Raw genomic sequence first — 72089 nt, forward strand, 5'->3', positions numbered from 1 at the left:
ACCTTGCAGACGATACCTTCATTCAGGCGGAAGGAATTGGCGAAGTCCTACTCAATTGCATAGGCCCAGACGGACAGGTACGCAACATAGTTGCTAAAGATGTTTTCTATGTGCCCCAGTTAGGAGGACGCCTGTTATCCGTCTATCGACTAACCCAGACTGGACACAAAATCATCTTCGAAGACGACACTTGCACAATTATGGAGGGAGATCGGAAAGTAGCTTTGGCTACGATGGATGGTTCCCTATACCGGTTGCAGCTCAGACAGAGTGCTCGAATTGCCACTAATGATCATTCCGAAAATTGTCTGCATTTATGGCATAGACGGTTTGGACATCGGGACGAAGCCGCAGTAAAGAAGCTTTCGTCCGAGGAACTGGCAGATGGTATTCAGTTATCAGATTGCAAGAGTAAGACGTTATACGAATGCTGTTTGAAGGGAAAGACGGCAGCCAAACCTTTCCCAACGTCAACAACGAAGACAAAACAGCCATTGGATTTAATCCACACCGATGTATGCGGCCCTATGGAAAGAGCTACACCGAGTGGGAATCGGTACATGGTCACCATTATCGATGATTACTCAAGATACACGCATACTTGCCTGATCAAGACGAAGGACGCCGTTACTGGAGTTTTAAAGGACTTCATTGCTGCCACAAGTAATAAATTCCAAAGAAGCCCGAAAACAATACGATCAGACAACGGAGGAGAGTATATCGGCCATGATCTGGAGGAGTACTTGAAGACAAAGGGAATTGAACATCAGACGACAATTCCTTACACTCCTCAACAAAATGGTGTTGCTGAACGTAAAAATAGATCTTTGATAGAGATGGCGAAGTGTATGCTCTTGGACGCACAGTTGGACAAGCGATACTGGGGCGAAGCCATAATGACGGCTACCTACCTTCAAAACCGTCTGCCAAGCAAGGCAATTGCGAAGACACCTTACGAACTATGGTATGGGTCTAAACCTCGCATCGGACACATCCGTGTATTTTGAAGCAAGTCGTTTTCGTACATCCCCAAGGAAAAACGAACCAAATGGCATGATACAACAGTTGAAGGCGTTCTGGTTGGCTATGGTACGGCGACGAAAAGCTATCGCATTCTGAATCCCAAGACAAATAAGGTCCATTATAGTCGAAATGTCACCTTCAACGAAGCGACAGGACACGTCTTCAAAGAAGCCGACGGATCCAAAACAGAAGGGGCAGACAAGATTATCCTTCCCATTGTCGATCCTGTTTCGGATGATGACGATTATGGAACGGCTTCAGAATCAAGCGACACAGACGTCCAACAACTAATTCAGAGACAATCTCAAAGGGCGACGAAAGGACTTCCACCCAAAAGATTAACCTATATAGCCACAACGGACCATCCTAGAGAACCAAGCTCATGGGAGCAGCTGTCAGAATTGTGTTCCAGAGAGAAGCATAAGTGGATTACTGCAGCAAACGAAGAGATAGCTTCTTTGCTTGAACGAGATACTTGGACACTAACCGATCTTCCACCAAACCGAACTGCCATAGGCTATAGATGGATTTTCAAAATCAATCAAGATAAAAATGGGCTAGTTAGTAAATATAAGGCTCGCCTCGTCGCAAAAGGCTACTCGCAGAAGTATGGCGAAGATTACGACGAAACATTTGCACCAGTTGTCTCTTATGAGACAGTAGGCCTTCTTCTCACTGTCGCCGCTTCCAAAAATCTAAACGTAAAACACTTCGATGTAAAGACGGCCTTTCTACATGGGAATATTACCGAAGACATTTACATGGAACAGCCTCCCAGTTTTATCCAGCCCGGAACAGAAGAAATGGTGTGCAAACTGAAGCGTAGCCTGTATGGTCTCAAACAGTCCGCAAGGGCGTGGAACATAAAAGCCAATGATGTTCTGCTTTCCGAAGGATTCACTCGCAGTAAGGCTGATCCGGGGCTATATAGTAAAATGGAGCAGGACGGCACTTGGACTTATCTAATCCTATACGTAGATGATGTTTTAGTCATAAACAAAAATATGGACACCATCGATAATCTTTTCACCGAGCTTAACAAGCACTTCGAACTTAAGGATCTTGGCAACGTGTCATATTTTCTTGGCATTCAAATTAACCGCAACTTGAAGGGCTTCAGCATTCACCAAAACCTGAAGATCAAGTTCATGCTTCAAGATTTGGGGATGCAAGAAGCCAAATCAGCGAACACTCCGATGGACCTAGCATATTCGAAGTTAACAGACGACGGTGATATGTTACAAGACAACAACCAATACCGCAAAGCTATCGGCGTCTTACTCCACATTGCGACCGTTTCAAGACCTGATATTTCTGCAAGCGTTGGTATCCTGTGTAGAAGGGTTGCGGCACCTAGAGCTTGTGACTGGAAAGCAGTGAAGAGAGTCATGCGCTACCTTAAAGGTACTATTAACGTTCGGCTCCATTTATCCGCAACAGACTCAGCGGAACTCGTTGGTTACGTGAATGCAGATTGGGCTGGTGATAACCAGGATCGAAAATCAACCAGCGGATACTTGTTTCAATTTGGAAATGCATCTGTAGCGTGGTCCAGCCGGAAACAGTCAACAGTAGCACTGTCATCAACAGAAGCAAAGTATATAGCGGCAGCCCATGCTACGCAAGAAGCTATATGGCTCAGGCAACTCCTCGAGGATATTGGGCTCTCGCCCAATAAACCAACTCAATTGTATGAAGACAACCAGGGATGCATAAAGATGAGCCTTTCGGAGAAAAGCAGTGCACGAACAGAACATATCGATGTTCGACACCACCTACTACGAGACAGAGATGACTGCGGATATACTTACCAAACCATTAGCACGAGATGAGCACAAGTACCTCATGGGAAAGGCGGGCATTTCCGATATCCGTTGAGAAGGGGTGTTGGCATAATACAACGTACATCGTAAAAAGTTTTGTAGACCTAACTCTAAAGTCTATTATTTTATCATGTTTTTTGATCTACTTTGGTTTCATATATATTGAATTGTTTTTGCCTTAAACTTGTTAGTGTATCTAATAAACTTTGTTGAGTTACTACTATGGTCTTTCTTTAAAACCCAACACCAGGCAGCAAAATAAGAAAAAATTGGTTAATCCGGAAAAGGAATTCAACGAATATTTAAAGTGCTTGTCAAAATCAAATTCTAAACCAGTGATTTTGTCACTTAGTGGCCCTTACAATAAAGGATGCATTCCAAAGTCCCCAGTAGCAAAATCGACGTTGGGCCAACGTAGTCGGCTCGAGATTCAACCGACACTGCCCTATACTGCCGCAAAATGGTCGGTAGACTTTCCTTTTGACAGTCGAAATGTCCTACCCGAAAATGGGTCGGTCCGGCGGTTTTCCAGCTTTTCAAACGTGCACGGAAAAATTTCGGGATTTCCAAAATGAGGTCGGGATTATTTTCTGCAATTAGTCAGTTTTGCGGATAGCTCACCGTTGTATAACATATTATCTACAAATCGGCTTCTTTTACTTTGCCGACTATTTTCCGTGTCTTATCCGACCATCTACATGCGGCTTTTCCGTCGGTAAGAGTATATTTCGCCGTCTTCTTACTACTCTGTTTATGGTTGGCTATCTCGACCTGACTGTTTAATGGTCGGATTGATGATGTGTTTATGGTCGGATGAACGGAAAATTTATAGTTGTCATGCTTACCAGATTATGGTTGGCTTGCTGTTGGTTTACGGTCGTCTTAACAGATTTATAATGGGTGGCTTAGTTACGGATCAAATTTGTTAATGGTCGGCTTAAAGGACTTATAAAGGCTGGGCTGCAGACCAGATTTGTTAATGGTCGGCTTAAAGGACTTATAAGGCTGGGTTGCAAATCAGATGGTCGGCTTAAAGGACTTATAAAGGCTGGGTTGCAGACCAGATTTGTTAATGGTCGGCTTAAAGGACTTATAAAGGCTGGGTTGCAGACCAGATTTGTTAATGGTCGGCTTAAAGGACTTATAAAGGCTGGGTTGCAAATCAGATGGTCGGCTTAAAGGACTTATAAAGGCTGGGTTGCAGACCAGATTTGTTAATGGTCGGCTTTATGGACTGTTATTGGTTGGCTTGCAGACTTGGTTTGCCACGGGTCGGCTATATGGTCTTTAAATGTTGGGCTTGTAAACATGATTTGTAAATGGTCGGGTATATCGACTATTAATAGCTGGCTTGCATACCAGGATTGTTTAGGGTCGGCTATATGGATTATTAATGGTTGGCTTGCAAACCAGGCTTGTTAGTGGTCGGCTAACGGGTCAGCAAACGCTAGCTCGGCTGAAGGACTGATAAAAGCTCCCAGATAAAATTTTTAAAAGGCTGGTTTACTGGTCTTTAAATGGTTTACCAAAAATCGAAGTTTCGGAGAAAATTAAATTAGGTTTTACACCCCATTTATTATTTTCCCTTCGTTTGCATACTTCCAAACGAATACATGTTTTAATGAAATTATTTAGAAAAAAAAAAACACTTTTAGTACTACAATTAGCTTTATATCTATTCAGTGGCCGAAAATATCTGACGCAGATTCTGCGAATCTTAATTCCTAAGATATATGATCCAATTGGGAGTAGTTTCCAGACATTAAGCTAGGGGTGCGGAATAGATATTAGGCTAAATTAAAAAATAAACGTCTTTAGTCATAGACATCACTGTCAAAAAGCTCTCCAGCTTCGGATTCTTCGCAAATTATATTGTTTTCATTGCTTTCGCAGTTCCTACGGTTTCTGATGTCTTTAAGGTTTTCGTCGTCATCATCGTTTTCACCTTCATCGCGAGATAAGTTCCTATTTTTTTTTTCATTCGCTTCATTCTTCCACCATTGCGATCACACTTGTGCTTAAGCCATTTTATAACCACCGATTCGACTCCATATTCGGTTACTTTTTTCAACTTCGGATGTGCCATAACTGCATCTATAATTCAAAATAAGTTTTTTTTGGTTTAGGTATTTGTTATACAGGGTGTTTCTGAAAAGTCCATCACAAATTAAGGGGCGTGTTTATGGGACCAAACTGAGCGGAAAGTACCAAAGAACATGGGGTGTACAACATTTTGTTACGGAGATATGGCCTTCCAAACATTCGCCCCTAAAACAAGGAAATATCCAAAAATGAGGAGTAACACTTAAGACCGACTAACCAGCTTGTTTAAAATTACTAGACAATTTCAATAGCCTTTAATCGAACAATTGATTTCTACCTTTACTAATCAGAAGCGTATAAATGAGTAGAAGTATGCCTACGGTGGTAATGTAAAATTAATCCCAAGTGACATGATGTTTCAAGATCTTCCCAGCACCAAGTAAAATGGTTCTGATTGAAGGGACTTTTATTAGCACAGCGTAAACAACGTTATTTTCAGGAATTAGTCCAAATGTCCACGGGCGGCATTACAAAAACGAGGCAGTCTTTCGAATGATACTTGGACATGTTGGAAGATCCCTGGCTTGTTCCTGTTATCTCAAACCGTAAAAAGCTACGCAAATCTTCATCATCACGGACAACACTCTTGTACGTTAGGTATGACCTTGAGAAAACCTAAAAGGACATCTCGAATGTATTTGAAAAACCCATCGCCAATTAAGGGGCGTGTTGTTTGTTTCCAACAGAGTAAACTCGCCCAGAGAACAATTACAATGCAGAGCCACGTTTCGGCGTTAATGGCCCACAAAGGTGGTCCCAAAAACAAGAACAAACTTTAATTTGTTTCGTTCAGTAAGTGTTTCATGTGTCATAGATAAAACGCCATGATTAATGCACGAAGAAAATGAATTTATTGACAAGTTTTAACATTTAATTGCAACTAGTTACAAAAATTGTTCAAAGTGTTCACCACCCGCGTTAAGGCACACATTAGCACGTCTTACAAATGATTCCCTTACACGTTGAAAAATGCCTGGAGTTTCGCGAATTGTTTGACAGCCGTGAATTATTCGTCGACGTAGCTCTTCAACATCGGGCACTTCAGTCTGATAAACTAAGTCTTTCAGGTGGCCCCAAAGAAAGAAATCACAAGGGTTCAGATCGGGTGATCGAGCAGGCCACTCCACAGGTCCACCTCGACCTAACCACCGCAAAGGGAAGGTCGCGTTAAGATAATTTCGGACCGCGATGCTGAAATGTGGTGGTGCACCATCGTGCATGAACCACATTCTGTTTACCAAACCTAAGGGTACGTCTTCGAGTAGTTCCGGTAAATCGTCCCGTAAGAACTGCAAGTAAGCCACACCGTTTAACCTGGGCTCTAGGAAATATGGCCCAATTAAATTGTCACCCACAATACCACACCACACGTTTAAACTGAATTGTACTTGGTGACTTCTAACGCAAGTTGCGTTGGGGTTTAGCTGGGACCATTGATGTTTATTATGTAAGTTAATAATACCATCCCGTGAAAAGTTAGCTTCGTCAGTAACTAACAAATCCCGTGGGAAATCGATATCGTTTACTTTAGCCAGAAACCACTGACAAAACGCCGTGCGTCGTGGGTAGTCCGCTGGATTCAAACCTTGAACTTTTTGAACATGGAAAGGATGAAACCGGTGGCTTCTGAGGATTTTCCACACGAGCGTGTGGTTTACGCCTAATCGGCGACCAACTTGGCGGGTACTTGATTCAGGCTCGTCCTCGAAAATGGTGAGAACTTCGTCTTCTACGGCCTCTGGGATGGCTCTCGCTCTAGGTTGAGGTCCAGCCGGTTGGATTCGTCCATCTTGCCTCAAACGTCTGTCCACAGCCTCGAACGTCAGTCGATTTGGTAGTCGCCTCTGCGGAAATCTTTCCTGATACAAGCGTACAGCTGCAGCGGCATTCCCCTCGGCTAGTCCATACATTAGGTGCATATCCGCATATTCGGCATTTGTGAAGAAAGGCATTGTAACAGACTACGTTGAATTATGAGTTTAATAAAACAAACACATGTACGTGAAACCTCTTTTATTCCTTTCTTAAAAAACATAGTGCTCTGTTTTAGTGCTCTGTTTTTTAAGAATAGGCGAAGTTCTCACTATTTTCGAGGACGATCCAAAAACAAGCAGCCGCCAATTGGTTTGCTGATTAAGAAAAAACCACACGCAACTTGCGTTAGAATTCACAAAGTACAATTCAGCTTAAACGTGTGGTGTAGTATTGTGGGTGACAATTTAATTGGGCCATATTTCCTAGAGCCCAGGTTAAACGGTGTGGCTTACTTGTAGTTCTTACGGGACGATTTACCAGAACTACTCGAAGACGTACCCTTAGGTTTAATAAACAGAATGTGGTTCATGCACGATGGTGCACCACCACATTTCAGCATCGCGGTCCGAAAACTTGTCAATAACATTTTCTTTGTGCATTAATCATGGCGTTTTATCTATGACACATGAAACACTTACTGAACGAAACAAATTAAAGTTTGTTCTTTTGTTTGGGACCACCTTTGTGGGCCATTAACGCCGAAACGTGGCTCTGCATTGTAATTGTTCTCTGGGCGAGTTTACTCTGTTGGAAACAAACAACACGCCCCTTAATTGGAGATGGGTTTTTCAAATACATTCGAGATGTCCTTTTAGGTTTTCTCAAGGTCATACCTAACGTACAAGAGTGTTGTCCGTGATGATGAAGATTTGCGTAGCTTTTTACGGTTTGAGATAACAGGAACAAGCCAGGGATCTTCCAACATGTCCAAGTATCATTCGAAAGACTGCCTCGTTTTTGTAATGCCGCCCGTGGACATTTGGACTAATTCCTGAAAATAACGTTGTTTACGCTGTGCTAATAAAAGTCCCTTCAATCAGAACCATTTTACTTGGTGCTGGGAAGATCTTGAAACATCATGTCACTTGGGATTAATTTTACATTACCACCGTAGGCATACTTCTACTCATTTATACGCTTCTGATTAGTAAAGGTAGAAATCAATTGTTCGATTAAAGGCTATTGAAATTGTCTAGTAATTTTAAACAAGCTGGTTAGTCGGTCTTAAGTGTTACTCCTCATTTTTGGATATTTCCTTGTTTTAGGGGCGAATGTTTGGAAGGCCATATCTCCGTAACAAAATGTTTTACACCCCATGTTCTTTGGTACTTTCCGCTCAGTTTGGTCCCATAAACACGCCCCTTAATTTGTGATGGACTTTTCAGAAACACCCTGTATACATATCACTTTAAAGAGATAACATACCAAAGATGACATTTTTCAAAGTTAATTTGGCAAAGGCAATCTTTCCGTTAGCACCCTTCCAGTTCATTTTCATAACTAAACTGTGTTCGAATGTTTTCCGCAAAGCTCGTCTAATAATATCATCGGAAGATCGACCACCCCAAGTTTTAACCAAAGTAATCTAGTTATACGTAAAAGATTTTTAGCTGGAATTAATAGATTCCGAATCTGAAAATTCCCGAGTATATCATCCTGCACTTACTGCCTTGCTTCTTTCCTCTTCATTTTGAAGGAGTTCTTCTACTTCATATCAGGGTTGGCAAAAATTAAGTTTTTTTTTAAAAAACAAAAGTTGTGTTTTTTATTGTTTAAAACACGATTTTTTGTTTTAAACTGTTTTTTAAACAAGTAGAAAAAAACAGTAAAAAAACACAAAAAAAACTAGTTTTAAACATGTTTAAATCACTCTTCCAGATCTAATAGTCTATATCGCGGCTCTCCATTTAAGCCACTACTCCCGCCAGCGCAAGGCGCTTATTTTCACAACCTACTTGATTAAAAAAAGGTCTTGGTTTGGACCAAGACCGAAAAAACAAACGATAAGAGTGACGTTTATCAATTGACTGAAGTCCCGATATTGCAATTTTTCTTTATTTATATTAATTTAATCCTTAATCAATATTTAATTCAATCAACTGATTTAACAGTTAGTCGATTTATTCCCTCCAAATTGATTGAAAAAACTACAAATTTACGCATTTTCAAGAACAAATTAGATTTTCCGAAATTATTTTATGATATTAATTATTTTGAGCGTTCAATATTGAATAACTTTAGAATTTCAAGGTGTAAGAAATTGTCCGTGTGGAATTAGAACCAGGGACCACTTGAACCCAAAGCAAGTATTATACACCTAGACCAACGAACCACGAAACGTATTGAGAAGTAAAACACGAAAATAAAAATACTCCTAAATTTATAATATGAAGCTCTAAGACGCGACCTTCCGGGATTTAACCTGGTACCACTCGCAACCAGCGCGAGTATCATACCCCTAGACCAACGTACAACGAACATGTACTGCAAAGTCAAACAGGAAAATCAAGAGCTCCTAAAATTTAGAATTTGCAGGTGTAAGAAAGGGTCCTTGTCAGGGTTGGCAAAAACTTAGTTAAAAAAATTTGTGTTTTTATTGTTTATAACACGATTTAAAGTTAGATTTTCGGAAAACATTTTATCATGAAATTAATTATTTAAAAGGGAGTACGTGTTGAGAGTACAATATTGAATATTTGAAAAGTTCTACTGACTTCAAAAAAGAGCAAACGATCTTTTCAAAAGGAAAATATAATTTTTTTAATAGCAGATACAAAATGAGTGTGATGCGTCAATTTGTACATTTAACCCCTAAAGTCTAAATGCCTGATTTCTTTTGTGGCCACTATTCAGTCATTTCCGCTTCCGTACTTCCGAGTTTCTTGGTCAGAACTCATCATACATTTGAAACTTCACCACCTCTTACTTATTTGTAGGCGCTCATGTTTTCCGTTTTCGGATTAGGCGTATTAATTTTAGCACTGTCAAATGCCTGGCTTTATAGATTACGCGTAATCCTTCTAGAACAGTAAAATGTACCAACAGTGTTGAGAAACCACATAGGAAAAATGTTATTGCTTTGCTTTAAGTAGATGACAAAATAAGTTATCCTTAATCATATTTTTGAATATCAGTCTTCAATACAGATTGGTAACGGATAAATCAACTGAAAGGGTTTCCAAACAATTAAACACACATTTGAAACAGTCGAATAATTGGAAGGTTTTGACTGGAGCTTATTATTTCTATTATTTAATCTTTTCGCTCATTTTCAAATAAAATAAGAGTTAAAAATATTCGAAATTTTTTTCCATAAAAAAAAAACATGTTTTAAACTTTTTGTTTAAAACGTTTTAAACAAATTAAAGTTTTTTTTCATGGCTGTTTAAAACAAGTTTTAAACCAAAGTTTAAAACAATTTGTTTAAAACTTGCCAACCCTGCTTCATATAACGCTTCTTCATCAGGAATTGGTAGCCGCAAATTATTTACTTGCGCGTGTGCTGAATTAAATCCAAAATTTTCCAAAAGACCTTTTGATATTTGCTCCGTTTTCGTATTTAAGTCAGTTAGCATTAAAATAACAGTTTTTTGGAACATTTCTGTGTAAAGATAGTTTATTTTTGATGAAAGACAGCCTAATTGAACCCAGTATTTAAACGATATTCATTCAGATCTCTAGCACGTTGCTGACGAGACAAACAATACGTAATTTAATACCACAATGTTCAATTATTCGCTTGGGGATGAAAGCGACAGTCATACTGTTAAGGCTGGTTTTCAAAAGCGCATGTTTAGGGTAAAAACCGAGTGGGTGCCATTAAAAAATGAATAGTGGGTTTTCGAATTTCACGTTTATCCTCGCACCTGCTCAGTTTTGACCCTCAACACGCGCCTTTGGAAACCAGTTTTACAGTTGAGTGCGGTGCTAAAAACGAAACACTTCGAATAACTGATCGTTATTGTATTGAATGAATAAATCATAGCACCACGTCTTTAAGGAAGAGAGATTTGAAAATTAGGTAAAATGTGGCTCCTTCCAAGGGTGGATACAAAAGAATATGTTTTGTCCCAAAAACCAGATTTTTATGTGAATTTTGTGCATAACTATGGTGCTCGCCAGCTTTAATATAGAAAAATGAAGTCATTGTAATTCCTCACCTTGAGACATTAAATTTCCCGTTGACACGTTTAGGTCATCATCACTGTCTTTATCCTCAAAATTCACTGAGTTGGTTGTTGCGCATCTTGGCGGTGACAACGAAAACGCAGATCGACGTTTGGCATTGTCAGGTGGCTTCATATTATTATTTCCAGTTCCCTTACGTATTGGTGTTCCCTCTTGTTCCTTACGACGGTATACTGTGGTTCCAAATCTAATATCTGAACAGTTACTTGCCACATTTTGTCTTGATGAAACACAATCTGACTCGTCACTAACTGGACGGCTTGAAGAGTTAAGAGCGGGACGGCTCGAAGAGTTACTAGCGGGACGGCTCGAAGGGTTACTAGCGGGACGGCTCGAAGGGTTACTAGCGGGACGGCTCGAAGGGTTACTTGTGGGACGGCTCGAACCGGTGCTGGTTTGTTTTTGGCTTGTGCCGCTACCTATTTTTGAGCTTTTCAAAGTACCACCTTTTTCGGGCTTTTTCTATTATCACCATTTTTTGGGCCTTTCGCGGTGCTAACATCTTCGCGGCACAATACACTTCGGCCTGTGGGTTTGAGCGTTGACTTTCCATTAAAATTTAATCCAAATAATCTCAACTTTCTTGGGGATTTTTTTAACATCTCTTTCATGATTGATCCTGTCTTACGTGAACCGTCCATCATAACTGTTCCTGGATTTTTATTTTGACTTCCCAAACAACCTTTTCTGGTTTTTGTAAATGTCTTCTTTACAGTTGAATTAAGACTTCTTTCAACTGTCTTTTCATGTTCCATTCCTTCTATGTTGCTTAGACTAGAGAATGACACAATGTTTCAACTTCCTTCAACATCGCCTTGTATTTGGTTGACAATTATGATTTGTTGTCGTTCGGTCTCTTTAATCACTTCATTTAAAACTGCATCTTCTTTAGGATTATTATATCCTTCAATATCTTCGGGTTCGTTTAAACCTTCAATATCTTGGTGTATATCTTTGGGTTCGTTTAAACCTTCAATATCTTCGGGTATATCTTCGGGTTCGTTTAAACCTTCAAGATCTTGTCGTTCATTATCACATTCAATATCTCGTGGCTGATTAACACATTCAATTAGTTAAGTTCCTTTAGCACCGTGACATTCTTGAGGTTCACTAGCACCGTGACATTTTTGACGATCATTGACACCGCCAACTTCTTGAGTTACGTCATTGTCATCGTCAATTTCTTTAGTTCATTGAATCCGTCAACTTCTTGCTGTTTAATGAGATTGGGCGCTCCAGGTGGCGCATCTTTACCTATAGTCTTGTTCTGTCCATAAGTGGTATTGCCAATGATAACCTGAGGTGGGGCTAATGGTAATAAGTTTAATTTTTCCATGATTTTTTCATGCGACGTAAAAATGGATGTGTCGTTCATAGCTGTAGAATTTTCTCGATTCAAGTTGGGTATGTTTTGATTTTGTACTATGGGTTTCTTGACGTTCTTGGATAAATTCAGAATATTTTGCGACTTGTTACTCTGTTTTCCATGTGAATCATTTCGGTTTGAACGTGTTTTCATATTTTTTAAAAGTGATTGTTTAAAATCATTTACCGTTGACAAATTTTGCAAATTTAAAAAAATTATCTTCTTACTTTATACGAGGTGTTAAATATTAAGAGATAAGTATTTATGTTACAAAGATTGACAGAGTGGCTAGTTGGATTACTACTACATAGCGTATGCATAGCGTGGAACCTTGGTTATCGAGCAACAGTGACGAACTTATGACAAATGCATTTATAATTATACTATTAGGTTAGAATTAAATCAGATTTTAGCCGTAAGAAGTGCAAACATATTTAAGCCTTGGATGCCACGAGGGTAATTGGGAATTTGTAATACTCGTCTCCATATATGTTAGCCATCATGAATATCGATTGAATATCGAATAGTAATTTTACTATTCGGGGTTCACTATACGTTAAATATTCGACTAACTACTCGAGAAATCGAATACCTAGCCTTAGGAAGTAGTACATCTTAATTAACTTGAAGAGAAATTCTATGGGGAGGGGGCGTTACTAATCTGGTATTAGAAAGTTTAGACCTTTATTCTCACGATTCTGATTGGCCACTTCCGTTTCTCGGGTTATTTACCTTACATTATTACTGGTTAAAAAATTCAAACGGATAGAAATGTTTTAGTTTTGGTTTCGCACTGTACAACTATTCGATATAGCCAATTTTAAGCTAAGCCTAACTATTTGATATTAGATTCCCAAAAAATTATTTGTCTTGGTATTAGATAAGAAAATTTTTGGTTATTCCATTTTTGTCTCGACAGTCAAAAACAGGAATTTGCCCATGCTTAGAAATTGAAAACGGAATCCTAAGCACTCCCGCTAAGGCTTAAAAACAGTTTTGACTTGGGAAATTTCAAATAAATAGACTCACCTTTTCAACAATATTTGATAGAAACGTTCACTATATGAATGATCTAGTTATTCTGGCCGCATTTTTGTAACAAAATTGCAACGAAAAATCAATACCAATGCATTATAGAACGGCGCAAAATTATATCAACGCTTTCACAGCGCCCGAGTCTCAAGCCGGGAGGAGTGAAATGACCAGCCAGAGAGAAACGGCTTGCCGCCTAGAGCGTAGCCGCGTTGCCTTGCGTGTATCGTTGCCAGTTTTTACTATTCAAGCACAATCTCGAAATAGCCCAAAATCCGCCCACTTCGAATTTAATTTTCAATAGATCAAAAATTTTCGTGTCAACCACAAACAAAATTTCTTTCAAAGCATATATCTTTATCCTTTCATCGCATTCTAATGAGGCATTAATTCATAAAGCTTCATTAAAATGATTTTATTATCTAAAACGCCCAGTGGCGATGTTTCCCCACCCAACTTGGCATCTATGCCAATTTTGGGGCAAAGCATGTAGAGAAAACGGACAATCTACGATAGATGCCAATCTTAAACGATAGCGGAGGCAAGGGGATTAGTAAGCCACGCCATGCTAAACTGTATAGAAAATAAAGTAGTTCATAGCTGAAAGATATTACGGCCAAAATTAATCACGTTATTCGTGGTTAATGTCAAATAATAAAATCAATAATTAACTGTAGAAAATTAATTCTGGTGAACATAAATAGATATAAATGATTTTTATTATAAATTTTTAAAAGGATAGGTGGCACGCTAAACGTTCTATTGGGCGCCGTTTTTGAAAGGCGAAGAAATGTGGACGGTTAGTAGTTGGGAGTGCCGGCATTTTTAAACTTCATTAAGGCCCAAAAACTCATTGTAATGAGGCAAACAACCGACTTGGGAGTTGATGTTAGTCAATCTTTACATAACGTCTTTGGAGCCGACTTTAAACCGAAATGTCCTGAAGTTGTTTTAGAGTCGGAACTAAGTCGTACATTTCGACTAAGAACCAACCAAAACTCAACATACTTGTTTTACAGAATTTGGTCGGTGGTTGGTTCTGCATACAGACTTTACGCATATGGATTGGTAATTGGTCGAATTGTCGACGTAAACTTTGAGTTAGAGAGCCGACTTCAAACAATACGTTACACCAGCCACTAATTTTAGGTCCCTAGACCGACCTTGACGCGGAGTAGGCAAGTGGAGTTGTATAATAGTCGTAATTAGGTCCAGGGCCGGATTAACCATTTTTTGGGCCCTAGGCAAGGCCTTAGTTTCGGGCCCCAGCCCCCCAACACACCACAGTTAAAGAGAATCCAGGAGACATACTATTTTTCATATCTTTAAATGACTTAACACTTAACTGCATATTTAAATTTATTTTTGAACTCAATAATTAAATTTCTTTCTTTCTAACTCAAAACATTTATCAGTTATCTCTTCATACTCTATGAAGACATTTAGTAAATCCTTTTCAATATACATCAAAGATACAGAACTTAATTTTTCCTGGGCTAATGTGGTTCTTACGTAGTTTTTCATTATTTTTTTAAAGTTGAAAAGGATTTTTCGCCACTTGCATTGCAAACACAAGTAAATTCTCAAAATAATTTCTTAAGTTTGGTAAAGTTGAAATTATATTATTGGTACGAATGAAGGAATGAAAGAATTCTGGGTTTTTGCTTTCTTCATTCTTCACGAAATGCTTGAAATGTAGCAGTTCGTTTTCAAGCTCTTCAAAATTTAAATCATTGCAATACGTTTCTGCCAATTCTTGGAAAGCTCCAGAGAAAGATTCATCGGGGGCATTAATGTTAAAAATAGGTTTGAACTTTTCATCAGTGTCCTTGTTAACTTCAGTTGTTTTTTTAGTATTTGTCATTAGACGTAAAACACTTTTAATTTGAAAGCGTCCCGTCCCATCAGTGTGTTATCATCGTTTTTAGCCACATCGTATGATGTACATCTACGATGAGACTCTTAGTTTGGCCTGCCCTGTTGTACTCGTACTCGTTCTAGTACTAGTACCAGTAGACGTGACGTGAAAGAGTAGCGCGTTTGGCAGTATAGAATTTTTCGTTCGTCATTTAAGGGAGAGTGAATGGGAGAGAATTGTGGTGTGGTGATTTTTACGTTCGTGTATTTTAAGAGAATGGGGATTATATTAGTAACTTTAAGCACTCCATTTAATTGTGCCAGTAAGACTAAGGATTTTGAATTGTGTTTTACGATTTCTCGACATATTTAAAGCGAGATAGAGGATTATGGTGCTATCTTAATTAAAATGGAAGGTTTAATACTCCCTTTAAATTTCCTGTCACCCGTCGACAATAAGGGTTTCACGCTTTCAATCCCACTCCCCTATTTCAAAATCCAAAGAAATCAAGGGGAATTTTTAAAAAAGCAAAAGGAAGTATATTCCGAAGTTATATTTAGAATGGTCAAAGAAGTTTTTTATTAGAAATTACGTGTATTTCTCCAAAAATCGAGAATAATTTTAAAAGAAAGTACTAGCTTGTGGCCCTAAATATTAAAATTATAACGTAAGTAAATTTATTAAAGTAAGGATTAAGGGTTATTATTTTTGTTTGGGCATCGAGGGGTTATTCACTCTCATTTTCTTTACTTCTTTTAATGGGCTTTTATAGGTATTTCGTTTAACCACTGTTAAAGGATGCTCATCGTGGGGGTACTCACGTTTTCCGTTCGTGTCACACTATTATAATTATAACAGAAGTAAACAATGAAGTAGTCATTTTAAAACAGTTAAGGTAGTGCATCGAGGGCTATTCACTCAAATTTTCTGTCAAGTACGGTATGATGTGGCTACTATTACGAGTCCAACCCATGGGTCGCCTTGTTCTTTCCTTTGCCTTCGGCGAAGAACCGTTTACGTATTTTTTCCCCTTTTTTCGTTACTTTTGTAAATTATCTCTTTTGTCAGCTGAGCAATTATTTAAAATATTTCAAATTATCACGACCACCCTGAATAAAACTTATCAAGGAATCATACAATGCAACACCAGTGTTTAACGACGGTCAGTAACAACACGAATTCAAAATGATATTTCTTTCTCCGAGGATTGCGACTTCTAAAAATACATTTCCATTGAATTTTCAAGTTTCTTTTCGTCTTAAATTTTGAAAATTCTGAAGTTTTTCGTCTCTTCTCAACACGCACAAAGCTAGGTTACATCATGGATTTATAAAAAACTATCGTTTGTGGATATGTCACTGGGAGAAAAACGTGTAAACATAATTCGCGATTTTCTCCTAGCGCCACCTATTGATCAGGTCATACGTTAGAGCGGAAGTGAGGCAAACGTCACATCCCGTTTTGGGTGAGGGGTCCTTTGTGCGCATGACGAGATGTCACGTGTTGTTAGGTCTGGGATTTTGAATGTTAGAAACGGACATGTTAGGGTTTTCGGGTCGTGATTCTCTTGATGTATTTCAACTTATTCAAGTGAAGATTCCTTTAATGCGTAAGTGACAATCTAAAAATCCATATTATAAAATACATTATTTTCAATTCAGAACTACTATATAATGAAAAATAATTTCAGTTTAGTTCTACAACGATTAAGCTGAATGAAATATTGATTTAAATTTAGTAATTATTACATTATCAGAATGAGTGGCTGGGTAGAAAATATTTCTGAGCCCGACTCAGAGGATGAGCATACTAGTAGCTCCAGCGAAACGTCTACATCTTTCAGCGAAAGCTCTGGTAAGATAATTAACAAACCCAATACACAGCCTCCCTGTTCCCAAATTGCTAATTACAGAGGATGAAAATGTCACCACCACTGTAACGACGGAAAATATTTTGGATGGTAATTTATGGCTTTTACAATATTAACTTGTTACTATTAATAGCATGTTATAAAATGGTACATTTGATTAAACAGATGAAAACTGTGATATTCATCAGGGGTTGAGTATGGAAGACGCTCAAAACATGATTGAGGATGTGGAATTTGAACAAATGCTAGACGATGAGGACATTGACAAAGCTCTAATGAACTTAGATACGAAAGTCCAAGTCGTAATGCAGTCTACTTCACGCCCCTTAGAAACAATTACTAAGTATTGTGTTATAAAATACGAGTATGAAACTCATTTAAACAAAAATAAGTTGTCTCTCAATGTTTCAGCAAGTCACCAACTAGTTCACCAATTAAAAAAAAGCAAAGAAAATTAATCAAGTTGCACCTCCACGAACGTCCATGATCCCTAGTGAGTTTCACCCTGAATAAGTAAATTTTCAATTAAATAATCAAAATTAATTTCACCTAGGTAGAGAATTTGATGAATCATTTAAAGGGCTTGTATTTGAAACACAAGCACAATTCAAATCTTGTGAATTGGGATCTTTGAACATCGACGAAAAACATATAGCAATTTACACTTGGATAACAAAAGTGCACTTCAGAGACTTAAATGAATTGAAACGTGTAGTAAGACCAATTTTGGTGAACACTGTGGAAAAAAACGTTTCACAAATGATGATGAAACTAATTACCCACAAAAAGAAGGAAAAATTAAAAATTTTAAATTCTTTAAAACATACAGATGTAAGAAAATGTGAATAATAATTATGAATCAGGTTGATTTATAATGTAACAATTTCAGGGTTTTAAGGATCTTGACGAAAGAGATAGAACTGTTGGCATCAACCTTCTCTTAAAAAGAATAATAGAAAATGGATCTAAAAGAATTCAAATTATGACAATTGACGTTAGTGCAAAAATAGAAGAGCACCCTTCGGTTTTTATGTACGTAATTGGTGCAACTCTTCAATCACTAGCTCGTAAGTCAGAATTTGGAAGGAACCTCGTTTCAAAAATGCACACGACAAAAGAAAATGTTGCTTTTAATCTAAGGAAGTGGATCGACAGTCTAAATAGAGGTGGTTTATTTTACCCAACACAAGAAGTATACGAACTCTTTGTTAAAATCTATAAAATCGTCATTCCATACTACTTCAACAATTATAATGAAAACCGAGTAGTTAAAGCAAAAGCTGAGATAAAAGAAAACGAAACAATTGTGCAATCTTGGAGTAGCCTTTGTGATAATTGTGTTCCTGAATTTGAGAGGCCCAAGCTGTTTGACCACTGCGTTAGTTATTTCATAAATACAATTGGAAATGGTCATCTCAAGAAGCTCAAAGAAGAATTTAAAACGAAAAATAGACTTAAAGCTATCAAATCCCTAGCTGATTCAAAGGCGAGATTAAGAAAACAGATGGAGCAACTTTCTACTGGTAAATTTGCAAAGTGATAAACCTAGTCAATGATGAACAAGTGCAATTGAAATGGAAATGTTCCTATTTTTAATCGTTTAAAGGTTTTGAAATGTTCCTATTTTTTATTTTTCAAAAGTTTTGTAATTAATGTTCCTATTTTTTTATTTTTCAAAAGTTTTGTAATTAATGTTCCTATTTTTTTATTTTTCAAAAGTTTTGAAATGTTTTTTATAAGTTTTTAATTATTGACAATCTCCATAGTAATTGAGATATATAAATGATATTAGTTAAAGCTCATCGTTGGTATTATTTGAAGTGGTGGTGTTTCCTTCAGATGTGTGTGTCGGTATTTTGTATCGTCTTAACATAAGGAGGGATTCTCTATTATTTCCAAAGGTTTCAATAGTTGGGTTATCGTTTCTCCCATTCGCACCACGCTGCTTTGAAAATTCCAGTTCTAGTGGGTCTTGATTAAAATTCCCAGTCAAAACAAACGAAGCTCCTTTGCCAAGGAGAAATTTTATGATAGCCACCATTGCCTTAGCTATTTCAAAACATAGGTAAAACTTTAGTAGCAGGTACTTAATACTTTAATTTAATCTAAAATAGAATATCTTACTACTTTGCCTCAAGCCTGCCAGTGTTTCCTGCGAAAGGATCATTTTCTTCCTTTCCTCTGGCTTGAATTTACCTGGATGGATATTTTGGGTGTATTGTTCCCAATCATCTAGGTACCCCAAGAAGTCATTTTCTAACCACTGCAAAGAATTCACTCAATTTGTTCATAATTAAAACGTTAAAAGGAATACTCACACTAAGCCGCTGATCATTAATTGTCTTGAAAGGTCTTTTATTGGGTTTTCTTTTATGGTAAGCTGCGTTGAAATTTGTGGTATTGAATATGTCAAACCATTTGTCAAATATCTCAATGAACTTCACAGTTTCGGCATATTCTTCGCCAAATTCTTCTTTTATCGCTTCTGCAACAGTTTTACTGAGTACTTGTGATGCATATCGAACTTTCATCTTCGTGTAAGAATTAAGATAAATATGATCCCCAGTCAATTTGTGCGCTTTTCGAAGGTTACCAGGTTGGGATCTTTCTTTTTCAAATAAATCTCTAATCGGTTTCCAAAGAATATATTGGCCATTGTTTAGCATGAGACGAACTTTGCATGTTTCTTCACTTGACCATAAACAATTCCTTTTTGTTTTTAAGAGATGGGGAGGGTCAAACATGAAAAAGAACGGTCTTTCTTCGTCCGCACTAAATGGATTAATACAGTAATGTGGAGAATCTACTGTTGTATTCGTGGTGAAAAACTTTCTGTTGGTGGCTGCACCATCCCCAATGACGCCTAGTACTTTAATGCCAATTGCTTCAAGTTTTTCAACAGCTTCCCAAATTATAGAGTTAAGGTCATCTCCAGTTAATCCGTTGGTAGCAAAGTGTGCGAATGGATATTTCTCATGGGTTGTGGTTCCTCTTAACATCAACATTAGAACATTATTGGCTACTTTTTTTTCTTTGAACGTATCTGATTGAAGGCTTTTAATCTGGTTTCTTGCATTGTTTAATTGACTATAACCAATTATGTTGCCAGTATTTTTTTGTAAACTAATTCTTCTTTCACTTTCATCTCATCCAGAAGAATGGTGAAATATTGTTGATGAGGCTTTAATTGCCAAGGTTTTATATCTTCTTTGAGTTGATTAAACACTTCATTTGAAAATCCAGGTAAACTCCCGTTATGAGTTGAATGTCTAAATAGAGTGCTATATGAAGGCAACTGCAATATTTTAGATTTGGCCAAGCTTTTGTACGCGTTTGGGGCCTTATGATATTGATACATGCACCACTGAATGACATACGGGTGCCACCTTCGGCCACGTGCATCTTTTTGTTTAATTGCTTTCAATTGCTCTCGTAAAAACAAGGAAACAAATGATTGGTCATCTTTTTTTGGTATTGTTTTTGTCAAAATTGTTTCAATGCAATCATTATCTTCAGGTTCTTCTAATGGTTGGCTGTCAACATATATATGTTTCTTTGCTTTTCTCTTCTCTTGTTTAACTTGCCTTCTTGCTTTTCTTTCGCAAGCTTTAGATTTCTTCAGCAATGAAATAAGTTCTTCTTTAGATAGTGACTTGTACTTTCTCCTGTTGCTCGTTTTTTTCCCTCCAGAAAATGTTTTCAATGCGTAACTCCTTAATTTTGAGCAATGAAAACATGTTTTGTTGTTTGAAATACCCATGCAGTTATCGTCTCGTATAGCTGAGAAGTGAACTTTCCCTCGACATCTTTCCTTCAAAATGTTTACCATTTCAGGCTCTTTAATTCCTTGGCAAATCTTAAAGCGGTTGATGGTGGTTAAAAGTTCAATAAGAGAATTCACACTCGATATTGTCTCTGGTAACTGAACCATACTATGATTTAATATATCTTTGCCACAAACCTTAACTTGTAAGCTATTATCCTTAGTTATAGTTATTGATATTAAAGGTGTGTTTGACTCTTTGTTGACCTTTAAAAAGTGAACTTCACTATTTCCTAAATTAGACAGGTTGGACAGCCAATTTTCATCTACTAATTTTAACCAATCTGGCGAGTTCAAAAAGTCTTTCAAGTTTTTTATACTCCATTCTTCATTATCTGTACAAGTGCGATTTTGTGACATGTCTACATCATTTTGACTGCTTTGATTGGTATTATCCTTGTTATCTTCACAGTCAGTGAGGCAGATTTGTCCTACATAATTTTCATTGAGCAATTGAGGTACCATCGCCACATTATCCCCTTTTATTTGACTTTCTTCTTCAAACGGGTTGGTCATTCTTGCCATATTTTCATCACCAAACTGGTTGATCACCTCAGGATTATTTTGATCTTCACTTGCTTTGGTCAAGTGTAGAGACTCTGCATTACCTATTAAAATTGAACTGCTAGTAAATAAAAGCAAAATAGTGACAGAATGGACAGTAGTATTTTGAATTACTCATGTTCCTTATTGCATCATCAACGTCTAAATTAACGGAGCTGAGATCTCCCCAATGCATTGATAATACAGTTTCATCCATATTTAACGAACTATCAGCTACTATATGATCTTGAGTGATGCACATCGGTGTATGGTGGGGCGCTTTAGGGGTACTTGAGCAAGCAGGATTCAAAGCACGTATCATACTCTATGCAATTAAAACAGAATCTCATCTACCGTGAAGTATCAACAATAAACATTTTCTAGTATTACTAACAGCAGATTGAGTTGGTTCTATCGCAGTAGGTTCGCTTGCTTCCACAACTGACGACAAAGGTTGCAAGATAGATACCATGCTCTTTAATTAAAAGACCACATCTAATTATACTAAAAATTAAGCAATAGAACGTTTTTACTTACGTTAGAATGAACAGGGTCAGGAAAAGTTTCACTTGGACCATTTAATCCCACAAAGTGTTTATTGCATAAGTATGTGTTTTTAGTAATTTTATCCTTAGTAAAGTCTTTTCTAACTTCTTTGAGCCATTTTAACCATTTATTACATAACACGGGTTTGGTTTTTGGTTTAGGAAAAGGTATAAATGTTACCCCAAACATATGAGGTTTCTCGGATCTTCTAGAATCGCTATTACACGTTGGATATATGCAGTTCTTATTTCTCCCCATCTTACACTAATGACTTTAAAATTTAAATTTTAAAATTAATTTCCTAACTGTTTTAAACGTAACGGTCGTAATTGTAAAATAAAAACAAGCAGACGATAATTAAAAGTAGATTTCTAGTGGCTCCCCCTCTTGACAAAAAGAAGCATACATTCGATTTCCGTTTAAACGCCTCACTTCCGTCCAGACCCCTAGAGGCAAGGGGGACGAAAGTGCATCTTGCCACCCAGCTTCCACCCGAAATCGTGAACTAGAGGCATTGCCTTACCAAAGGTAGAAGTACCATATCCACAAACGATAGTTTTTTATAAATCCATGGTTACATCGAGACATAGCTTTGCGCGTACTGAAATTCGATGTTGTAACAGAGTATATACAGACTAAGCTGTCGCTCGAGATATTGAGTTGCCTATCCTATAGCGTGAATATAAATTTCCTCGCGCGCATACTTTATCCATGTTATCACCATCAATACGTTACTGAAAGACCTAAAAGCTTCATGTAGCGCCATAGAATGCATTTTAAACGAGTATCGGTTTAGTATCATATTAAATCAACCTATCCGATACCATCGGAAAACCCCGAGTACCGGTAGCAGTTCATCCCTAATTTGATCAGATCAAAAAATCTCGGAACTCACTTAGTTTTATGGTTTTTGTATGAAACGATAACTATTTTTTTTGCATTCTGAACTGCGCTTCAAAATAACACAATTGAACTTTGCCTTACACCTTTCAATTAAATATCTAAGCTCACAGATTGGCTCAACAGACCTATAAAATATATTTATTTAAAAAAGAATTAAGAAAATCTGTCATCTTTGAAAACATATCTTCCTACCTGACACTTTTAAATAGCTTGATTTGCTCATTTTCAGTCACTTTTATAACCCTTTTTTGCTTACAGTTTTATTATTATTAGTCACATTTTCAAGTGAATCTAAATGCAGGGCTCCCACCAAAATCTCAAAAATAAATAGGGGAAAAAGGGACTTTTCACGATAAAAATAGGGTAAAATAGGGACATAAATTCTAAAAGTAGGAACCAAAAAGGCCCGGGACCACTGGTAAAACAAAATGATATCTATTCTGTGAAAATATCACAAACAGACAGTTAGGAACCTATTACTCTCTTCTATTTTTTCGACAAAATAGGATATTATTTCCGACTTTCTTTTGTTTATATTCTTATTCTAAGGGAGCGGTAGGTAAGACTTGATACTGGCTCTAATGTATAAGGAAGGTTTTTTTTATTAAAAGTAACTATTTTCGTATCATGTTTACTGGTTTTTTAAAAAATCCACTGAACTAGAATTTGGACCTTTTCAGGGTTCGTACAAAATTTTTGGAATGAAATTCCCTGACTTTTCCAGGTTTTCCCTGACTAACTTGAACAAATTTCCCTGGCCATCTGCAATAACGTACATGGCGAACATATATGAAAACCAGGCGAAATTCAGTCGAATAATTTTTGCACGAGTTGTTATTGTTATAAAAATTAGCCAATTAATTCGTTTAAATTTAACATTAAGTAAATCATAAATAACTGGAACGAGCGAAGCGAGCTCCGCAAATTTGGGGCTCTGGTCAAATCTCAGACAAGACATTTTCAGGTCACCCTTATACTTTTTGCGAGGTTTATAAAAATAGGGTGATTTAAGGACCGAATACCAATTTTAGGGCAGATTAAGGACCTTGTAGGAAAATAGGGACTTTAGGGACTTTTAGGGACCTGGTGGGAGCCCTGTAAATGTGATCCCTTTAGTATTTGGTTAGATCTAGGTGCGATGTAACGTAATTTAAGGAATCTTACGTTCACAAAAAAATAAAGTTATCCACGCTCCAAATCTAATTATTTATAAGTCCTGTATAATCCTTTAATTTGATGAATCTGGTTCTATATAATTCTAAAATTTTGCGAAGGGAGTTCTATTTTTCGTAATAAAAAAAAATCTGTAAGAGTTTTTGCCCAGCACTGCTGTCAAGGGGAGTAAACCATGTATGTAAGAGAAATCTTAGTAGAGGGCAGACAAAGCGCATTTGCAATAAAACATGAAAAAGTAAAGTAGTAATATTTAACGTTCGTGATGCTCTCATACTTCTTGAACGCTCGACCCTCGAGAAGGGGCCCTAATTGTCGGGCTGCGAGCGGGCCCATCATGTTCCAGCAGCTTATAACGATCCATTTCGATTCAGGACCTCCAAATCACTACGTTTTTCCTTTTGTGTTTGCTTTGATGGGTACCAAAAGATCGGCTGCCCATCACGAGCTCTTAGAATACTTAGCAAGAGAATACCCAAATTTTCAACCAGCTAACATCATGACAGATTTTAAAATGGGATTGCAAAACATCTTTCAGTCTTTCTTCCCTGCAGCTAGACTTTCTGGTTGTTGGTTTCACTATTTTCAGGTATTATTACAAAACAACGGAATAATAACGAAAATTTTATTTTTTTGAAGAAGGGCCGATATATTTTAATGAATTGCGATTATTTTACATCGATTAGGCTATTTACCGGAGAATCAGTGCTAATCCCTTGGGTGAAGTTTACAGACGGGATATACCTGTGGAAAATCCTCTTCTTGACAGTCCCAAGAAGATAATGAAAATGGTAATTGTTCTGTTACTACTTCCAGCTGCGAGCATCAGACAAGATTACGTCGAAAATTTCTGGATTAGTACAGTTTCCCACGCTTTAATGTCAGTTTATGGAAGGGAAAAGCGACTAACAGTGATGTCGAGTCTTTCCATGCACAATTGAACAAAGCGTTCGTTGGTAACCACCCATCGTTTTGGAATTATATAGGTAAATAAACACCATTTTGTTACACACTAATTTACACCTACAAGCTTACCTTTTGTTAAAATCTAATTATTTTTATTTCAGAGTATTTGATATTACTTGAGGATAGTCAATTAAGGGATTACATAGACTTAACTACGCGAGGAAATGTGATAAGGACAGGTAGAAATCAAAACCACTTTATTTATTTATTTATTTATTTTATTTATTTGAATGTGTTTTGTTCACAAAGTCAACAATGTGACGTATGTGTGAACATAGTAAATCGATACATTAGGCATGTTACGGAAAGACACTAAAAGAGTACAATAGTATGAGAACAAAAAACGGATAATGATGTAATATTAAAAAAAATAATAATTTTAACAATAAATAATAATTAAACAAGTAAATACTAATAATTATAACAATTAAAAACAGTGTCAGATAACTTAGAATTCATTGCACAATAATGTAATGTTTAGATAATCATTAGGAGGTGGGTTGAAGAAGTAGAGTGCTTACAATTTAGTACGAAAAATGTCTAATAATTTACGACTAGGATATAATGTCAAAAAACTAAACAAAGGTTATTAATTTTTTGTCGTAGAGTGATTGAGACAAACAACAGGCGAATTATCCGTGCAACGAATGATTTCAATGAACATGGCGACATTTTGTTATTTTTGAGACATGCCGCACATTGCGTTAATCCCGGTCCTCAATATGAAATTGATGAAGATCGCGAGATAGATGATCCCCCGAATGTTCAATGGGCAATTCCTCTGGCGGTGAGGCCAGTAGCAGTAGCTCGTATTCACCCACAAGTAGTTGACCCCTTTCCAGTAGCTCGTATTCACCCACAAGTAGTTGACCCCTTTCCAGTAGCTCGTATTCACCCACAAGCAGTTGACCCCTTTCCAGTAGCTCGTATTCACCCACAAGCAGTTGACCCCTATCCAGTAGCTCGTGTTGACCCACCAGCAGTTGACCCCTTTCCATTAGCTCGTGTTGACCCACCAGCAGTTGCCCCCGTTGAAGCTGCATTAAATGCCGCAGTTCAACAGCCAGTTGTAGATCCCGCCGTTCAAGGAGCTTTTAGAGGCCTGCCTGTCATAAGATTTCGCTTAGAAGGAGTTCCGGGGGCATTACGCCTAGAATTAATTGATCAGTAGAGAAGGGAAAAATTACGCTGAAACGGTCCTAAATTTTGTGGCCGAAGTAAGCGCCGTAACTTAGTAGGGAAGGGTTAATTAAGCTTTAACGGTTCTAATTAAAAAAAAATCCGAAAAAAAAATACAAAAAAAAACCAAAAATACCAAAAAAACCAAAAATACCAAAAAAACCAAAAATACCAAAAAAACCAAAAATACCAAAAAAACCAAAAATCCAAAAAAGAAATTATTGTCAATAACTGTGTTTCATGCATGCTCTTCCAGATTTAATTAAACTTTAGAGGTACAGGACATTACTCATCATAGACCGAAATCCCCCAGCATTGAAAAATTGTATGTTGTCTATTATCAATTTTTACAAAGATAATTTATAGTTAATACAATTCTTATTTCTTTTGCAGACAGATTTATTTTTAGGGAAAGATCACTATACAATGGCTGGGGGCTAATACTATTCAATGGTTGTATTATTTTCAACAAGTGTACAATCATTGAATAATTTTTGTCCATAGTCGTTTATCACGTCGCAAGCCCTAATTAAAACATTTATGAGCAGCCGCGGAAGTAGAAGCTCCAACTCGCTTGTTACAATCTCTCTGTTGACCTTAGAGTGAGGACGCAAGTCTAGATTTCTCCCGGAATTCCTAGCGACTCGGGCGGCGTGTCTATAATTTTCAAGACCTCCACCATGATAGCTCAGAGGAAGTATTTGCTTTCTGACGTAAAAATTAGCCCCACCATCGGGAGGAAACTCTACCACCCTGCGGAGTTTGCTTCAAAAATGTAGATTACCGAAAAAAGTTAAATGGAATAATAGTTTTCAAACAAGTTAATTTATTTAGACTGACAAAATATGCCAAAAAATATTAATAAAACCATAAGTTTATGAGCTATGTTCCATAAGTATAAATGTTAAACTTTTTCGAAGCCATAGTATAAGTTAATAAAAATATATTGTTAAAAAAGAAGAGAGAACTTTATGGCAATTAAAAACAAGTACTTTATTTAGGTGTAAGTTGCCTATTAAAATACATTAAGATGAGAGCTTTCGGCTCGCGAGCCTTCATCAGTCATACTAAAATCTAACGCGCGTGACACTTACGAGGTAACCTCGGTTTTTAAAAAATCTTGAACAAAATGCCTGTCGTCTATGACTCCCCAATATTTTGCTTCAGCACAACCTTGATTTAAATTTAATATCCCTGATTTTTTAATAAATATACCCTCAATAAATTTTCTTTTTCGCCAATTTTTTTCCCGATATAAAACTTTCGGATATTTAAAATCCATTATGTGACCTTTCGACTCCCAAACATGAACCGCTATGCCGTTTTCTTTATCATAATTTTTAATGCATTGCTTATGCCCTGAGAACCTATTTTTTAACGTTTGTTGTGTTTCACCAACATACGTTTCGCCGCATGTTTCACATTTTACTTGGTAAACGACGCAGCGATTATCCAATAGGTTAATATCTCTTTTAGGCCTATTTTTAACTAAGTGATAGTTTAAATTTTGTCCACCTATATTTAATAATTTAACGTTGAATTTATTTTTTAATAATCTACCTAATTTTTCACTAATTCCCCTAATGTACGGAAGCGCTAAACATGGTTGAGAGTCTCTAGGTCTATTGTAATCGTTATTAACAATGTTATTTTTAAAAATCGAATCAATTAAACCATTTGGGTAATTACTATTAATTAACTGATTTTTTACGATGGCTTTATCAGTCTCAGGTTCGTCGGAAATATTTTCTATACGGTGTTTTAAGCTTTTTACTATACCTAACTTTACAATTTGGCTGTGGCAGGAATTGTAATCTAGAAATTTTTTACAATGGGTAGGTTTTTGAAAGAGAGTACATTTTAAACTATTGTCATTATCTAATCTTTTGGTCATTATATCTAAAAAGGGTAAACTGCCATTATCTTCTAATTCAATTGTAAATTTAATAGAATTATCTAAACTATTCACTAAATCCAATAACAGATTTGTATTGTTTCTTACATTTTTTAAAATGACAAAAATGTCATCGACGAACCTTACCCAAAATTTAATATTTCTTGCCATTCTTTTGTGACTAAATAGTTTTTCTTCAATGAACTCCATATATAAATTAGCTAAGACACTCGAAAGTGGATTACCCATCGCTAAACCCTTTGTTTGTACAAAAAATTGATCTTTAAAGCTAAAATATGTGTTTTCTATACAAATTCGGCTAAGTTCTACGACACACGAAGCGTAAACTAGCCTCGGTCAAAAATCAGATCACGTTCCTGAAAAGATGCAAGTCGGCTGGATTGACTCCCCAAGGCCTAAAATTGAATCTCAACCATGGATTTTTGATAAATCGTACTATCAAAAAACAAAAACTTAATTTGGAATTAACGCTAATCAAGAAAACCTTGATCGACCTACATAAAAAGCTAAGACATCTGCGCTCTGAATGCCAAGAATTGGAGGTCCTCCTCTTCAAATTTGTGGATTACCCTACGACAATCTTTTTGCTTGACGTGATTGAACAAGACTTCAGTTGTGAGTTTCGTAATTGTAAGAAAAAACTAACTGATAAGTTCCAACGTTTAAATGCCACCCTTATCGAAGAAAACCCCACTAAGGAATTACCTCAGAATACCGACAACGTAATTAACCTTTCCGCGAATTCATTAAGTGATATTGAAACTAGGTTACTAGCAAAAGGCCTAAAATTCACTCCATACAATCAAAACACCGGTTTCCTAGATATTCTAGCAAAAACCGAAGATTTTCTGTTACAACAAACTGACCTCGAGGACTGTACTAAACAAGACATTCGTAGTTTAGTGAAGAACAGTTTCGACAAACCCAGGTTTAATAAAACTTTTGACAATTTGTCTCCTAACGAAAAAATCGCGCTTAAAAATCTGAAAAACAACCCCAGCATCAAAATTGTTAACGCTGATAAAGGTGGCAAAGTTGTTATTCTATATAGTTTAGTTTATGACGAGAAGATCTTAAATGTTCTTGAAAATAGTGGTGATTACGATACTATAATTGGTGATTGTTCTCAAAAAATTGATAAACTGGTACGGGCGAAAATTACCGAATGCATTAAAAACAAAGAGCTTGATAATAGAACGTACTTTAGATTTATAGCAAGCAACCTTAAACCGCCTCATGTTTATGGTTTGCCTAAAGTCCATAAAGAAGGGTGTCCATTAAGGTTAATTGTCTCCAGTATTGATGGCCCCACCTACTATTTAGCTAAGAATCTCGTACCAATAATCTCCCCACTAACAAATAATACTGAACGAAGTTTAAAAAACTCGTATGATTTCGTAGAGAAAGTTAAAAAGATCCAAGTAAATATTTCTGATGCTATCCTTAGCCTAGATGTAATAAACTTATACACTAGGGTACCGATTGAAGGTGTTCTAGATGTTTTAAGATGTAAATTAGTGAAGGACCCCGCCTTAAAAAACAGAACGGACTTAACCATTGATTCAATCGTAGAACTTAGCCGAATTTGTATAGAAAACACATATTTTAGCTTTAAAGATCAATTTTTTGTACAAACAAAGGGTTTAGCGATGGGTAATCCACTTTCGAGTGTCTTAGCTAATTTATATATGGAGTTCATTGAAGAAAAACTATTTAGTCACAAAAGAATGGCAAGAAATATTAAATTTTGGGTAAGGTTCGTCGATGACATTTTTGTCATTTTAAAAAATGTAAGAAACAATACAAATCTGTTATTGGATTTAGTGAATAGTTTAGATAATTCTATTAAATTTACAATTGAATTAGAAGATAATGGCAGTTTACCCTTTTTAGATATAATGACCAAAAGATTAGATAATGACAATAGTTTAAAATGTACTCTCTTTCAAAAACCTACCCATTGTAAAAAATTTCTAGATTACAATTCCTGCCACAGCCAAATTGTAAAGTTAGGTATAGTAAAAAGCTTAAAACACCGTATAGAAAATATTTCCGACGAACCTGAGACTGATAAAGCCATCGTAAAAAATCAGTTAATTAATAGTAATTACCCAAATGGTTTAATTGATTCGATTTTTAAAAATAACATTGTTAATAACGATTACAATAGACCTAGAGACTCTCAACCATGTTTAGCGCTTCCGTACATTAGGGGAATTAGTGAAAAATTAGGTAGATTATTAAAAAATAAATTCAACGTTAAATTATTAAATATAGGTGGACAAAATTTAAACTATCACTTAGTTAAAAATAGGCCTAAAAGAGATATTAACCTATTGGATAATCGCTGCGTCGTTTACCAAGTAAAATGTGAAACATGCGGCGAAACGTATGTTGGTGAAACACAACAAACGTTAAAAAATAGGTTCTCAGGGCATAAGCAATGCATTAAAAATTATGATAAAGAAAACGGCATAGCGGTTCATGTTTGGGAGTCGAAAGGTCACATAATGGATTTTAAATATCCGAAAGTTTTATATCGGGAAAAAAATTGGCGAAAAAGAAAATTTATTGAGGGTATATTTATTAAAAAATCAGGGATATTAAATTTAAATCAAGGTTGTGCTGAAGCAAAATATTGGGGAGTCATAGACGACAGGCATTTTGTTCAAGATTTTTTAAAAACCGAGGTTACCTCGTAAGTGTCACGCGCGTTAGATTTTAGTATGACTGATGAAGGCTCGCGAGCCGAAAGCTCTCATCTTAATGTATTTTAATAGGCAACTTACACCTAAATAAAGTACTTGTTTTTAATTGCCATAAAGTTCTCTCTTCTTTTTTAACAATATATTTCCATAAGTATGATACTACCTATACTTATTTATGCTATATTTTTTTTTTAGTTTTTCTATTTCATCCAACTCAACTAATTCAAATATTTAACACTTATATTTCAACAACACATGTAAAGAAAAGAAAAAATAAAACCACTAGAAAACAGTTCTTTAAAACCTACCTAATTTTATTCTTTTCAGTAATCTTTAGAAACAACTTTGTAAAGCGCGAGAGTTGGGGTCCAGGGATAAACCAGTGACGCACGTATAGGAAAAACATCTTTGACGTCACGGAAAAAAAATGTGGCCACTTGGTAAACCCTGGGCCTCGCTCTCTAGCTATGAAAAATACGAAAGAAGTACAACCATAAGTTTATGACCTATGTTCCATAAGTATGATACTACCTATACTTATTTATGCTATAGAGACTTACTGAGAGCTAGTTCGGGGGACGACGCTTGGGATTAGCCAGAGGGGATGCGGAATACCGGCAACGTAGCTCGAATGAGAGATTCAGTTTCAGGCGGAAAGGGCGCTATGCGTAAAGGCTGCTTTGCTGTTATTTATTATAGCTGTCGTTGAAAACTTCACCTGACCCTATGTATCGAATACCTGTTCAAGAAGGCCTTTCGTGGAGGGCGACGGAAATTTTAATACCCTCAAGTGGGGAAAAGTACATTTCCAATAAGCCTTCCATTGGGGTAGTACATTTTACGTTCCCAAATCCCAACAGTCTAAATTTGTAATCGGATTAGACTGGGTATCAAATCAGATTCAGTGTTATTTTATATCAAATCTCAATGGGAAAAAAGAGGTAAGTTTAATTTTAATAAAAATTTAAAGTGAAGATATAAGACATGGTATTGTAAAACAAAACATATTTCTTAGAGGTTTTTCTAATATTTCTTAAGGGAGGTTGAAAAGGAAAATCTAAAGGGTTTTTCGAATCTTCTATGAATTATAAATAGTGAAACATCCAGGAAATATCTCGGAATGATTTTAAAACTCATATTAGGTTCAGGTTTTATGGATAATTTAAACTAAGCCTCTCCCAGGGTGACCACTGAAAATTGTAAATTCCTTTAAAGGAAATATAGGAAATTTATCCTGGAAATATAGGAAAATATAGGAGGAAATTGGCGTAAAATATAGGAAAATATAGGAGGAAATTGGCGTAAAATATAGGAAGAAATTACTGAAAAATATAAGATAAATGGGGTGCATTTCTTTTAGAAAAATGATATTCATATATTAAAAAGTAGGAACCATATTTTTATTGCAAATAGAACATATCACCTCACATATATGAGCGATAAATTATCACATACTGTTATTATCACATTTATTTCTTTTTGGGTTTTTTAGGAGCTGGTTCAACACCTTTAGGGCTGGTTAAATTTAGGAGCATATGGTGTTTTTTGTTTTCAATTTCGAGTAGCTGACTATTAATAGAGTCTAGTTTCGATTGAGCACTAACATTTTCCTCATGACCAGTTTTCAAAAGCATTTGAGCAACTGTTATAGCTCTCATATCTTTTGCTTTTATAGCTTTCTCTAATCAGTCGCTGGCTTCCTTCAAAACAGTTTGAGAAGTTTTCAGTTTTTCTATGTAACATTTTTGATCTTCATGTAGTTTTTCTTTCCTTTCTTTCATGTTGTTGGTTTCGCTTTTTAATTCGTCCAGTTTTTTCCTTTTTTCTTGCATTTCTTCCTCCTGCTTCTGTTTCACTTTTTCGTTTTGCATTTTTAATTCTTTCTCTTTTTCCATTCTTTGCTGGTAAGACTTATGAGCTTGAGCAACGCTTCGAATGAGGGATTTTGATACTGGTACTTGAGATGGTGTACCGTAAATTTTAACAACATCTTTTACCAAACGCAAAGACGATATTGACAGTTCCGAAAGTGCAACACGTGTATCAGTTACTATGTAAGAGTTTTCAGAAAAACCTCTTTCTGCATCCGCATTTCCATGAGGTAACACCAACAGGATTTTTATCAGCTCTTCTAAGGCACGATACTTCTTCTCTCCAATGGTGGTGGATTGCTCGAAAACTACTTTCCAAAAATGGTCAGGACGACAAGAAGCTGTTGTGTCTTTTCTTAGCTTCCTTACATGGTCATCAATTTCATAGAGCTTCCATGAATCCATAATTTCGCTTGTGTGTTTTAGTCTACCCTCTGACAAAATGTTGACAATCTTGTTGACATTGGCTGCTTGAGAATTTGGATCTTTCATAGGGTTTACGATGGACGCGCTTGTCAGGATTTTATTGGAGAAAGGCAAGTTTTTCAGCAAATGTTGAATGGTTAAGAGAAGGAACTCTCTCATTTTCAACAAGTGCATTTTATGCTTGTCTTTGGGAAACTTTTCTAGTAGAAATTTCTTGGTTTTGATTCCAATATCTATCTTTTCAATTGCAATCTGATGGCTTGATTCGCGATAAGGCACTTCCGTGATGTTATTCCTACCTTCAATCACAGATGATTTTGCTATTTTCAATATAATTACCGTAACTAGTTACCTTAAACGATCGTTCGGGAGATGAATCATGGGTGTCTTAGCTTGGAATGTTTCCAAAAAACCAGTGAACAAGGGGATGACATCATCAAGGAAAAGAAGTTCAAGTTTCACTTCATCGGTTTTTTGTACCAGCAAAGAAATTATTCTGGCATAAGCTTTGCTCTTGGGTTGCTCTTTGTCTGTTTTTTTTCACGAGGTCTTTAAAATACTTCAAGTAGACGTCAAACTGCTCTAAAAAGGCTAAAACTGCAGGGCCCATGCTCAACCACCTCGAGGAACAATGCTTGAGTGGAAGCTTCGTTGGTAGATCCATCTCATTTTGAACTCTAAATAAATCTTCTCGCCTGGCAGACGAATCGTGAAAGAACGTGTGGATATCTACTATTAATTGGTCACACTTTGTGACTAGGCCGGACTGCAGTCCTTTTCGAAACGCGTTGTGCACAATGTGAACATTACACGTTCCAATATCCAAAAGACCAGGGTGTCCACAATCCTTCAGCTTTGCTTGCACAGATCGCCATATCGTTTTGTTCACATTAGGGCCATCACTCCCCAAAGCTATGAGCAACCGAAGGTTAAATCCATCGACCTCAAGACTAGAAATTATGGCCTCAGCAACGTCCGCTCCTTTAGCGTGACCAAACATAACTGATTTACAAAAATGACAAACAACCTCGTTTCTTACTAAACTCCAATAACGGATATGCATATCCATTTGTTTCTTAATTTGACATTGTGTTGTTTCGTCATAGTGAATGGTAAATGGACAATTTGACGAATTTATTTCTTTGACCATCTCTGACAAAAAGTATGGTGCAATCCCATCGCTTATTAAGTAGGTACACTTTGTACGACCCATTGAAAAATCTTTGGCTATTTGACTATCCATAAACATAACCTTAAAGAGGTCAGAAACCTGATCACAAGAACGGAAGGTCATGTTGGTGTACGCTAAGTTTAGTGCCCAATATGTTTCCGCTTTGATCACAGCATCATCGTGCACATATAATTCAAGCTGTGGTTTGCCATCATTACCCGTCGAAAACCGTAAGGTTTCTTGGGATTGAAGATCTTTCATTGCTAGTATGTGTCCTTTCCCTTTAGCATGTTGAAGAACTTGATCTATACCAGCGTTTGCACACGATATGGTTTTTCTACATGCTATACATGTAACTGTGTGTTCCGTACTTCCCTTTCTACACCACTTTTCCAAGCAATGGCCATTTTTGTCCCTTTCTTTCAGCCAGGAATCTTTGAACTTCGACAGTCCACCAGGCATCTTCTTTTAAATTAAAAAATTTCAACATGAATAAATTTAATAAATTACCTAATTATATAGCTCAGCAAAAAAAAGTAACAGGAAAAAAATTGTAAATAATTTACCTATTTCAGTGCGCAGAACTCTTGTTAACCCCTCCCGAAAATCAAGTCTCAGTCTGCGAGAAAAGCGCGCCAAAATTCTAAGCAGACGATTTAAAAAATACAAGTATCAACTTCCTCAAGGTTTTGCACGAGAAGAGTATAGACATTATTCCCCTCAGAATACAGAGGCAGTTTTGAAGCGTCGCATAGCGTCTGTGGACAGTGGCTCAAAAAAAAAATTATTTATGAAGTTATTCTCCAGTTCCCCAGGCGTCGCTATAGCAGTTACGGAAGGATCAGGCACTCCGCGATATTTCAAACACGGTAAAACGCCGATAGTCTCGTCGTATGCATTAGAATTTTCCAATTATAGGAGAATATAGGAATAATCCTAAAATTATAGGAGAAAAAAGGAAGGACTTAAAAATATAGGAAAAAATAGGAAATATAGGAAGAGTGGTCACCCTGCTCTCCGACTAATCGCGTAATGCCCTGCTTTGCTTGCAGCTTTTCTGAGAGTAAAATTTTACCCCCCCTGAAAGGGGGGAAAGAAGGGGGTAAAATTGTTGGGTTTATACCGACATCCCTGGGGTGGGGGGAGATGGGGGGGAATTGATGATGTCACGTGATGGTGTTGCGGGGGAGGAGAGGGGGGAATTGATGACGTCACGTGATGGTGTTGGAGGGGGGAATGGGGGTTGAATTGATGTTGTTGGAGGGAAATTTGAATTGTTGAGCCACATGGTGGTGGTTTTCTTGATGACGTCACAGCTAATTTTTGATGACGTCAAGTGGCTGGTACCTGTAGGGATAGGCTTATGCTATTGTAGATCCTGGTAGGCTTATGCTATTGTAGATCCTGGTAGGCTTATGCTATGGTAGATTCTGAAAGGTAGGCTTATGCTAGGTTATTCTAGGCTTATGCTAGTTGTAAAACAATCGGATTTTAAATCAAAAACATTTAATTAGCGTGATAATAACATACATAATTAAGTTAAATTAATAATAAATTGGTTAAATATTTAAAAAAAAACCTCCTCCTTAAACTTGATTCAAGCCATATCTGAAGATGGTTTTTTTCCTAAACCGGACTAATAAAGCGCCGTTGGTAGGAAGTCGAACCCTGGAATGGAAACTCAAATGTTGTTGAAACAACAAAGAGCTGGACGCATTACCACCAGGCAACCACACGGTTTGTTAATAAGCTCCTTTTACACTTTTTTAGTCGCCGTATATGATTTTGAAATTGTTTAGCAATTTTCATATCGTTAATTTTTCGATTTGCGGTAAAAGCTTTTAGGAAGGCTTTCGTACTTTTCTTCTTACTTCTATGAATAAGATAGAGGGCGCTATACTGCCCGCATACGCTACTTTCTAACATCTGAAGTTGTCGTTTACCAAAAGTCCATTTTCTGCAGTTTAAAGATAAAAATCTTCTTATACTAGGCAGAAATGGTGGCAAACCGTAGCTATCGAAATAATACCCTACACGAGCTCCGTCTATAAAGACCGATACCCAGTGAGACCCCTTTTCATAGTGCTGATCTAAATTTATAATTAACGATGCGGGATATCTGGTAACCTTTGGTAACCTATTTGATGCGAAAACACCCAAAAAGTTGGGCGTATCTGATAAAGCGAGAATCAAGTCTACGGTGGTGGTTGCTGACATTTTAATAATCTACAATTACGTTTCTATTTTTATCGATTTGAATCATGCTATGAAATTCGGCGTATACAATGCAGACTGCGGCTTCCGACAAAGGTTTAGCGAATCCCATGTCCAATCTTAATTGTCCTTGCTTAACGGGGTTCCAGTGGTTTGTTTCGCTAGCAGATAGGTCAGGTGTCAGATCAAAAGCGTAGAGGTTTAACCCGTTGGCAAACTCGTCGGGAGTAATATCGTTACCGTCGTCTTTATAATGAATACCCGTGCCCGCGAACAATGTTTGATAAGCTTGTATATACAAGTTTTTACCGAAATCAGGAGTCAACGGTTTCGAGGGTATTTGTTCGTTATCGAGGTACAGAGACAAAAAATTTAAATCCCAAGTTTTAAAGTTAAAGGGATTCAGAGCGTAACTGCCCTTGAACGCCGCGTTGGAAACTATTCCAATAATGACGCGATTAGGCTGAGGGCCTAGATATATATTGTTAAAACTCTCGGTGCTACTTCCGGTAGAGATAGTTTTAGTTTTAAGTTCGGTGCGCGTAAAATTATATTTGGCAGTACCGTTATTAAGCGCGGCTTCATGCGCTAACAATATTTTAGGACTGAGTTTAACTTTACGTACCGCGAGTGCAGCGTCTAGTATCTTGACTTCACAGTTTTTGAGAGTGGCTGTTTCTTGGCACATTAAGGCAAACTCGTCCTTGTTGCGAGTAAACACGACTTTAAGGTCCACCCCGTTTAAGAGATATTCGGGAATATTAAACACGTCACTAAACACGGGTGTAAAAAATTCAATCACGGCCGATTTAGCAGTTTTAGCCATTCGAGCGACGAAACCTTTATTTGAAAAGTCGAACTTTCCGGCTTCGTCCTTTTCCCATCCGGCCATCATAAGGTGAGATTTTTTGGCCGCGGGTCCGTAATTTGAGACAGTTTCGATAACAGAAGTGAAGGCGTAGTTTTGAGCGGCTGAAGAAACTCGGGTATTGTTCAAGAAAACATCGCAAGTTCTCCACAATGCATGGCCAGCGTTGTTCACGAAAGCTACCACGGCGGCATCGGCAAGATCACTTCCATCTTCGTTGGTGATTTTGACTTTGTTGTAATGCATGGTGTGGGCTACATCGATGTAGCTATCTCCATTGCCCGAGATAAGGTATTCGAGGGTAGAGCTATCACCAATGGCCGCCAAGGGTTTGGCCCATACACCTTGAGCATGTTCGACACTAGTTTGAATCGGCACAGGGGCAAAAATGTCCAATTCACTCTTAAGAGCTTGGAGAGAAAACATGATTTTTTCAGGAGCTAAATATATCGCGTGGCGTCTGCTTTGAATGACGGTGATAAAGTGATAGGCGTTTAACTTTGCGTCTCTTTATCTTTAATCCTGAACCTTGCTGAGCAGCAGTCATGTTCTCATAAGTTTCCTGCAATCTCTTTTTCGCGGCACTTTTCACATTCTGACCTTGCATTACGGCCCCCCGCCCCCAAAACGTTTTTTTCTTTGGCCTATTCAGGCAACTTGGTCTATAGATGGTCTATTAAAATTGAAAATGATAAAAAAATCCATTGATGTTGTGTGCTGTCAAAGATACCCCTCGAAAAACACTACTCTAATTGTTTTTTAGCATTCTAATAAATCCAGAAGCAAGCCACGTGTCTCGCCTCTTAGTTATTGAGTTCAAAGATGGCAAACGCAGTCCGATTTTACTCGGTGGTTTTAACGTTTAGTTGAGCGTTAATTTTATTTTGGTCTGTTTATACATTTTCTAAATGTCTCCATTTAACATTAGTTGTGCCTATGAAAGTCGCCCTCAAATCGCTCGAGGCGGCTCGACTCACATCGAATGAACCAACTCTGTGGCTTGACATGGTCTGTAACACTTCCATCGATTACAATTGCTTGAGTATGACGTCGTTGATGCTAAAGATCTGCCATCTTAGAATAGTATGAGAAATTAAACAGCTACAATAAAACTAACTATAAATTATCGAGATAACAGTAATTTAATTTATGGTCAAATTTAGGGCGGTAATTTACTCGGTAAATAGAGTTTTTAATAACGACGTTAACGTTCACATTTCTAAATTCTACTTCATCGAGCTGAAATTCAAAATTGATCGATGCAGTGAGCTTCTCCATCTAGATAGTATATTAGTAGTAGTTAATAGAATATTATTATAGACTACAATTTCATTACATTTTTTGGTGATGCCGAAATATTTGACTGAGCGTATAGTTATTAGCATTCCCGAGTTACATTGTAAAAGTATAACTAAAACTACAGCGGCTACTGGCAAGAATTCATTGACGATATTATGTATACGGGCACATGGCTTAAGCCTCTGGAACCATCCTAGCACACATTGAGTACAAGTTCGTCTGGTAACACTGTTAAAATATAAAGAACACCTTCCGTCGTTATTTTTAATTCTGTATAAAATCTACAACAAGGTTTTAGTGAGTAGCCCCTCGATGATTACCCATAATGCCCTTCCATTCTAAAAACGTCCAAGAAAGTCAACAATGAACGAAAGTTTTCAATTGTGAGTAGCCCCTCTACGCTCTAAAATGATTAGACTGCCCTCTAAATAACCCACAATCTGAATCCGTTTTAAAATCACCAATGTGTTAATTAGTGAGTAGCCCCCCACGTGCTACCTTTAACGGTACTAAGATGACGACACGTAACCTCTATCTCACCCTTAATCTAAATTCCTTCAAAATAACCAATGAAAATCCCCACTGAACGAAAATTATCATTAGTGAATAGCTCCTCGACGCCGTGTAATTTTCTAAAACGTGAGCTCAGGTACGTACGTAGATAATACGAAAGCACCTGTTGCAGATAATATTCCTATTTTTCCACTTGTTCTTGAAAGTATAATATTGCTGGAGTCTAATTAAGAAATCGATTTATCTATAGACGAAACCTTTACTTACAATGTACTAGTGTCCTCTAAGAAAGGTCTCATAGTATACTAAAAATAACATCATGAAAATAATTATAAGGATGTCCTCATGCTCCGCTTGCTATCAATATATTACACCATGATTATGAGTAAATACTAACTGATACTAACCAACTTATTGTGGTATTATATATTTCCAATTAGGCCAAAAAATAGAATCTATAACTTTCACTTTTCGGAGACTTATAGAATAAATTATATACTTATGGCGGAATTGTCAATACCGACTGAAGGACGAAACAAACAATTCCAGACACAAGCGTCAGTAAACAAGAAACGAACACGTTTTTGCCATTGTTCTCATTGTCACGTCGATATTTTTAAGGGCAAGTCGGAACAGGCTGATTCCTAAGTGAGACGACGGTTGGTACGTAGGTACGTTTAAAGTTAAATTAAATACTTTGATTATAAACGTGGCATGAATTTTGATCCGCGTCTCCAACATGGAATTACGTCATCAATTCCGGTTTGTGCATTAAAAGGAAATGTTTGCAATAATTTTTCTTAATACGAAAGCACACTATAAAATATTTGTTTGAAAACGTAGCTTAGCTATCTGGACTGGATATTTGAAGTTTCATAGTGTTATGCATTTTTTTTTTCAAGTATATACTTCGCAAATTACGTTCAATTTTACCAAATCAATACACAGTGTTAAATCATTGATAGCCATAATATCAATTTTCTATAATATTATTTCTACCATTATAAGTACGGTCAGAAGTAATATAAGGGGACTAGAAGTATTGAGGTAACCAAATTCCTCACTTGGCGAAAGTGAATATTCTTGATAACACGCCAACGGTTGGCCCTTTGGTATCGGTTTCTGAGTTTTCCCTCCTAAACGTGAGACACTCGCGGCGGTAGACAGCCGAACTAGATTGAAGCTCAGACCTCCTACCCAGGTAGGTGGTCTGAGATTCAAGCACCGTCGTCCGTGTTCCGCGGCTTTAGGATGAAGGGAAGGAGATAGGAAATTTTTTGGAACTACACCAATTTTTTTCTCTCTAGCGTAAGCCCGATTGAAGCGGCGTAAGATCCTCAAATTTGTTCACTAATGCCAGGATCTATTACCAATGCCAGAGCTCTTTACTTCTAGTTTCATCCTACTTCTGATTTTAGCGATTTTAGACTACCAATATTGACGCCACGTCCCCGTAGCTCCTCCCTCTCAGTGCCTCTCTATTCTAAGTATATAAGTATAAGAGGTATCATTGTGGCCCATAACTCCCAAGTTAATTTTTATGAGGATTTTGCGGACGGTCTATCACCCCTCTTAACTCTGAAGCTTTTAATTGGTTGGTTTGGAATACGAGTGTGACGAGTTCCAAGGCGCGTGCAAGGTGCCTGGTGCAACGAGATATAATATTCGCGAGGTAAAATTCGTATACAGAATGATTAGTCAAGCTCATCTCGCAAAATCTGCAAAGAGACGTTGAGAAAACGTGTACGCAATGATTCTTATTAGCTGTATGCTTACCTGGTATAATAAAGGGTTTCGGCTTGGCTATAAAATGCTCCTAATAAATATATTTACTAGAGAAAGTAAGTAATTGTTTCGAAACTAAAGAAAAAGTACAATTAAAGGCGACGCCTGAGGGGAGTAAAGGCGACGCCTGAGGGGAGTAAAGACACCTCATTTGGGGAATAATTACACCTCATTTGCGGAATAATTACACCTCATTTGCGGAATAATTACACCTCATTTGCGGAATAATTACACCTCATTTGCGGAATAATCTCAAACACAGAGAAGTAATTGCGTGCAATATATGGTGTCATCTCATAACATTAAGGGAATAAGGAAATTGTGCGGTAGTGTTATAACACTGTTCAAGGATTTAAGTTATACCGTATTAGGAGCTATAGTATACCATGTTGAAAGAAATCCACACCGTTGGAGGAATATAAATAGCCCTTTTATGGTATGATATTCCACCGTGTTGAATTCAAAACTTGGTTTTCTTACACCATTTAGGTGATTTAAATAGGATATTTCGGTTATAATTTAATTACTTCAATGGTAAGTTTTTAAAATTTTTAACACCGTTATAGATATTATTGTACTCTCTTCACGGAGTTTAATCAGGCCTTTTAACCACGTTTGAAATGATTACTCAAAATTTTTTTACACCTTTTAGAGAGTAATGTTATTCCATAATAGTAGTAAAAAACACACTTTAATGGGGTGCAATCTGGGACAAACTAAAACTCCCCATATTGAGTAACTTAACTCCTTGTTTTTTAAGAGTGTACCCTTTAGCTGGGTTATATTTAATTTATGTAAAGCCATATTTACAATGGGTGAAAGGCATTAACTTTATGGATATACTACGCCGTATATTTCCATATTTTTCTCGTGATTTGCTTTATTATTAAATATATTCTGTTGGGACATTTTTCAATAAATGAAAATCATCCAATAATCAGCACACCTCGTTCTGTGTTTAATTTTTTTTGCTTTTCAAAGGTTCTTCATGAACTTGTGAAGTTTGACTAATGTTTTGTCTTATTTTCCAATTTTTAATGTAAACTTATTACTTTTAGCTCTTTTGATCAACTGCCTAAAACTATTTGTTTCTTTAGTTGATGAACTTTGGTTATTTGCATGTTTTAATGACTTGTTTTAAACATTCGCTTTATAATTTCTATCTCACCTTTTCGATTGAAGTATCTTGGTCTATAGTTAAGGGGGGTTTTCAAAGGCGCGTGTTGAGGCTATTTTTTAGCGAGAAGCGGACCGCGCGATTTTTTTTTTCTCGCCAAGAAATTTTCTTTTTCTCGCTATCGCTTGCGCTAGCGATACTTTTTGCCAACCGTTTTCATGTGCGCGATAAACGTGCACAGAGAGATCGTTAAGCCCAATTTTTCAGTAAATGTTTTACATTCGTTTTCTAAATAATAAACATTTTAGCTGAAGAAAAACACCTATATCACAAAAAAAACGTACTATTCATCTCCACTTTTCCAGGCTACATCCATCCATTTATTCTCTTTAAATCTGTGTGTACATAAGTTCCATATAATGTCTTTTTTTTCTAACTATATCTATCAATTTTTCTTTCTTTTCATCTAAAACTCCTTTATTCTCAGCTCGAATTAGTCATATAATTAATTGTTTACCCATTTTATATTCACTTTTAAAACTCGGAATAATTAGGCTTAAAACGTAGACTTTTAAGTCTCACGCTGCACTTAAAACACGCGCCAAAGTTTTCGACGCTCCTATTGGCTACGAAAAATATGACATCCAAACATTAAGCGAGAAAGAAAAACGCTTAGCGAGAATATCTAATTGAATCTGATCGGAGCGGGTAGTGATTTTTATCCGCTCGCGGCTTTTACTCGCACCCGCAAAAAATATCGCTTTAATGAAAACGGTTGCTCGCGAAGCGGGTGCGAGAATTTTTATTTTTTTCTCGCACCCGCTCGATTTTTACACTCAACACGCGCCTTTGAAAACGAACCTTTACCCAAGGCTGAATAATTTTAATTGCAGAGCCCTTTAACATATAAAACCTTTATTATCCAAAACGAGTTTTGCTTTGCAGTCCTTAAAAAACTGCATTTATACACAATCCGCGACACTTTTTCAAACCCAGAAAGGGCCAGAAACTAGAAATTATTATATGTATTGCAATTTGAAATGAAGTTTAATCGTTATGAGAAATTTGCTTTTAATTGCGTAGTTCAAACATTTGTTATGATTAGAAATTTTACAACAAAAACGGGCATAAATGCGGCGTTTCGAGATAAAGGGAGCTTAGATTTTCACGTATGAAATTATATAGAATCTGTTCCCGTAAAAACTTATCCCTGTCAAATAATTAAGGCGAAAAAATACAAAATGAGATTTTAGCATTTTAATTTTTCAGGGTGGAACAGGTAAGAAGAACGCTTATTTCGAGTAAAATGTGGCTTTACTACTCCTAAAATGAGGTCCCTCATTCTGATTTTTAGCTTTAAAAGCAGTGCCGTATTTCTGACATTTATCATACATTCAGATAAGTTGTTCATATGTGTGTTGTTACATCTTGTATAAGTTTTAAACTTCAATTCGAACTCGAGTCATAATCGTACTTGATTTAGGTACCTTTTCAGCCTTTGCTAGTGCTGTAAAATTAGGCTGTGAAAAAAGTGTACCCCCTTGGTCGCGAAACCTTGGGTCTAACTCGCAAAATTTTTTCCACATCATAATGTTAAGCTCCATAGAGTTTAACATTACGATATCGGATTGAGTATAAATAGAAAATCCCTGACGGGATTTTCTTAATAAAAGTATTAATCGCTGTATCACTAGTTAAGGTTTTTAAACTGCGGATCTATATCCAAATCCTCATAACATACACTTGTTTATGATTATAAGGGGAACTGTTAATGCCCAAGAATTTCTAATAGAGTAATATCGGTTACGGGGAGGGTGACATTAAACTCCGCCCATTCTCCCTTTTGGAGGCAGAATTTAACATGAGCTCTATAGCCACCAGAAGGTGACTCCATCTGTTGGCTTGTTAATTTCATTGGCTGAAAAACCAATGACGTGTCATCCCCCTCAGCAAATATAACTCTATTAACGATGCCCTGTTGTTGTAAATATAAATAGAAACAAATGGCATCGCCAATGTTTTCTATCTTCGCAAAAGGTGGTACGTTTCTCTTAACTTAAAATAATTTATATTAACAGAAGGGAATAAGGAAGAAGGGACACACTTTACATCTCCATAATGCTTTACACTCGTAACAACAGTCTTACTAACCTCAAATCAACTATCCTTCACTGATTGGCTATCTAACTTCTGTCGTAGCTGTGACGTCAGATAAGAAGGTGACGTCTCGGTTGACGTATAAAAAGTAGTTTTGTTTACAACTTTACATTGATGGAGATAAAAATGGCCGATTTCATGTTGATAAACGAAATCAAGTTGTGCAATTAATTAAGATGCACGGGAATTGAGAACATACCAAAATCAGATAATTAGAAGGTAATAAATAGAAAAAAACTAAATATTCTGAATTAATATTGAAAAATAAAAATTATTTTCAATAAAATACATACTTTAGTTTATAATTACACAAGAACGAAACATCGACAGCCCTAAGCTTTTGGAGAATGAAAGTCTAGCAGACAAATAGGCCGCCTGATACCGCGGTAACCGCGGAGAACTTAAAGAACTATATTTGCAGTAAATTGGTTAAAAGCTGTGTACTTGTGCAAAGTTTTCGCGGTTTTCTTGAGGTTGGTCGGACTCTCGTTACCAAAGCAGGCTCTAATGTCTCCCTTCTCTCTTATTCCCTTCTGATATGGGTATTGGCACCGATACTCGGGGTTTCCCGATAGTAGTGTACCTCGTATGAGCAGTTCCCGGTAGAGCAGTTCTCGAAATAGCAACCGCGATTCCAAAAAACAGAGGCGTTGATCAAAACTGCTGTTTTAGAAATAACGGCTGCTGTTTTAGAAAAAGCGGCTGCTATTTTTGGAAATAGCAGTGTTTGTGTTTAATTTCGAGCATTTCTTAACAATACAGTTATATTCGTTGGTTTCAAAAACTACCTTTTTCTGTGATCATTTAATCAATAATGTGACCTACTAACGGATCGTGTTTTTGGATTTTTTAAGTACACTTAAATATTACAATATTCTTCAGGGTGCATCAAATCCCATACATTACGCTAAGCCTAAAATCTGTGAATTTTTTCTTTAACATTACGGGTGGGTGTGGGTTCTCATCTTGAAGGGCCCACCGGCTCTCTAGAATACAGATAACACGTCGCCATACTGTCACTATTATAACCCTATCAGTACTTGGAAGTTGGAACCTAAGAACATTCAATCTCTTTCTTAGTTCAAATGAAACTCAGTGAAGACCCGAAGGTTCAAATAATGCTAGCGGAAAACGAAAAAGACGACAGGAGTTCTGTTTTTTTTTTAAAGAAAAAGGGGTGGATAAGCTTTTCAATTTTCAAACAAGTCGATACTAGCGCCGCCTGGCTACCAGCGCTCGAAAGCCTTGCATGAAAAATAAAATGTACTGGACATAAGAAAAGAAACCGACCGTTTTGCTTCCAGCAGACGACACAAAGGAACAACTCGACCGTAGCCAAGGTCTATAGAGTTGCCGCTATGGACCGTAGCGCCGGTTTTTTCTTGTGTCCAGTACATTTTTTTCACGCGATGCTTTCCAGTGCTGGTAGCCAGGTGGCTCTAGAACCTACTTGTCTACTTTTTAGTTTAGGGAGATGCACATCCTATAGAGCGACGAATGTTTTTCACACGCATCCTTTATCAATGGTCAAGCCATCAAAACTTCAGAAACATTTACTGGTCAACCGTCTTGTGACCCCTTTAGTTTTAAAAAAAAATTATGGAACATTTTAAATATTTATTGGACCATGTCCAGTGTCCTGTGCTTATTTACGGCCCTGAGATAGTTTCACCTATCCTGACCTGAGCTGGAAATAAAAACAGCAAACTTAACCTTGCCCAATAAAATTTTTAAATGACCCAAAAGATAGAAAATCGCGTCAGGGATTTTCAGAGTTAGAAACAAGGTTTCGCAACAAGGGGGTGCACTTTTTCCCAAAACAAAACTTTACAGCAATAGTCTTGCAAAGGCACATCTCTCGGTGTAATGTTTAGTTGACCTTTTTCTATAGGTTTAAAAAAAGTTATGTCTAAACCATGCGCCAGCACGCACACATTTCATTGCAACTTTGTTATTTAAGAATTTTCCCTTCTATATGCTACGAATCTTCATCAAAATAGACAACGAACCTGCCTTGTTTTGCCTCGAATGCAAACGCGTTATCCATTACGCCACATGCCCGTACTTCGTAACAAATAAATTATCCAAACATTGTATTTATAGGATTATTTCTTTTATGATGTATAAAAGATGTGTAAAAATAAACACCGAGCTTGCCAGGACTCGAACCTGCAATCTTCTACTCCATAGGCAGACGCGTTATCCTATGCGACACAAACCAGTTGGAGGCTGAACAAAATGCTATGCAAACAGTGTAATAAATGTAACGGTTTTACCATGATTTATAAATTAACTAAAATAAAATACTTAATGAAACTTCAGAAGTTCAACAATCCATAGTTGCTTGATAATTCAAAAGTATTCCGAACCTTAACGTCGCAGTAGTTTCTGAGTTACTCGATGGAATGGGCCACCAAAAATCCCATGCTTTTTCTAAGGGACGCTAAGCCTAAAATCTGTGAATTATTTCTTTAACATTACGGGAGGGTGAGGTTTCTTATCTGGAAGGGCCTACCGGCCCTCTAGAATAATAGCCTATTCAGATCTCGCACTCTCATAGAACACACGAGGTTGACACCAACCCATTAGACGATAGTTATCACTTGCGATAATTCGCTTAAAAAGTTATAGAATTTCCCCCATTGTCTTATAAATTTATCCAGGTTTCAGCTGAAATGGAGGCATACATAGGTACTTTGAGGTCAATATCATTATGTTTGCTTGGATACTACAGTTAGAATATTGAAAAATTACAGTACAATATATGTTTAAATACTTAGAAATAAAATTTACAATGAGAGAACGTTCAAAGCCAGGATCATGAGATGTTTTGCTGAAAACAAGCGGATAAATTCATTGTATATAATATTATCGAGGTCCATAAATTGTTAAATGATATTAATAAGAATATTTAAAAAACACTAGTGCAAGTTTTATCGGCGTTCAAAAAGGCGCAAGTTTGTCTTCTTCCGTTTCGACAAGTAATTTGTTTTAACGATAATTTCGCAAAACAACACCAGCATTGACAAAGAGAGTCCCCATGTTATGATCTCAAAAACTTGGGAGAGAAATCCAACGGAGAGCGGTTCAATCTTCTGAAGAGTAGTCTTTTCTAAAAGCAATTGTTTTCTATTTCTCCAAAAAAGAAGCCTTTTCTTTGGTTCGAATTGTCTCGTCTCGGCAAACCGTAAAGTTCTGAAATTGTATGAAAATGGTTTATACACCCTTGGCTGTTTTATGATTTCAAATATGGGATCTTTGCCTGTAGGAAGTTCAAGGTTCGTTATCAATTTTTTTTAAAAAAATTTAACACTGGAGCCTTATAATAGGAACAAGTTCACTGCAAAATAGGAATTGGTTTTCTGGTTTTTTAAGTCTTTCATCGCATGATATTTGAAATAGAGAATAATTCTATTATTGTAAGATTATATTAAAGTTTATCTTGCATTTGTAAACAATTTTTGGCCTTGAGGTAATAATCAATTGAAATATGTTGTTTTTTTGTTCAAATTTCAAACGGTCGTAGTGGACGACATCAGACCAACATCTTCCTTTGCGGACAACCCCCGATACTGCCAACGGATGACGTAACTATGCTCAATTTTAGACCTCAAATACAGGGTGTAGATAAATACGATTAGAACTTCAGGTTTTGTTGTATGCAAATGAGAATGTACAATAGAAATATTGGGGAATATGCCTGAATGAAACAAAACGTTTTAAATAACAGTTCTACGATTAGCCTTAGAATTAAGCCTTATATTACAACCTCTAAAACACCCCAACGAAAATTATCCATGTGTCTACCACCTCAAAATGACTGTCCAGGTCTTGTAATACAAGCATTTGAGGAGTGAGTCCCTTTATTGCGGATCGAATTAAACCCTTCGAGTCTTTTCTAGCTATTAAATGGGGTAAGGTCAGGAGATCTTGCCGGCCGCGGAATTGGTCCACCGCTAAAGGTCTATCGGTTAGGAAATTGGTCGTTCAACCGCTGATGAACATTGACCGCCCATTGTGGTGGCGCTATATCCTGCTGGAACCACAAGTTTCGAATCACTGATAACAGCAGTTCGTCTATCGATTTACTAAACTCTCGATGAAAGAAGTGATGTTCACATCGAAGAAGAAGGGTTCGATATTTCGGTTTCCAAGAATGCCCACCCAAATATTGACCTTCCATCGTATATGATGTAAATGGTGTGGCAACCAGTTTGTATTTTAATGAGACCAGTAACGTACGTTATGCCGGTTTACCGTACCATCCCTGTGAAGTAGCCTCGTCAGAAAATAGTACCTTTCTCAAAAACAAAGGATCGGCCTCAATTAGTTCACGCATGGTAAGATTAAAGTGTTGCCGTCTTAGGTAATTCTCGTCCGTTAAGGCTTGATGGAGGTGGATATGATATGGCGGTTGTGATGCCTTTGTAAAATGGACAGAACTGCATTATGGCTCAATCGCTCTAGTACAAGTATGGGAATTGGCTTAAAAACGTGCTTGGATGTCCACTTCTATATCATCATGACCGATTATGCAGTCTCTTCTACGTTCAAAAGTCTTGCACGACGAATCTACTAAAATCACGAAGGTTGTCGCTAATGTCGGTAAACGTACTTCGCACCGGATGTCGTCGGTGTGTATAGCGTTCGGCATAAAGCACTATCGCTTGTTGAACGTTCGTATTACAGTAGTTAAGTCTCCCGTCTTAGAAAAAGTTTAACTAGTTTCGACGCTATTAGCATCAAATGAGATGGAAAGTAAATGTTTGGGTGGGCATTCTTGGAAAATGAGTTATCGGATCCTTCTTCTGCTATGAAAATATCACTGGAGACATTTACTAGGACTTCTTGGGTCATGATTTTAGTGCTTGCAAGTCTATTGCAATACAGTGACAGTCGTCTTAAAACGTGCCTCCACCACGATGGTAGACAAATCGATCATCTTCTTAAGTTCTGAGGCTAATCGAGGGAATGCTATTAAAAGCATTTTGTTTCATTCAGGCATATTCCCCGAAATTCCTTTTGTACTATACCTTCTCATTTTCATAAAATAAAACCTGAATTTCAAAACGTTTTCATTTACACTCTGTATTTGAGGTGTATAATTTTGTATTGAGATATCATCCGTTGGGCGTATTGGGGGTTGTCCACAATGGAACGTTTGTCTTATCTCATCCAAACTGTATATGTGTTCCACTTGTTAGTTAAGCATAAAATTTTTAAGATTTCCCAGGACTACACTGCAACCAATATCTTCAAAAAGTGTATATAATTGCGACACCTCGTTCGGGGAATTTTTCGAATAAACAATATCCTATTGGCTATAAAGTGCATATTTTTTTAACTCACAAGTAATTCATTCTTTCACGAACAATCGAAGGAAGCCGTTTGTTGAATAGGACATAACCGATTGATCGTAAAATATTCTCTTTTCCAAGGTATACTTTTCTGTTCATTTTTTTAATTTCATCTTTATGGTCCCAGAGAAAGTCAAACATGCCGTAGTCACCTATGAGCATTGCATTAATGAGAAACAAAAAAATATTTTTAGAATTTCCATTTAAGGTGTGAAGAGTTTAAGACGACTCTGAACATTGATTCGCCCTTCGTTTGAAATAACGTTAGCAACTTAGAAAACCAAAATATTGGCTTTCCGAGGCCTGAAGATCACTATATCCACTCACTTATTTACCTGTGTATGTAAGTTATGCTATTTATCGATAATCCGTTCTGGATTGATGTTAAAAGCAAAATAATGAAGTATTCTAAAGTTATAGAAAGTTTTATTCAGAACTCGATTGACATATAAACACTGTCATCTGACCTGAGCTATATTCTTATTTAACAGCGTGATTGGTAACTTTTGATCAACTTAGATCTCAATCATCCCTTTCAGTACAAAGAGATAATATGCGCAAAACAATGGAATCTATCACCCTGACAAACCAAATATTTTAGTGAAAACGTTTTGCCGCCTTTATTTTAAGGAATTTTCCGCAAAATTTTGCGGATTTTTTTAACGTTCCGTGAAATTTTCGGCAACGAAAACCAGGCTTAACTGATGGATGGTTTCGATTATTGACATGAATAAACACAAGCTTAATATTACCAAAAGGCGATTAGGCTTCAGACATTAAGTCTAACGTTTTCATAGTTTTGGCCATGGATATTGATATTATGGGATTCCGAAGTATAAACTAAGCAGACGACCAAAAAAGCGGTTAGAGAGCCTACGTTTCGTCGCGCACGACACGATTTCTCCGTTAAATGAATAGCGATCCGATGAGAAAGTAGCGTGCAGCTTTTTTTAATATGCGCAATTTAATTTTTTTTTTCGTGTCATGATCGAGGGACATTCCGCCAACGGAAACATTTTTGCAAAGAAGGTACTTGCCTCGTTAAACTTCTTTTCACCCTGTAGCACTTTTCGCATTAGAAGAGGAAATAATTTTTTTCGGATACAAATTCAATCATTTTCTGATGCAAAAAGTGCTACAGGGTGAAAAGAAGCTTAACGAGGCACGTACGATGTTTGCAAAACAGTCTCAACAAAAAAGGGGGAGTCTGAAATTTAGGTCGGGATAGGGTCAAAAACGGCCCATCTTCTGACCATGACGTTGTAGGTGCGAAGGGGTTGGAAGGGTAGGTGTCGTCAACTGGATCAGCAGTCAAACAAATTCGACTATATAATTTCACACAAATGCCAAAGCACCCGTTGCAGGGCTAAAACTAACATTATACCACTACGTCTACTTGCAATCTTCTATACTCGTCTTATGTAATTTTATAAGAGAAGTTTTCAGAGGTTTTTCTTTAATAGCTTAGTAAATATAATAAATATTATTTTCATCGTATTATCTTTAATTAATTCTAGTTAAATTATTCTAAGAAATTTTATGCCTAACAACATTTGAAACTTTTGAAGTTTGCTGTTGTTTGGAAATTGCGGTATATAGCGGCCTATTCCGAATAACTAATAGGAAAAATCACATTCATGTGAACCATTAGTAGGCTGGCCGATCGTAGCGTATATCGTATTCCTATTGATAATAATGGAGTAGAAAAGATTGTTACAGTTTGGTTTCTATGTGGTTTAGGCAAAGACCATAAGCTGTATGAAGTTACTAAGATGTTGGGATCGCCTTTGCTCGGATTTGCTAACTCCGAAAACGGTCCCCACCAGACAGGCACGTAAATATACGTACTGTGTAATACGCATCCTTGACTTCACTCTCACTGTGTTAGCAGTAACCCATAACAAAAAGAATTTATATAACTAACAAAATATATTTTTACTTCAATTTCCGAGGCAACCGCATAATTTGTTTCTACTATGGGTCTCAATCCAGGACTTCTTAGAAGGTCGTCGATATTATCCACGTATATCGTATTGTCAATTATCATTTCGCTCTTTAGTGCGGAGGAATATAATTTTAAGAAAACAAACGAAAGAATAACCAGGAACATTTTAAAACGGCAGAACGCTTGTCGAAGTTCTTTGAAACTGTAAAGATTGGAACATGGTTAAAATTCAACATATTGACTTAACTGAAGGAGCTTAATTGTCTAAAACGCTCGAGGGACAAAATGTATCTTGTTTTAATCACAAGTTTATTAAAAAAGATCGAATGTTTGAAAGGGTCTCTACAATCAAAAAGCGTTGAAATATTGAAAGATTTTAATGGCAAACGCTTTTATGAAAAAGCCGTTTTATAAAACGCATTATGTTTAAACACTAAATTAATAGGATGCCATTTAAAATGTATTATGATGTCAATACATTTTTGACGTGTCAAGCATAAATAAGAAGAGAGAATGCTCAATGCAGGACTTAACAGTTTTCGAAGAAACAGCAGGTGAGCTCCACAGATTTTCATAAAAGGTCGTCAACTGACAACGGACTCTTGTTTTGAGGTTTTCTTCAAGATGTGAAACGTAAGCCACTGCCACGATTAACAGGATCGTAATTAGCCAAATAGTTGAATCGAAGCCTTGTATCAATAAACGTTCAGCTTTTTGGTTGTTGATTACGTTGATTGTCGTAATTATATAGTGTTCTGAATACTGAGCAGGAGGTGGTAGGTGAAACTGTTCAGGACTATATGGTTATACCAGGTAATACGCCACAGCACTGTCCGCAATCTATAAAATAAATCGGAAATTATAAGGTAGGAAGATGATTTTTTGGTACAGGAAAGTGGTGGCAAACGGGAATGCAGTTGTTGATTTATATTGCTAATATTTTAACCACAATAGTCCTAAAAGTTTTGAAATGTCCTAAAAATTATATTGATTCATATTCACTTCAGTAGGACTGTAAGGGCCAGATTTGGTCCATTCTCTACAAACATATTTTTCCATGCTGCTACCCCTTTTTACTTTTCGACCAAACCTCTATACGCGGGCTCTAGTGTCGTGGGTGGTAAGAGACCCCAACTTGTTTGTTGAAAGGGAAATCCCCTAAAAGTAGAGGGGATAGTTTTTCTCACTTGAGAAAAACAGTTCTTGTTTTGTACAGAAGCAATACAGTTCGCTTCTATATTGACTCCTAAATCAATTCAACCTTTTGCTAATAAACTTTAGGTTTTGCTTTGTTTTAAAAACGAGGATTCATTTTTGAAGCTAGTTTCTATAACCCCCTTGTCCGCGACAGTTAACCACGCGCACGCCTACAGAATGGTGCAGGTGCCGGGCAGGCTAAACGTTTAAAATAGTCAACCCGATCCCGTATCTGTTCCTGCGATTCAACGTAATCATACGGAGATCCAGTTTGGAATTAAATGTACAAACTGATGCGATAGTCTCTAGTCAACCGGAAATCAACAGGACCAAATGAAGCTATCCAGTCAACAAATCTAAAGAACCAGTCCAGACTTTCAACTGATGAACCCCGGTGTTGTATATGCCGGTACGCGACAATTTGGTCTCTCCGTTATGGTGTCGCCGATTTGGTCTTGGGACAAATTGGTCTAGGGACAAATTTGTCTCGGGACAATTGGGACTTGGGGAAATGCGTCTCGAGACAACTTGGTCCCGGTACAATTGGGTCTCGGGACAAGTTGGTCCCGGAAAAATTGGGTCTCGGAACAAATTGGTCCCGGAGCAATTGGGTCTCGGGACAAATTGGTCTCTGGACACGAAAGTCTCGTTTTTAAAAAATATCACCCCTTCAGAATTTTTTAAAACACCCAAATTTAACCGAACCAAACCAAACCTTACCTAACCTAACCTAACCCAACCCAACCCAACCCTATTTGGAGGTAATAAGATTATTTATATGAGTATTAAAGCCCGACTCTTACCAGAACAGTTTATTAGAAAAAATATAAATATTTTGGAAAAGGTGTCAGATAATTAATAGGAGAATATTTTGGAAATGGTGTCTGATAATAGGAGAATATTTTGGAAATGGTGTCTGATAATAGGAGAATATTTTGGAAAAAGTGGCAGATAATTAATAGATGGATATTTTGGAAAAGGTGGCAGCTAATTAATTGGAGAATATTTTGGAAAAGGTGGCAACGAATTATTGGAACCATTGTTTTGGAAAAGGTGGCAACAATTTAGGTAACCAAAAAATTATGAGACCAAACCGTCCCGAGACCAAATAATCACGAGACCAAACCGTCCCGAGACCAAATAATCACGAAACCAAACCGTCCCGACACCAAATAATCACGAGATCAAACCGTTCCGAGACCAAATAATCACGAAACCAAACCGTCCCGACAACAAATAATCACGAGATCAAACCGTTCCGAGACCAAATAATCACGAGATCAAACCATCCCGAGACAAAAAACTCACGATACCAAATAGTCCCGAGACCAAATAATCACGATACCAAATAGTCCCGAGACCAAATAATCCCGATATCAAATAGTCCCGAGACCAAATAATCACGATACCAAATTGTCCCGAGACCAAATAATCACGATACCAAATTGTCCCGAGACCAAATAATCACGATACCAAATAGTCCCGAGACGAAATAATCACGATACCAAATAGTTCCGAGACCAAATAATCACGATACCAAATTGTCCCGAGACCAAATAATCACGATACCAAATAGTCCCGAGACGAAATAATCACGATACCAAATAGTCCCGAGACCAATTAGTCACGATACCAAATATTCCCGAGACCAAATAATCACGATGCTTAATAGTCCCGAGAGAAAATAATCACGATACCAAATAGTCCCGAGACCAAATAATGACGATACCAAATAGTCCCGAGACCAAATAATAATGATACCAAATAGTCCCGAGACCAAATAATCACGATACTTAATAGTCCCGAGTCCAAATAATCACGATACCAAATAGTCCCGAGACCAAATAATCACGATACCAAATAGTCCCGAGACCAAATAATCACGATACCAAATAGTTCCGAGACCAAATTTTCACGATACCAAATAGTCCCGAGACCGAATAATCACGATACCAAATATTCCCGAGACCAAATAATCACGATGCTTAATAGTCCCGAGAGAAAATAATCACGATACCAAATAGTCCCGAGACCAAATAATGACGATACTAAATAGTCCCGAGACCAAATAATCACGATACCAAATAGTCCCGAGACCAAATTATCACGATACCAAATAGTCCCGAGACCAAATAATCACGATACTTAATAGTCCCGAGACCAAATAATCACGATACTTAATAGTCCCGAGACCAAATAATCACGATACCAAATAGTCCCGAGACCAAATAATCACGATACCAAATAGTCCCGAGACCAAATAATCACGATACCAAATAGTCCCGAGACCAAATTTTCACGATACCAAATAGTCCCGAGACCGAATAATCACGATACCAAATAGTCCCGAGACATAAAATCACGATACTAAATAGTCCCGAGACCAAATAATCACGATAACAAATAGTCCCGAGACCAAATAATCACGATACCAAATAGTACCGAGACCAAATAATCACGATGCTTAATAGTCCCGAGACCAAATAATCACGATACTTAATAGTCCCGAGACCAAATAATCACGATACCAAATAGTCCCGAGACCAAATAATCACGATACCAAATAGTCCCGAGACCAAATAGTCCCGAGACCAAATAATCACGATACCAAATAGTCCCGAGACCGAATAATCACGATACCAAATAGTCCCGAGACCAAATAATCACGATACCAAATAGTCCCGAGACCAAATCATCACGATACCAAATAGTCCCGGGACCAAATAATCACGATACCAAATAATCACGATACCAAATAGCCCCGAGGCCAAACAATCACGATGCTTAATAGTCCCGAGAGAAAATAATCACGATACCAAATAGTTCCGAGACCAAATAATCACGAACCAAATAGTCCCGAGACCAAATAATCACGATACCAAATAGTCCCGAGACCAATTAGTCACGATACCAAATATTCCCAAGACCAAATAATCACGATGCTTAATAGTCCCGAGACCAAATAATCACGATACCAAATAGTCCCGAGACCAAATAATCACGATACCAAATAGTCCCGAGACCAAATAATCACGATACTTAATAGTCCCGAGACCAAATAATCACGATACTTAATAGTCCCGAGACCAAATAATCACGATACCAAATAGTCCCGAGACCAAATAATCACGATACCAAATAGTCCCGAGACCAAATAATCACGATACCAAATAGTCCCGAGACCAAATTTTCACGATACCAAATAGTCCCGAGACCGAATAATCACGATACCAAATAGTCCCGAGACATAAAATCACGATACTAAATAGTCCCGAGACCAAATAATCACGATACCAAATAGTCCCGAGACCAAATAATCACGATACCAAATAGTCCCGAGACCAAATAATCACGATGCTTAATAGTCCCGAGACCAAATAATCACGATACTTAATAGTCCCGAGACCAAATAATCACGATACCAAATAGTCCCGAGACCAAATAATCACGATACCAAATAGTCCCGAGACCAAATAGTCCCGAGACCAAATAATCACGATACCAAATAGTCCCGAGACCGAATAATCACGATACCAAATAGTCCCGAGACCAAATAATCACGATACCAAATAGTCCCGAGACCAAATCATCACGATACCAAATAGTCCCGGGACCAAATAATCACGATACCAAATAGCCCCGAGGCCAAACAATCACGATGCTTAATAGTCCCGAGAGAAAATAATCACGATACCAAATAGTTCCGAGACCAAATAATCACGATACCAAATAGTCCCGAGACCAAATAATCACGATACCAAATAGTCCCGAGACCAAATAATCACGATACCAAATAGTCCCGAGACCAATTAGTTACGATACCAAATATTCCCAAGACCAAATAATCACGATGCTTAATAGTCCCGAGACCAAATAATCACGATACCAAATAGTCCCGAGACCAAATAATCACGATACCAAATAGTCCCGAGACCAAATAATCACGATACTTAATAGTCCCGAGACCAAATAATCACGATACTTAATAGTCCCGAGACCAAATAATCACGATACCAAATAGTCCCGAGACCAAATAATCACGATACCAAATAGTCCCGAGACCAAATAATCACGATACCAAATAGTCCCGAGACCAAATTTTCACGATACCAAATAGTCCCGAGACTGAATAATCACGATACCAAATAGTCCCGAGACATAAAATCACGATACTAAATAGTCCCGAGACCAAATAATCACGATACCAAATAGTCCCGAGACCAAATAATCACGATACCAAATAGTCCCGAGACCAAATAATCACGATGCTTAATAGTCCCGAGACCAAATAATCACGATACTTAATAGTCCCGAGACCAAATAATCACGATACCAAATAGTCCCGAGACCAAATAATCACGATACCAAATAGTCCCGAGACCAAATAGTCCCGAGACCAAATAATCACGATACCAAATAGTCCCGAGACCGAATAATCACGATACCAAATAGTCCCGAGACCAAATAATCACGATACCAAATAGTCCCGAGACCAAATCATCACGATACCAAATAGTCCCGGGACCAAATAATCACGATACCAAATAATCACGATACCAAATAGCCCCGAGGCCAAACAATCACGATGCTTAATAGTCCCGAGAGAAAATAATCACGATACCAAATAGTTCCGAGACCAAATAATCACGATACCAAATAGTCCCGAGACCAAATAATCACGATACCAAATAGTCCCGAGACCAAATAATCACGATACCAAATAGTCCCGAGACCAATTAGTCACGATACCAAATATTCCCGAGACCAAATAATCACGATGCTTAATAGTCCCGAGAGAAAATACTCACGATACTTAATAGTCCCGAGACCAAATAATCACCATACTTAATAGTCCCGAGACCAAATAATCACGATACCAAATAGTCCCGTGACCAAATAATCACGATACTTAATAGTCCCGAGACCAAATAATCACGATACCAAATAGTCCCGAGACCAAATAATCACGATACCAAATAGTCCCGAGACCAATTAGTCACGATACCAAATATTCCCAAGACCAAATAATCACGATGCTTAATAGTCCCGAGACCAAATAATCACGATACCAAATAGTCCCGAGACCAAATAATCACGATACCAAATAGTCCCGAGACCAAATAATCACGATACTTAATAGTCCCGAGACCAAATAATCACGATACTTAATAGTCCCGAGACCAAATAATCACGATACCAAATAGTCCCGAGACCAAATAATCACGATACCAAATAGTCCCGAGACCAAATAATCACGATACCAAATAGTCCCGAGACCAAATTTTCACGATACCAAATAGTCACGAGACCGAATAATCACGATACCAAATAGTCCCGAGACATAAAATCACGATACTAAATAGTCCCGAGACCAAATAATCACGATACCAAATAGTCCCGAGACCAAATAATCACGATACCAAATAGTCCCGAGACCAAATAATCACGATGCTTAATAGTCCCGAGACCAAATAATCACGATACTTAATAGTCCCGAGACCAAATAATCACGATACCAAATAGTCCCGAGACCAAATAATCACGATACCAAATAGTCCCGAGACCAAATAGTCCCGAGACCAAATAATCACGATACCAAATAGTCCCGAGACCGAATAATCACGATACCAAATAGTCCCGAGACCAAATAATCACGATACCAAATAGTCCCGAGACCAAATCATCACGATACCAAATAGTCCCGGGACCAAATAATCACGATACCAAATAGCCCCGAGGCCAAACAATCACGATGCTTAATAGTCCCGAGAGAAAATAATCACGATACCAAATAGTTCCGAGACCAAATAATCACGATACCAAATAGTCCCGAGACCAAATAATCACGATACCAAATAGTCCCGAGACCAAATAATCACGATACCAAATAGTCCCGAGACCAATTAGTCACGATACCAAATATTCCCAAGACCAAATAATCACGATGCTTAATAGTCCCGAGACCAAATAATCACGATACCAAATAGTCCCGAGACCAAATAATCACGATACCAAATAGTCCCGAGACCAAATAATCACGATACTTAATAGTCCCGAGACCAAATAATCACGATACTTAATAGTCCCGAGACCAAATAATCACGATACCAAATAGTCCCGAGACCAAATAATCACGATACCAAATAGTCCCGAGACCAAATAATCACGATACCAAATAGTCCCGAGACCAAATTTTCACGATACCAAATAATCCCGAGACTGAATAATCACGATACCAAATAGTCCCGAGACATAAAATCACGATACTAAATAGTCCCGAGACCAAATAATCACGATACCAAATAGTCCCGAGACCAAATAATCACGATACCAAATAGTCCCGAGACCAAATAATCACGATGCTTAATAGTCCCGAGACCAAATAATCACGATACTTAATAGTCCCGAGACCAAATAATCACGATACCAAATAGTCCCGAGACCAAATAATCACGATACCAAATAGTCCCGAGACCAAATAGTCCCGAGACCAAATAATCACGATACCAAATAGTCCCGAGACCGAATAATCACGATACCAAATAGTCCCGAGACCAAATCATCACGATAACAAATAGTCCCGGGACCAAATAATCACGATACCAAATAGTCCCGGGACCAAATAATCACGATACCAAATAATCACGATACCAAATAGCCCCGAGGCCAAACAATCACGATGCTTAATAGTCCCGAGAGAAAATAATCACGATACCAAATAGTTCCGAGACCAAATAATCACGATACCAAATAGTCCCGAGACCAAATAATCACGATACCAAATAGTCCCGAGACCAAATAATCACGATACCAAATAGTCCCGAGACCAATTAGTCACGATACCAAATATTCCCGAGACCAAATAATCACGATGCTTAATAGTCCCGAGAGAAAATACTCACGATACTTAATAGTCCCGAGACCAAATAATCACCATACTTAATAGTCCCGAGACCAAATAATCACGATACCAAATAGTCCCGTGACCAAATAATCACGATACTTAATAGTCCCGAGACCAAATAATCACGATACCAAATAGTCCCGAGACCAAATAATCACGATACCAAATAGTCCCGAGACCAAATAGTCCCGAGACCAAATAATCACGATATCAAATAGTCCCGAGACCGAATAATCACGATACCAAATAGTCCCGAGACCAAATAATCACGATACCAAATAGTCCCGAGACCAAATCATCACGATACCAAATAGTCCCGGGACCAAATAATCACGATACCAAATAATCACGATACCAAATAATCACGATACCAAATAGCCCCGAGGCCAAACAATCACGATGCTTAATAGTCCCGAGAGAAAATAATCACGATACCAAATAGTTCCGAGACCAAATAATCACGATACCAGATAGTCCCGAGACCAAATAATCACGATACCAAATAGTCCCGAGACCAAATAATCACGATACCAAATAGTCCCGAGACCAATTAGTCACGATACCAAATATTCCCGAGACCAAATAATCACGATACTTAATAGTCCCGAGACCAAATAATCACCATACTTAATAGTCCCGAGACCAAATAATCACCATACTTAATAGTCCCGAGACCAAATAATCACGATACCAAATAGTCCCGTGACCAAATAATCACGATACTTAATAGTCCCGAGACCAAATAATCACGATACCAAATAGTCCCGAGACCAAATAGTCCCGAGACCAAATAATCACGATACCAAATAGTCCCGAGACCGAATAATCACGATACCAAATAGTCCCGAGACCAAATAATCACGATACCAAATAGTCCCGAGACTAAATCATCACGATACCAAATAGTCCCGGGACCAAATAATCACGATACCAAATAGCCCCGAGGCCAAACAATCACGATGCTTAATAGTCCCGAGAGAAAATAATCACGATACCAAATAGTTCCGAGACCAAATAATCACGATGCTTAATAGTCCCGAGAGAAAATACTCACGATACTTAATAGTCCCGAGACCAAATAATCACCATACTTAATAGTCCCGAGACCAAATAGTCCCGAGACCAAATAATCACGATACCAAATAGTCCCGAGACCGAATAATCACGATACCAAATAGTCCCGAGACCAAATAATCACGATACCAAATAGTCCCGAGACCAAATCATCACGATACCAAATAGTCCCGGGACCAAATAATCACGATACCAAATAATCACGATACCAAATAGCCCCGAGGCCAAACAATCACGATGCTTAATAGTCCCGAGAGAAAATAATCACGATACCAAATAGTTCCGAGACCAAATAATCACGATACCAAATAGTCCCGAGACCAAATAATCACGATACCAAATAGTCCCGAGACCAAATAATCACGATACCAAATAGTCCCGAGACCAATTAGTCACGATACCAAATATTCCCAAGACCAAATAATCACGATGCTTAATAGTCCCGAGAGAAAATACTCACGATACCAAATAGTCCCGAGACCAAATTTTCACGATACCAAATAGTCCCGAGACATAAAATCACGATACTAAATAGTCCCGAGACCAAATAATCACGATACCAAATAGTCCCGAGACCAAATAATCACGATACCAAATAGTACCGAGACCAAATAATCACGATGCTTAATAGTCCCGAGACCAAATAATCACGATACTTAATAGTCCCGAGACCAAATAATCACGATACCAAATAGTCCCGAGACCAAATAATCACGATACCAAATAGTCCCGAGACCAAATAGTCCCGAGACCAAATAATCACGATACCAAATAGTCCCGAGACCGAATAATCACGATACCAAATAGTCCCAAGACCAAATAATCACGATACCAAATAGTCCCGAGACCAAATCATCACGATACCAAATAGTCCCGGGACCAAATAATCACGATACCAAATAATCACGATACCAAATAGCCCCGAGGCCAAACAATCACGATGCTTAATAGTCCCGAGAGAAAATAATCACGATACCAAATAGTTCCGAGACCAAATAATCACGATACCAAATAGTCCCGAGACCAAATAATCACGAACCAAATAGTCCCGAGACCAATTAGTCACGAAACCAAATATTCCCAAGACCAAATAATCACGATGCTTAATAGTCCCGAGACCAAATAATCACGATACCAAATAGTCCCGAGACCAAATAATCACGATACCAAATAGTCCCGAGACCAAATAATCACGATACTTAATAGTCCCGAGACCAAATAATCACGATACTTAATAGTCCCGAGACCAAATAATCACGATACCAAATAGTCCCGAGACCAAATAATCACGATACCAAATAGTCCCGAGACCAAATAATCACGATACCAAATAGTCCCGAGACCAAATTTTCACGATACCAAATAGTCCCGAGACCGAATAATCACGATACCAAATAGTCCCGAGACATAAAATCACGATACTAAATAGTCCCGAGACCAAATAATCACGATACCAAATAGTCCCGAGACCAAATAATCACGATACCAAATAGTCCCGAGACCAAATAATCACGATGCTTAATAGTCCCGAGACCAAATAATCACGATACTTAATAGTCCCGAGACCAAATAATCACGATACCAAATAGTCCCGAGACCAAATAGTCCCGAGACCAAATAATCACGATACCAAATAGTCCCGAGACCGAATAATCACGATACCAAATAGTCCCGAGACCAAATAATCACGATACCAAATAGTCCCGAGACCAAATCATCACGATACCAAATAGTCCCGGGACCAAATAATCACGATACCAAATAATCACGATACCAAATAGCCCCGAGGCCAAACAATCACGATGCTTAATAGTCCCGAGAGAAAATAATCACGATACCAAATAGTTCCGAGACCAAATAATCACGATACCAAATAGTCCCGAGACCAAATAATCACGATACCAAATAGTCCCGAGACCAAATAATCACGATACCAAATAGTCCCGAGACCAATTAGTCACGATACCAAATATTCCCGAGACCAAATAATCACGATGCTTAATAGTCCCGAGAGAAAATACTCACGATACTTAATAGTCCCGAGACCAAATAATCACGATACCAAATAGTCCCGAGACCAAATAGTCCCGAGACCAAATAGTCCCGAGACCAAATAATCACGATACCAAATAGTCCCGAGACCGAATAATCACGATACCAAATAGTCCCGAGACCAAATAATCACGATACCAAATAGTCCCGAGACTAAATCATCACGATACCAAATAGTCCCGGGACCAAATAATCACGATACCAAATAATCACGATACCAAATAGCCCCGAGGCCAAACAATCACGATGCTTAATAGTCCCGAGAGAAAATAATCACGATACCAAATAGTTCCGAGACCAAATAATCACAATACCAAATAGTCCCGAGACCAAATAATCACGATACCAAATAGTCCCGAGACCAAATAATCACGATACCAAACAGTCCCGAGACCAATTAGTCACGATACCAAATATTCCCGAGACCAAATAATCACGATGCTTAATAGTCCCGAGAGAAAATACTCACGATACTTAATAGTCCCGAGACCAAATAATCACCATACTTAATAGTCCCGAGACCAAATAATCACGATACCAAATAGTCCCGTGACCAAATAATCACGATACTTAATAGTCCCGAGACCAAATAATCACGATACCAAATAGTCCCGAGACCAAATAATCACGATACCAAATAGTCCCGAGACCAAATAGTCCCGAGACCAAATAATCACGATACCAAATAGTCCCGAGACCGAATAATCACGATACCAAATAGTCCCGAGACCAAATAATCACGATACCAAATAGTCCCGAGACCAAATCATCACGATACCAAATAGTCCCGGGACCAAATAATCACGATACCAAATAATCACGATACCAAATAGCCCCGAGGCCAAACAATCACGATGCTTAATAGTCCCGAGAGAAAATAATCACGATACCAAATAGTTCCGAGACCAAATAAACACGATACCAAATAGTCCCGAGACCAAATAATCACGATACCAAATAGTCCCGAGACCAAATAATCACGATACCAAATAGTCCCGAGACCAATTAGTCACGATACCAAATATTCCCAAGACCAAATAATCACGATGCTTAATAGTCCCGAGAGAAAATACTCACGATACCAAATAGTCCCGAGACCAAATTTTCACGATACCAAATAGTCCCGAGACATAAAATCACGATACTAAATAGTCCCGAGACCAAATGATCACGATACCAAATAGTCCCGAGACCAAATAATCACGATACCAAATAGTACCGAGACCAAATAATCACGATGCTTAATAGTCCCGAGACCAAATAATCACGATACTTAATAGTCCCGAGACCAAATAATCACGATACCAAATAGTCCCGAGACCAAATAATCACGATACCAAATAGTCCCGAGACCAAATAGTCCCGAGACCAAATAATCACGATACCAAATAGTCCCGAGACCGAATAATCACGATACCAAATAGTCCCAAGACCAAATAATCACGATACCAAATAGTCCCGAGACCAAATCATCACGATACCAAATAGTCCCGGGACCAAATAATCACGATACCAAATAATCACGATACCAAATAGCCCCGAGGCCAAACAATCACGATGCTTAATAGTCCCGAGAGAAAATAATCACGATACCAAATAGTTCCGAGACCAAATAATCACGATACCAAATAGTCCCGAGACCAAATAATCACGAACCAAATAGTCCCGAGACCAATTAGTCACGAAACCAAATATTCCCAAGACCAAATAATCACGATGCTTAATAGTCCCGAGACCAAATAATCACGATACCAAATAGTCCCGAGACCAAATAATCACGATACCAAATAGTCCCGAGACCAAATAATCACGATACTTAATAGTCCCGAGACCAAATAATCACGATACTTAATAGTCCCGAGACCAAATAATCACGATACCAAATAGTCCCGAGACCAAATAATCACGATACCAAATAGTCCCGAGACCAAATAATCACGATACCAAATAGTCCCGAGACCAAATTTTCACGATACCAAATAGTCCCGAGACCGAATAATCACGATACCAAATAGTCCCGAGACATAAAATCACGATACTAAATAGTCCCGAGACCAAATAATCACGATACCAAATAGTCCCGAGACCAAATAATCACGATACCAAATAGTCCCGAGACCAAATAATCACGATGCTTAATAGTCCCGAGACCAAATAATCACGATACTTAATAGTCCCGAGACCAAATAATCACGATACCAAATAGTCCCGAGACCAAATAGTCCCGAGACCAAATAATCACGATACCAAATAGTCCCGAGACCGAATAATCACGATACCAAATAGTCCCGAGACCAAATAATCACGATACCAAATAGTCCCGAGACCAAATCATCACGATACCAAATAGTCCCGGGACCAAATAATCACGATACCAAATAATCACGATACCAAATAGCCCCGAGGCCAAACAATCACGATGCTTAATAGTCCCGAGAGAAAATAATCACGATACCAAATAGTTCCGAGACCAAATAATCACGATACCAAATAGTCCCGAGACCAAATAATCACGATACCAAATAGTCCCGAGACCAAATAATCACGATACCAAATAGTCCCGAGACCAATTAGTCACGATACCAAATATTCCCGAGACCAAATAATCACGATGCTTAATAGTCCCGAGAGAAAATACTCACGATACTTAATAGTCCCGAGACCAAATAATCACGATACCAAATAGTCCCGAGACCAAATAGTCCCGAGACCAAATAATCACGATACCAAATAGTCCCGAGACCGAATAATCACGATACCAAATAGTCCCGAGACCAAATAATCACGATACCAAATAGTCCCGAGACTAAATCATCACGATACCAAATAGTCCCGGGACCAAATAATCACGATACCAAATAATCACGATACCAAATAGCCCCGAGGCCAAACAATCACGATGCTTAATAGTCCCGAGAGAAAATAATCACGATACCAAATAGTTCCGAGACCAAATAATCACAATACCAAATAGTCCCGAGACCAAATAATCACGATACCAAATAGTCCCGAGACCAAATAATCACGATACCAAACAGTCCCGAGACCAATTAGTCACGATACCAAATATTCCCGAGACCAAATAATCACGATGCTTAATAGTCCCGAGAGAAAATACTCACGATACTTAATAGTCCCGAGACCAAATAATCACCATACTTAATAGTCCCGAGACCAAATAATCACGATACCAAATAGTCCCGTGACCAAATAATCACGATACTTAATAGTCCCGAGACCAAATAATCACGATACCAAATAGTCCCGAGACCAAATAATCACGATACCAAATAGTCCCGAGACCAAATAGTCCCGAGACCAAATAATCACGATACCAAATAGTCCCGAGACCGAATAATCACGATACCAAATAGTCCCGAGACCAAATAATCACGATACCAAATAGTCCCGAGACCAAATCATCACGATACCAAATAGTCCCGGGACCAAATAATCACGATACCAAATAATCACGATACCAAATAGCCCCGAGGCCAAACAATCACGATGCTTAATAGTCCCGAGAGAAAATAATCACGATACCAAATAGTTCCGAGACCAAATAAACACGATACCAAATAGTCCCGAGACCAAATAATCACGATACCAAATAGTCCCGAGACCAAATAATCACGATACCAAATAGTCCCGAGACCAATTAGTCACGATACCAAATATTCCCAAGACCAAATAATCACGATGCTTAATAGTCCCGAGAGAAAATACTCACGATACCAAATAGTCCCGAGACCAAATTTTCACGATACCAAATAGTCCCGAGACATAAAATCACGATACTAAATAGTCCCGAGACCAAATAATCACGATACCAAATAGTCCCGAGACCAAATAATCACGATACCAAATAGTACCGAGACCAAATAATCACGATGCTTAATAGTCCCGAGACCAAATAATCACGATACTTAATAGTCCCGAGACCAAATAATCACGATACCAAATAGTCCCGAGACCAAATAATCACGATACCAAATAGTCCCGAGACCAAATAGTCCCGAGACCAAATAATCACGATACCAAATAGTCCCGAGACCGAATAATCACGATACCAAATAGTCCCAAGACCAAATAATCACGATACCAAATAGTCCCGAGACCAAATCATCACGATACCAAATAGTCCCGGGACCAAATAATCACGATACCAAATAATCACGATACCAAATAGCCCCGAGGCCAAACAATCACGATGCTTAATAGTCCCGAGAGAAAATAATCACGATACCAAATAGTTCCGAGACCAAATAATCACGATACCAAATAGTCCCGAGACCAAATAATCACGAACCAAATAGTCCCGAGACCAATTAGTCACGAAACCAAATATTCCCAAGACCAAATAATCACGATGCTTAATAGTCCCGAGACCAAATAATCACGATACCAAATAGTCCCGAGACCAAATAATCACGATACCAAATAGTCCCGAGACCAAATAATCACGATACTTAATAGTCCCGAGACCAAATAATCACGATACTTAATAGTCCCGAGACCAAATAATCACGATACCAAATAGTCCCGAGACCAAATAATCACGATACCAAATAGTCCCGAGACCAAATAATCACGATACCAAATAGTCCCGAGACCAAATTTTCACGATACCAAATAGTCCCGAGACCGAATAATCACGATACCAAATAGTCCCGAGACATAAAATCACGATACTAAATAGTCCCGAGACCAAATAATCACGATACCAAATAGTCCCGAGACCAAATAATCACGATACCAAATAGTCCCGAGACCAAATAATCACGATGCTTAATAGTCCCGAGACCAAATAATCACGATACTTAATAGTCCCGAGACCAAATAATCACGATACCAAATAGTCCCGAGACCAAATAGTCCCGAGACCAAATAATCACGATACCAAATAGTCCCGAGACCGAATAATCACGATACCAAATAGTCCCGAGACCAAATAATCACGATACCAAATAGTCCCGAGACCAAATCATCACGATACCAAATAGTCCCGGGACCAAATAATCACGATACCAAATAATCACGATACCAAATAGCCCCGAGGCCAAACAATCACGATGCTTAATAGTCCCGAGAGAAAATAATCACGATACCAAATAGTTCCGAGACCAAATAATCACGATACCAAATAGTCCCGAGACCAAATAATCACGATACCAAATAGTCCCGAGACCAAATAATCACGATACCAAATAGTCCCGAGACCAATTAGTCACGATACCAAATATTCCCGAGACCAAATAATCACGATGCTTAATAGTCCCGAGAGAAAATACTCACGATACTTAATAGTCCCGAGACCAAATAATCACCATACTTAATAGTCCCGAGACCAAATAATCACGATACCAAATAGTCCCGTGACCAAATAATCACGATACTTAATAGTCCCGAGACCAAATAATCACGATACCAAATAGTCCCGAGACCAAATAATCACGATACCAAATAGTCCCGAGACCAAATAGTCCCGAGACCAAATAATCACGATACCAAATAGTCCCGAGACCGAATAATCACGATACCAAATAGTCCCGAGACCAAATAATCACGATACCAAATAGTCCCGAGACCAAATCATCACGATACCAAATAGTCCCGGGACCAAATAATCACGATACCAAATAATCACGATACCAAATAATCACGATACCAAATAGCCCCGAGGCCAAACAATCACGATGCTTAATAGTCCCGAGAGAAAATACTCACGATACTTAATAGTCCCGAGACCAAATAATCACCATACTTAATAGTCCCGAGACCAAATAATCACCATACTTAATAGTCCCGAGACCAAATAATCACGATACCAAATAGTCCCGTGACCAAATAATCACGATACTTAATAGTCCCGAGACCAAATAATCACGATACCAAATAGTCCCGAGACCAAATAGTCCCGAGACCAAATAATCACGATACCAAATAGTCCCGAGACCGAATAATCACGATACCAAATAGTCCCGAGACCAAATAATCACGATACCAAATAGTCCCGAGACCAAATCATCACGATACCAAATAGTCCCGGGACCAAATAATCACGATACCAAATAATCACGATACCAAATAGCCCCGAGGCCAAACAATCACGATGCTTAATAGTCCCGAGAGAAAATAATCACGATACCAAATAGTTCCGAGACCAAATAATCACAATACCAAATAGTCCCGAGACCAAATAATCACGATACCAAATAGTCCCGAGACCAAATAATCACGATACCAAACAGTCCCGAGACCAATTAGTCACGATACCAAATATTCCCGAGACCAAATAATCACGATGCTTAATAGTCCCGAGAGAAAATACTCACGATACTTAATAGTCCCGAGACCAAATAATCACCATACTTAATAGTCCCGAGACCAAATAATCACGATACCAAATAGTCCCGTGACCAAATAATCCCGATACTTAATAGTCCCGAGACCAATTAATCACGATACCAAATAGTCCCGAGACCAAATAATCACGATACCAAATAGTCCCGAGACCAATTAGTCACGATACCAAATATTCCCAAGACCAAATAATCACGATGCTTAATAGTCCCGAGAGAAAATACTCACGATACCAAATAGTCCCGAGACCAAATTTTCACGATACCAAATAGTCCCGAGACATAAAATCACGATACTAAATAGTCCCGAGACCAAATAATCACGATACCAAATAGTCCCGAGACCAAATAATCACGATACCAAATAGTACCGAGACCAAATAATCACGATGCTTAATAGTCCCGAGACCAAATAATCACGATACTTAATAGTCCCGAGACCAAATAATCACGATACCAAATAGTCCCGAGACCAAATAATCACGATACCAAATAGTCCCGAGACCAAATAGTCCCGAGACCAAATAATCACGATACCAAATAGTCCCGAGACCGAATAATCACGATACCAAATAGTCCCAAGACCAAATAATCACGATACCAAATAGTCCCGAGACCAAATCATCACGATACCAAATAGTCCCGGGACCAAATAATCACGATACCAAATAATCACGATACCAAATAGCCCCGAGGCCAAACAATCACGATGCTTAATAGTCCCGAGAGAAAATAATCACGATACCAAATAGTTCCGAGACCAAATAATCACGATACCAAATAGTCCCGAGACCAAATAATCACGAACCAAATAGTCCCGAGACCAATTAGTCACGAAACCAAATATTCCCAAGACCAAATAATCACGATGCTTAATAGTCCCGAGACCAAATAATCACGATACCAAATAGTCCCGAGACCAAATAATCACGATACCAAATAGTCCCGAGACCAAATAATCACGATACTTAATAGTCCCGAGACCAAATAATCACGATACTTAATAGTCCCGAGACCAAATAATCACGATACCAAATAGTCCCGAGACCAAATAATCACGATACCAAATAGTCCCGAGACCAAATAATCACGATACCAAATAGTCCCGAGACCAAATTTTCACGATACCAAATAGTCCCGAGACCGAATAATCACGATACCAAATAGTCCCGAGACATAAAATCACGATACTAAATAGTCCCGAGACCAAATAATCACGATACCAAATAGTCCCGAGACCAAATAATCACGATACCAAATAGTCCCGAGACCAAATAATCACGATGCTTAATAGTCCCGAGACCAAATAATCACGATACTTAATAGTCCCGAGACCAAATAATCACGATACCAAATAGTCCCGAGACCAAATAATCACGATACCAAATAGTCCCGAGACCGAATAATCACGATACCAAATAGTCCCGAGACCAAATAATCACGATACCAAATAGTCCCGAGACCAAATCATCACGATACCAAATAGTCCCGGGACTAAATAATCACGATACCAAATAATCACGATACCAAATAGCCCCGAGGCCAAACAATCACGATGCTTAATAGTCCCGAGAGAAAATAATCACGATACCAAATAGTTCCGAGACCAAATAATCACGATACCAAATAGTCCCGAGACCAAATAATCACGATACCAAATAGTCCCGAGACCAAATAATCACGATACCAAATAGTCCCGAGACCAATTAGTCACGATACCAAATATTCCCGAGACCAAATAATCACGATGCTTAATAGTCCCGAGAGAAAATACTCACGATACTTAATAGTCCCGAGACCAAATAATCACCATACTTAATAGTCCCGAGACCAAATAATCACGATACCAAATAGTCCCGTGACCAAATAATCACGATACTTAATAGTCCCGAGACCAAATAATCACGATACCAAATAGTCCCGAGACCAAATAATCACGATACCAAATAGTCCCGAGACCAAATAGTCCCGAGACCAAATAATCACGATACCAAATAGTCCCGAGACCGAATAATCACGATACCAAATAGTCCCGAGACCAAATAATCACGATACCAAATAGTCCCGAGACCAAATCATCACGATACCAAATAGTCCCGGGACCAAATAATCACGATACCAAATAATCACGATACCAAATAATCACGATACCAAATAGCCCCGAGGCCAAACAATCACGATGCTTAATAGTCCCGAGAGAAAATACTCACGATACTTAATAGTCCCGAGACCAAATAATCACCATACTTAATAGTCCCGAGACCAAATAATCACCATACTTAATAGTCCCGAGACCAAATAATCACGATACCAAATAGTCCCGTGACCAAATAATCACGATACTTAATAGTCCCGAGACCAAATAATCACGATACCAAATAGTCCCGAGACCAAATAGTCCCGAGACCAAATAATCACGATACCAAATAGTCCCGAGACCGAATAATCACGATACCAAATAGTCCCGAGACCAAATAATCACGATACCAAATAGTCCCGAGACCAAATCATCACGATACCAAATAGTCCCGGGACCAAATAATCACGATACCAAATAATCACGATACCAAATAGCCCCGAGGCCAAACAATCACGATGCTTAATAGTCCCGAGAGAAAATAATCACGATACCAAATAGTTCCGAGACCAAATAATCACAATACCAAATAGTCCCGAGACCAAATAATCACGATACCAAATAGTCCCGAGACCAAATAATCACGATACCAAACAGTCCCGAGACCAATTAGTCACGATACCAAATATTCCCGAGACCAAATAATCACGATGCTTAATAGTCCCGAGAGAAAATACTCACGATACTTAATAGTCCCGAGACCAAATAATCACCATACTTAATAGTCCCGAGACCAAATAATCACGATACCAAATAGTCCCGTGACCAAATAATCCCGATACTTAATAGTCCCGAGACCAATTAAT

The 72089-nt window shown here is 37.8% G+C and overlaps 3 protein-coding genes and 1 long non-coding RNA gene across 4 annotated transcripts; 1 reads left to right on the forward strand and 3 right to left on the reverse strand.

Annotated features, from left to right (window-relative positions):
• Positions 1-16650: 16650 nt before the first annotated feature.
• LOC149622679 (uncharacterized) lies at positions 16651-17565 on the forward strand. Its single transcript, XM_089853583.1, has 5 exons — positions 16651-16817; positions 16899-17062; positions 17121-17168; positions 17244-17421; positions 17490-17565. The coding sequence occupies exons 2-5, from the start codon at positions 16966-16968 to the stop codon at positions 17563-17565; spliced, it is 399 nt and encodes a 132-aa protein (XP_089709709.1). The 5' UTR covers positions 16651-16817; positions 16899-16965.
• A 941-nt stretch (positions 17566-18506) lies between these two features.
• On the reverse strand, positions 18507-19459 carry LOC149622680 (uncharacterized). The gene is made up of 3 exons (XR_016374974.1): positions 19397-19459; positions 19203-19341; positions 18507-19127 (listed from the first exon to the last, which is right to left on the reverse strand). It is a non-coding gene; the product is annotated as an uncharacterized LOC149622680 (long non-coding RNA).
• Positions 19460-19470: 11 nt separating this feature from the next.
• Positions 19471-20126, reverse strand: LOC149622681 (uncharacterized). Its single transcript, XM_089853541.1, has 2 exons — positions 19672-20126; positions 19471-19609 (listed from the first exon to the last, which is right to left on the reverse strand). The coding sequence occupies exons 1-2, from the start codon at positions 20081-20083 to the stop codon at positions 19575-19577; spliced, it is 447 nt and encodes a 148-aa protein (XP_089709667.1). The 5' UTR covers positions 20084-20126; the 3' UTR covers positions 19471-19574.
• Positions 20127-20175: 49 nt separating this feature from the next.
• On the reverse strand, positions 20176-22569 carry LOC149622682 (uncharacterized). Its single transcript, XM_089853584.1, has 6 exons — positions 22514-22569; positions 21982-22261; positions 21839-21919; positions 21553-21769; positions 21040-21509; positions 20176-20934 (listed from the first exon to the last, which is right to left on the reverse strand). The coding sequence occupies exons 2-6, from the start codon at positions 22246-22248 to the stop codon at positions 20176-20178; spliced, it is 1794 nt and encodes a 597-aa protein (XP_089709710.1). The 5' UTR covers positions 22249-22261; positions 22514-22569.
• Between the last annotated feature and the right edge of the window lie 49520 nt (positions 22570-72089).

Source organism: Phalangium opilio, unplaced genomic scaffold (assembly GCF_054372755.1).
Source record: "Phalangium opilio isolate 3A_F unplaced genomic scaffold, DU_Popi_V2 ptg000194l_1, whole genome shotgun sequence".
NCBI lineage: Eukaryota > Metazoa > Arthropoda > Arachnida > Opiliones > Phalangiidae > Phalangium > Phalangium opilio.

Coding starts and splice junctions, on each gene's coding strand:
- LOC149622679 (XM_089853583.1), top strand. CDS start 16,966: ATGAGTGGCTGGGTAGAAAATATTTCTGAGCCCGACTCAGAGGATGAG. Junction 17,063..17,120: donor ATCTTTCAGCGAAAGCTCTG/GTAAGATAATTA, acceptor TGCTAATTACAG/AGGATGAAAATGTCACCACC. Junction 17,169..17,243: donor GACGGAAAATATTTTGGATG/GTAATTTATGGC, acceptor TTGATTAAACAG/ATGAAAACTGTGATATTCAT.
- LOC149622681 (XM_089853541.1), bottom strand. CDS start 20,083: ATGTTGATGTTAAGAGGAACCACAACCCATGAGAAATATCCATTCGCA. Junction 19,610..19,671: donor AAAAGAAAGATCCCAACCTG/GTAACCTTCGAA, acceptor TCTTACACGAAG/ATGAAAGTTCGATATGCATC.
- LOC149622682 (XM_089853584.1), bottom strand. CDS start 22,248: ATGGGGAGAAATAAGAACTGCATATATCCAACGTGTAATAGCGATTCT. Junction 21,920..21,981: donor CTGACCCTGTTCATTCTAAC/GTAAGTAAAAAC, acceptor TTTTAATTAAAG/AGCATGGTATCTATCTTGCA. Junction 21,510..21,552: donor AAAATACTACTGTCCATTCT/GTCACTATTTTG, acceptor CAATTTTAATAG/GTAATGCAGAGTCTCTACAC.